This window comes from Talpa occidentalis, unplaced genomic scaffold (genome assembly GCF_014898055.3).
Source record: "Talpa occidentalis isolate TD23 unplaced genomic scaffold, MPIMG_talOcc4v2.1 talOcc4.11, whole genome shotgun sequence".
NCBI classification, from domain to species: Eukaryota; Metazoa; Chordata; class Mammalia; order Eulipotyphla; family Talpidae; genus Talpa; species Talpa occidentalis.
The window spans coordinates 1888325-1957748 of record NW_023601104.1 but is presented as its reverse complement, the minus strand read 5'-3'; the positions used below and the strand labels follow the sequence as shown (position 1 = coordinate 1957748).

At 57.2% G+C, this 69424-nt stretch overlaps 1 long non-coding RNA gene across 1 annotated transcript; it reads left to right on the top strand.

Annotated features, from left to right (window-relative positions):
* The first annotated feature begins 24741 nt into the window (after window positions 1-24741).
* Window positions 24742-59778, top strand: LOC129146655 (uncharacterized). Its single transcript, XR_008553640.1, has 3 exons — window positions 24742-24817; window positions 26529-26645; window positions 59566-59778. It is a non-coding gene; the product is annotated as an uncharacterized LOC129146655 (long non-coding RNA).
* Window positions 59779-69424: the final 9646 nt, after the last annotated feature.

The following is a 69424-nucleotide window of genomic DNA, read 5'->3' as shown; positions in this document are numbered from 1 at the left end:
GAAGTACACTGCTGAGGGGAGCAGCGGGCGGCAGGAGAGGTCTGCGCGCCATGTGGGACCCTCCTCCATGCACTGGGTACAGTCAGAAGCGCGGGAGGGTGAGAGAATTCACCAGAGCCAGAGCGGGGAGCAGAGCAGGCAGAAGGACCGAAGTACACTGCTGAGGGGAGCAGCGGGCGGCAGGAGAGGTCTGCGCGCCATGTGGGACCCTCCCTGGGTGGCCGGGGAGCAGCCGGGGATCAAACCGGCGCTGCAGAGGCCACAGGCAGCTTCGCAACCCAGCGCTCAACCGCTGCGCCACCGGGGAGGCCCTGCATAAATAATTTTTAAAAAATAAAAGAAAGAGGGCCGCTTGTATAAATAAATAAATATTTAAAAAAATATATTGAAATGTGGGATACCTCTTCTTTAAAAATAAATAAATAAATGAATAAAAGAAAGAAAGGCCGTGAGGCCTCTCCTTCCCTTGCCCTCATACCCAGATACTAACCAAGTCCCAGCTTGAGTTCTTAAATATCTACCCAGGGACACCCCCACCCCCATCCCAACACCCAGGTTCCAGTGTCAGTCTCAGGGCCTAATCCATCCTCTCTGCAGGAGCTGGAAGGAGTGTTCACAAATTCGAGTCTGATCACATCCTCCCCTTAAATCCCCTCAAATTCAGTCTCACACAGAATTCAAGGGCCTTGGTGACCATCCCGATGCCCTGTTTCAATCCTCGCCCCCACGTACCCCACTTGCTATCCTGCTACTCCCTTCAGTCGTGGGTGCTTTCTTGTTTTTCTCTACCCAGACAATCCCTCCCTCCCCCACTCCCTCCTGCTCCCCATTTCTCCCTCCCCTCCCCCTTTTCCCGCCTTGCAGTCAAGCCTTCTATGTGGTCAGCCCGCGCACCCTATATCCCCGACTGGCCCTCCTGGGCACGGCTCCCTCTCTAAGACCCCCTCCCCTGCTCATTTCCAGTGTGTCCTCCAAGGGCAGCCATTCCAGGGCCTTTTGGGAAGAGCCAGATCTGACTGCAGCTGGGGATCAGTTTAACTCTACAGTTATGGGGGACAGCAAGGGGCAGGTGCTGCTCGGGGTCACTTGCCTAGACCTCGAGTGGAGGCTGAGTCAGAATATCCTGTCCTCCTCACCATGCTGCCAGCTCAGCTACCAGTCCCACTCCCCAGCAGGCCTTACCTTGTTGCAGGGCCTGGGCATCAAGGGAAAAGGGTTGAAGTGGCCCCTGGGTGCAGGGTGCTGAGGGACAGGCTGGGAGGTGACTGGAAGAGCAGGGGGCCACCTTCTGATTTGAACCCCCAGGGCCAGCCCACCGTGGGGAAGAGGCTTTTCCAGGCTTTCCCAGGAAGAGGCTTTAGCAGGACAGTGGTGTGGCTCAACTCAACTCTCCACTAGTACCTGTTGTCCTGGTCCATGACACCTGCAGCCCCATCTCCAATTCCCTCTCCTCATACGCTAGCCACATGGGTTTCTCGCCTTCCTCTCAACACAGGGCGTTTGCATGTGCAATTCCTCTGCTCTAGAGCCCCCTACTTCTCCAAGTTAATGTTTACTCAACTTTCTGCTGCTAGGTCAAATGTCATGTCCTGCTGGAAGCCTCTCCTGACTCCCAAGGCTAGACCGGGTCATTACCTAACAACCTGCAGCTCTTCCTTGTGCTGTCCCCGTTGTAATGTTACGTTACATCACGGGTCACCTTCCGTCTGTTGTTTCTTCCTCTAAGTTCTCTGAAGTGCTTCCCCACAGCTGGCACAGTGTCTGGCATGCAATAGCCCCTCAGTAAATATTAATGAAAAGAATGAAGACCTGGTTCTCAGTTCAAATCCTGGACTCCACACCGAGCCTTGCTTGCTTTCTCGGAAACGGGAGTAACACCAGGACGAGTGTGAGGGTAAGCCAGTGGGTGGAAACTTCTGACATATCAGTCAGGAGTAAAGAAGAGGGAGGTTGGCGTGGCCAAGGGTAGGCGAAGAAGGCCGTGTAGTGACAGAAGGACTTGAGAGGTGGATGGGTTTTGTGGAAGCCAAAAGGTGATGGGGGCAGAAGGGGAGACCTAGACGGGAGGGGCCGGATGAGCGCTAGCCTGGTTGGGTGGGGCGTTTCTCTGAACCGCTGCTGACCCCACTTATTTTTCAGCCTGACTCAGGAAGCCAGAGGGTGGCTGAGAAGGTGGGCAGGAAATGCCCACTGCTGCCTGGGACTCCATGTGGGCCGTGCAGCTCCGGACTGGACCTGGCTTGGTGCCTGGGACACTGCCGAGGTCTCCCCCACTGGGTGCAGAGGTGACTGACCATAGCAGCGAGGCCCTGGGCAGACATGTGCAGGCTCACTGGCCCAGCCCTCTGTGGCCCGAAGCAGTCAGCCCCCAGCATCGGGTGAAGGGGCTCTTTCTGGAGCTGCCGGTGCTGACCTGGCCCTCGCCCCTGCCCCAACCCCCAGCCCTGAGCTCCTGTCACGTAAATGTGGGCAGTGATTCCTCCACGTGGGCTGTTTCATTACTTACGCCGTGTCTCTCTGGAAAGCCTCTGGGAGAGAGGTGGCAACAGCTCCTGGCCGCTAGCACAAGGGCGGGACACAAGGGAGTCCCCAAGAGGCCTCTACCCGCCGGCCTCTCCCTGCTGACCTCTCCCTGCCGGTCTCTTCCCGCCGGCCTCTGGGCAGAACTCCTGCATAGAGGACCAAAGAAAGACACATGATTTGGACTTAACCTCAGTACCCTGTGGGGCACACCAGCTTGCTCCCACGAGGGAATTGTTGAGGCTCCAGAAGGTGTGCTAACTAGCTGAGGTGCGCAGCAAGGCTGGGAGCACAGACACAACGGTGGTGTGGCTTCTAGAACAGGCGAAGTAGGTGGGAGCCGTGGACAGGGATGGAGACGGGAACTGCTGCTCTCCTTGGATGTTACAGCCTCTGGGGAAAGGCTGTTTGTCTCTGGGTGGTTTCCCCAGGGCCCACCGGGAAGCCCTGAGAAGCCTCCTCAGGAGGTGTGCTGAGCCAGAGCAGCAGCAGCTAGTGAGCTCATCTCCCTTGAGGTGCTCAGGAAGTCTGTTAGGAAGGCAGAAGGAAGCTGGCCAGGGAAGGAGGGAAAAGAGAGAGAGCAGGGGTAGTTAGGATGGGCCACAAAGTCAAGCTCAGGTGTGGGAAGGAGAAGGACACTCACGATTCATCCCTGTGTCATCCCGGCTCATTATTCCTTCACCAGCCACCTTGCTGACTGCGTATTTTATTCCCATTGTAGACAGGAGGACACTCACCGAGGTGGAAACTGACACTGGGTCTGCCTGACAGCACATTCTGGGGTCTTTGCAGGACACCTTGATGGGTGGGTGCAGAAGTCCGGCCGGTCCTAGGTTCACATCACAGCCACGGGGAGACCTGCGCTTCGCCCACTTCCAGCTCTGGTCAGCAGGGGGAGGTTGTGCTGCATCTGGCTGCAGACACTGGGAACAGCAGCTGGGACTGCGTTTAGAGGAGATGCAGAGGAAAGGATGCCTCCTTTAAAAGCTCCTGGATTTGGAAAGCCCTTAGCAAAGCCTCTGTGATGGGTAGGGACAGAGGGAGGGTTTCTGCTTGGATATGCCAAGTGGCAGCCCCGTGGCTGCCCTGAGCACAGTTGAAATGCCTCACTTTAAGGCTTTTATTGTTTCTCCCCCCCCCACCCATACACCTGCTCTTTCCAACTTTCTCACTTTCTTATCTCCCCCTTCCCTGTTTTCCCAGGTCTTTGCCTGTACTCTTCGGTTCCTTTCTGCCTGGCGAACTCCTACTCATCCTTCAATACCTGGCTTAAATGTCACCCCCTCCAGGAGCTTGCTTGGACCTCCCCCATCCGCCCAAAGCTCCATCCTCTCTCTTGCTCCGTCAGTTTTTGAGGACAGGAACGCGTCTGTGTGTCCCCAGGACGTAGCACAGGATGGGGCACATGAAAGATGCTTACACAAAAGCCTAGAACAAAATGCATTCCTCTGTGGGGACTGGAGAGCAAGGGTCTGTCTGGATTGGGAGTAAGAGTGGGGGACCCTGAAGATGACATGCGCATGCACCAGGCCTGTTCAGGATCAGGCTGAGCCCGGGGGTGCACTTAATTTCCCAGGGATGTCATGAGTGTCCAGGGCGGTCTTGGACGTGAGAGGTCGTGGCACACTGTGGAGCACCGAAGGTCCTTGCACTGCCCAACTCTGCTGTGCTCTGTGTGTCCCCTGATGTGGTGGGGGACGGAGGATCACAGACTCAGGGAGAAGCAAACCAGACCTGGGGGTGAGGTGGGGGGTGGCCACCTCTCAAAGGCATTTCGAAGGGGCGTGGGCCGCTGGGGATTGAGGGCTTCTTCGGCGCTCCCTCTCCTATTGGATCCAGCACCGCACCAGACGCTGGCCCGGCTCCAGAGATGATGCGCGCCCCTGTCCTTCCAGCGAAGAGTAAACTGAGGTGCGGAGACAGGCAGGCATTTGCCCAAGGTCACACGGGCGAAGAGGGAGGGCATCCCGCGGACCCTGTTCCTGCAGCATGACGGGTGTCCCCACGCTGGGCTCGGGGCCGGCCGGCCGGCTGCTTCCTCCTCCGCGGCTCCCCGCGCCCCCGCCCTCCCCGCGGCCCCGCGCCCGGCCAGCACCCCCCGGAGCCGAGCCTGCCGCCGGGCCGGGCCGTCGCCGGGCGCAGAGCGCCCCCTGGATGGCGCGGTCCGGGCGGTGGTCGCCCGTCCTTCTCCTTGACTCACCTCCAGCCCCGGGGCCGGGCTCCGGCGCGGCGGGCAGGGGCGCGCGGGGCGCTGTCCGCGGGGCCGGGCGCCTCGTGTCCCTCGCCGGCCCTGCGCGCTCAGCCGGGCCGGCGGGCGGCGGGCGCCCGGGCCGTGCGGGGCGCGCGGGCGGGCGGGGCGCGGGCGGGCGGGCGGGGCGCGAGACGGAGCCCGCGGGGAGCCGCGCGCGGAGGGCGGCGGGAGCGGGGAGCCGCGCGGGGAGAGGCTGCGGCCGGCCGCGGGAGGAGGCGGCGCGGGGACGCGGGGGCGCGGGCGGGGCGCGGGCCTCGGGGTGCGCGGGCGGCCGGAGTCGGTGCCCGGCCGGGGTCCAGGCGCGGCGCGGCGAGGCCCGGCCCGGCCGCGGGGAGGAGCCGGGGCGCGCAGAGGGCCCCCCGGGAGCGGCGGGGCCCGGAGGCGGGTTGGCGGGGCGGGACCGGGGCTCCCCCGGCCCGCGGTGCTCCCGGGGTCCCGCGGCGGGGCGGGCGCCGTGGAGAGCGCCCGGGGGAGGCGCGGGCGCGGCGCGGGGTGCGCGCCCGGCGGAGCGCGCGCGCGGGACTCTGCCGGCGTCGGGGTGTGCGGGGCGGGGGGCGGCGCGGGGCGCGCGGGGCCCGTGCACACGCACACGCGCGCGCACACTCACACACTCACGCACGCACACGCCCTCCCCGCCTCGCTCGCGGCCGCTGCCGCCCTCCGAGCCGAGCCTGCGGAGCGGGAGCCGAGCCGGCGCGGGAGCCGCGGACGGGCGGGGATGCGCCGCGGAGCGGCCGCGCGGACGGCGACCCCGGACGGTGAGTGCGGCGGGCCGGGGCGCCGCGGGGGGCCGGCCGGGGGCGCAGGCCGGGGCCGGGGTGTCTGCCCGCCGGCGGCGCCGCGTGCGCGGCCTCTGATTGGGCGGGAGCCGGGGCAGGGGTGGGGGTGGGGTGCGGGGTGCGCGTCTGTGGGGGGCGTGCACGCGCGGAGCCGGCCCGGGGGGCGCGCTCGGCACCCCCGCCCGCGGCCGCGCTCCCCCGCCCGTGGCGCGGCCCCGCCTAGCCCCCGCCCGCCTCCCGAACCCCAGCCACTTGCGGCAACTTTGTGGGGGGCGCCGGGTGGAGGCGCTTGAATGCCGGCGCCCCGGCCTTTCTTCCCCGGGAGGGCGGGGCGGGGCGGGCCGCGCGGGGGCCGGGGGCGCCCCCACACCCGCGCTCGCCGGGGCACCGCCGCGGGCTTCCGAGCACGCCGGGCTCCTGCCACCCAGCCCGGGGCCAGGACCGCGGGGCTACAGCTGCTAAGCCCAGGCCCCCAAGTTCGTTTTGTAGCCGGGCTGAGGACGGGGGCTGGGCAGGGGGAAGCGGGGTGGAGAGCGAGCGTGAGAGTTGGTCCCCGGCCTCTGCTCCGGGACAGGTGGCTGGAAGGAGGGAGCTGCCGGAAAGGGGCATCCCTCAGGCCTGGGCCCTGAGCGCGCCCAAGAGGCTGGGGGTGGGGAGGGGCCCCTTTCTCGGGTGGCCTGCTGCCGCTCACCCCTGCTTGAACCTTGTGTGCCAGAGGTTGTGACTGTGCCGTGTCTCCCCTGTACCCCCCCACGCCCCCAGATCTGACCATGACGGTCAGACAGGATGGGGAGACGTAGTTCTGAATGGTGCCCTGGGGAGGAAGAGAACCCCACATCCCCAGCAGCGAGAGGCCTAGGAAGGGTCCGAGGTCTCCTGGAGGCCCCTTGGGACAGACTCTTCCACTTTCCTTCCATGCTCCTTCCAGCCTGGGCTTCCCTGGCTTGAGCTGCCCATGTGGCCTCTTTCTCCGTAAACCTGTGGGCTCAGAGGTCTCCTCCCAGCGTAGATGTGTGGGAGGGGTGTGGCTGGATCAGCGATGTCTCCCTGGGCCCCTGGGGCATGGTAACAGCTGTATTTGACCAGCTTTCCGGAGTAAACCTTACTTACTTCCACTTCCATTATCCCTCTGGAGCCTCTTAACCACTGAGTAAGAAGGCAGGGCCTCCACAGAGGAGGATTTGAGGCAGGATTGGAGCTAGAACTCTAGTTCCGAGCAGCCCCTTTCCGCACAACACCCTTTAACACTGGTCTGTGGAGAGGTGGGAGGCAGCAGGGAGGGCACCCAGTCCTTCCTTGCTGACCGGGCAGAGGGTCTCTGGTGGCTGCTTGCTAGAGGGTCTCCCCAGGGCTGTGCTTCCGCCACCTGTAAGCAGCCTGTCCCCAGATGGGCATGGAGGCGGCCGCAGCCACTCTCCAGCTTATGGGGCCTAGCATTGGGGCCTAACTCCTGCCCCCAGCCCCCCGCCCGCCCCGTGTCGGTGGATTGAGACCAGAGATGGCCTGTGCCTGCTTGATGTTTTCCAGTTTGCAAACTTGGTTCCAGTGGAACAGGCTGAGCACTAGGAATGTCCGTCTTATTCTGGGGATCAGAGAGGTTGCTTATGCCCACCCTAGCCTGGTATGCTAGGCCAGGCCCTGGCACTGACCTCATGTCTGGGCCCCAGAACCCTTCCCCTCTCCTGAGATCTCGATCCTGGAGCCCCTGTGCGGGCTAAAGAGGTCACCCCTGGGAATGAGTTCCACTCTGAGTTCCACTAGAGGTCTCAATGTGCATTTTGAGTGCATCTTGCTCCCCAGGTGGCCTCCAGGGTAACTGTCAGCCCCACGCAGGCCTCACTGACGCCCCTGGTCCCAACGAGAGCCTGGACTCCCCCCAGGACCATCCTGACCCTTGGAGGCTCCTGTGGGTGGGAGTTGTTGCCCTGAATGGCCACATTACCTACTGGGCTGCTCCCCGCGCCTCTCTGCTACTTCACTCTCTTGGGGGAACCTCTCTACCTCTCCCCTTCCTCTCTTCCATCCATTCTCTCAGTGACTGGATCTTTCCTAGCCATCAACCCCCCCTGCGCCCCCCGCCCCCATGGGTCCCCAAGCTCTGGACCTTTGCCTCTTCCATGGTGACCATGTTAGGCTGACTTCCAGGTGCCTGGGGCATAACCAGATGCCTGCGTGGCCCCACCCCTGCCATCATCTCCTGCCTGAAACCACTTCCCTGGAACTTTTGCTTCTCTGGAACTTCCTCGCCCTCCAGCAGGGTGAACCCCCCATCTGGGGCCCCAGTCAGGAAGAGGGAGCGAGCAGGGCACCTCTGTGTTCCTTGGTCTGTGCTGCCGGAGGTAAAAAATCCCAGTCAGGTGCTCCCAGCCCCAGCCCCGCTGGGATTTTAGGAAGTTGGCCACTCCCCCAAGTTTCCTGACTGACTGGGAAGGGCAGGTGCCCAGTGTGCTCCCCTTATTTTCCCTCTCTAACCAGGTCCTGGTCCTGACAAATTCTGTGCTTTAAATGATAAAAATACAACATTCTAATAATTTGATGATAAGAAGTTGTTGGGTGGACCAAGCCTTGGGGCGACTCCAGGGGGGAGAGGCGCTTAAACCACTCGAGCTCCTTTGGGGGTGGCTGGGAGCCACCATGGCCAATCTCAGGGTCTTTTCTGTGCGTTTCCTGGGCTCGACCTTTGCTCCCAAGAACCATACCTTGGTCTTGTTCCTTGCTGCAGAATCCTCCACTTGGGGCTCACTTCACTTTGGGGGGTATCTCCTGGTTTGAGACTGGCCTAAACTGGGAATACGGATGACCTGCCTGTGCCCCTCTCTGGATGGGGGAGAAGTCAACATTTGCTCACACCCTGGTATGAGGCAGAGTGGGCTGGGCGAAGGAAGAGGGGGTGATGAGGGGTCATTCAGATGGACTGGAGGGCCTGGTGTGCTGGATCTGCTCAGATGTTTCTGGCACTTGGGAGATACTCAGTAATTGTGTGGAACAAGTGAATGAATGGGAAGTGTGAACGGTGTGGGTTTGCAAGGCAGATGGCACAGTGATGGCAAAAGCACAGGGTGGGGAGCACCAGGCATGGGGGGAGATGTCTGCACTGGAGTGGTTCATGCAGGGGCACCGCAGGCATAGTGTGGGCAGGATCCCGAGTGCCCCATGCAAGAGCAGAGCCCCAATCCTCAGTCAGGGCTCCCCCATGGAAGTCCTGGAGGGAAGTGATAGGCTCTGCCATTTAACCACTCCCTCTGGTGGTTGTGGGAGGCGTGGCTGGCACAACCTGAGGCCAGGAGAGTCCCTGAGGCTCCTCCAAGGCTGGTGGTGAGGACACCTGCAGACATAGGTCCTGACCTGCCTTTGCTAGAGTGGCCAAGGGGCCAGCTGTGATTCCCTACCTGATGGGGGAAGGAGAGATCCGGCCCACGGCAGGCTCCAGGTGGGGTAGTGTGGACTGTGAATCGGGTGGGGCTCTGGATAGCGCAGTCCGGCCTGAGTGTACGGAGGTGGCAGTGTCTGGAGGCGGATACAGCCTTTAGCACTGGCCCCTCGGAGCACTGGAGCCAGTCCTTGAGGTCCTGTGGTCCCCAGGCTCTATTGTCTGTAAAATTAACAAGTTTGTCTCCCTGGAGACCTGGAGTGGATTTGGGTGAAAGTTGATGACCTGGAAGCTGGGATACAAAGGGGCGGGGTAGAGGGTAGAGGGTAGTCACAATTGACAGAGGAAGAGCTTGAGGCCCAGAGAGGCAGCGTGACACACACGGGTTCATAGAGCAAGGTGGAGGCAGGTGCTCCAGCAAGGCTTTGCTGTGACCTGTGGGGCAGGGTGGTGGGGTCCCCTGGGCCTTGGGGCTCCGCAGAGGATGCCCTCAGGCTGCTGCTTCCAGCTGTCAGGGAGCAGATGGGGCCATATGGCCACATCAGGGGAGGTGCCAGCCGTTGGAGGAGGGATAGCGGCTGCTCCCCTGGCCTTCTGGATCAATGTGGGCACTGCCTGCCACCGGGGTCAGGGCAGGAGGAGGCCAGAGTGGAACCTTGGTGTTCAGGTTGGCTGGGACACATAGGCTGAGCCTTGGCAGGTGGCCCAATTCTAGCACCCATCTGCCAGGCCTGATCCGATTAGCTCCAGGCCAGCTGTGCCAGTCACTCCCCTGCCCCACCCAGCTCCATGCCTTGTGAGGCCACAGGCCGGGGGGCCAGCACAGCCCCTCTGCTGTCAGGGCCTCCGACCTCAGTGGAGTATGTGTGTGCACGCAGCCTCATCCTGAACACTAAGTCTGCAGCTCTGAGATTTTGGGGTGTGTGGATGGTACCCTCAAATCAGCCTGGTGTGATCAAAAGGGTCTGGCTTGGATGCCGTGGGATGCTGGGTTTGAATCCTGGCCCAGCCCGTCCGGAGCTGAGTAAGCTCAGACTGGCACGTTTCTGAACCTCAGTTTCCTCGTCTGTCTCCTGGGAAGGACACCTCCCTTCCACTAGTGAGAGCAAAGCTGCGCTGACCGGATGCACTGGAGAATCCCAGTAAGCGGTGGCTCAGTCTTTGCTCTCTAGCGGGAGAGGGAAGTAAGTCATGCTGAAGTTTCAATGACTACCTTGAAGTAGACAGGAGCCTTATTATTATTATTTTCCAGGACAAACATTTGTTGTTTTCCTTCCTTGTTTGGTGCTCATGGCAGTTCTCTAAAGCAGACGGAGGGCACCTCTCCCCGCCCATCTCCGTTCACAGATGAGGAAACTGGAAAGTGATCCCGAGAGGCTGCCCACAGCAGTCGGGCTTGACCTTGTCTGGACTCCTGGCGCGGGGCTCCAGCGCCGGGGGTCTGCTTCCCAGACTTCTGGGTGGAGGCCAGAGAAGGGGCCCTGTCTCCCTCAAGGCCTCTGTTTAGTGCCGCCCTGCTGGGCAGTGGCTGTGGACGCCGTGGCTCTTCACCCACCTCCCAAGGCCCTGCTGGCCAGCATGTTCCTGCTCAGCACCCTCAGGGGCTCCCTGTGGCCTCCAGGCTGGCACCCAGATCCTCAGCGCCCTGCACGGTCCTACCCTCCAGCCCAGCCATCTCCCCTGACCGCCTCGTGCCGCCTGGCTCTCACTCCCCTTTACATAGCCTGTGGCTCCCGCTTTTCTAGGGCTTGGGGGTGCAGTCCCTTCTACCTGACTGGGAAGGTAGGCGCTCCTGAGTTATGGTGTTTTTTCTGCTGAGGAGCTCACTACAGGCATGGCCCTCCCTGCCCTGGGAGCTCCACCAGGTGGAGAGGGGAGTGCCCAGGCACTCACCACACGTCATCTGCTAAGGGGGGGTGTCTGTGTCTGTGGGGTGACACTGTGTCTTCGCGTGAGACGGCTGGCGGCCCCTGAGTTGTCATGATTTCTGCGCAGCAGCAGGGTGCCTTCTGAGGTCGGGAGGGTGGTGGTCACATGAGGACCCCCTCAGCCCCTGTCCATCTCAGCTCGTCCAGCTCGGCCCTTGTCGGTCCCACCCACTTTTCAACGCTCAGCCCAAATGTCATGTTTAGACAAAAGCCATCCTGCTTGCCCAGCTGGAAGCGGCTGCTCCCGGAGAACTCTGAGTAGTTACCTGCCTTTGTCAGCAAGCGTTTATTGTGTGTGAGGCCTTTGGCACTTGATTGTCTCTCTTCATGGCCTGGGAAGGCCGTGGTGGTGGGTACCTGGCACCCCCAGGCACCAGGGGCATATCTCTCAGGGCCTGTGTGGCCACTGCCACGTCCTCCGCCCCTCGGGCCCGGGACTGCGGGGTAGGCCAGGACATCTATTTGAGAAGCTCCTGAGTTATGGTGTTTTTTCTGCTGAGGAGCTCACCACAGACATGGCCCTCCCTGCCCTGGGAGGCTCCACCAGGTGGAGAGGGGAGTGCCCAGGCACTCACCACACATAATTCTCCCTGATTAATTGCATGGCATCAGCAATTAGTGATTGATTACTTAGGCTACTGATAACTCTTCCATTATCGACTGGTGGAGGTGGGCCTGGCCAGTGCTGGCAGGGGTCAGCTGGGCCTAGCTGGGAGACTGCAGTCATGGCCATTTATTCCTGGCCAGGAAGTTCAATAAACAGGAGCCAGAGAAAAGGAGGTGCAGGGCGGTCCACCCTCTCTCCAGTTTGCTCTGCTGGGGCTGGCATAGAGGCCGGGGAGGCGGGGGTGGGGCAGGCAGGGAGGCTTTGCGGGTTCCCTCTGCCTCCACCTTCTGTGTTCTGCTTCCAGTTCCTCCTGGCTCTGGGCCTCTGTTTTCTCATCTGCTAAGTGGGGGTGTCTGTGTCTGTGGGTGACACTATGCCTTCGCGTGAGACGGCTGGCGGCCGCTGAGTTGTCATGATTTCTGCGCAACGGCTGGGCGCGTTCTGAGGTCCGGAGGGTGGTGTCACATGAGGACCAGCATCCTGGCCCCCAGTCCAGGGCTGTCTCCAGGGGGGCAGGGAGGCGAGGGTGGAGGGAAGCGGGGTCGGGAGACAGCGGCCGTCTCCCTGGAGTGCCGTGTCTGGCTTCTGAATGTGCTCAGGCTTCTCAGTGTGGTGCTGGGACTCGGTGGCGGAATTTGTGAAAAGCAATTTCTCGGGGCAGCACATAAAGGAGGTGGCAGGGGGGATGTTTAACCTACTTAAGAGCCCCAGCCGCCGCTGGGGCCCGCCGGGAGCGGGGACCTCGTGGGGCTTCTGGCTCACGTGGGCAATGCTTTCTAAAAACTTTTTGTTAGGAGCGTTTTCAAGCGCACAGAAAGAGAACAGTATAGGAAGCTTCCACGTGCCCCGTCTCCTAGGCTGAACAATTGTTGACATTTTGCCACATTTCGCTTTCCTTTTTTTTCTTGAAGCATTTTAAAGGAAAGGATAGACATCGTGACATTTCATGCCTAAATGTTTCAACATCTGTCTCTGAAAAATAAGAGAAAATATCTGTCTAACCTCAAGTGGGCACATAATTCTTTTGGTTTTCTCCTTGAGCCGTGAGGGTGCTGAGGGACGAGGAAACTGAGGCAGAGAGGAAGCCTGGCCCGTCCCAGGTTGCAGTGCGGCGGGCGGGAGGGGGGAAGGGCAAGAGGCAGCCACAGGTGTCAGCCCAGCACTGGCAGAAACAGAAACAGGAGGGGGGAAAGGCACAGGGACAGGTGGAAGGAGCCGGGCAGGTGGCTGCAGGTGGGGTGTCCTCTGGGGAGTCTCTGGCTCAGGCTGGAGGTTCCTCCTGGCATCAGGAAGTGACCCCTTTAGGTTAATTGTCTCTTCCTTTTGTTTGCTGCGGACATTATTCAAGAACTGCAGTGTCAGGAAAATCTGAAACAACTTCTTGTTTGTTGTTTAATTTAGGAGACTGTAATCAGGCTTCGGCCACGCAGGGCCAGGGGAGCCTGTGCTGGCTCGGAGCAGGGTTACCCCCCCACCACGTCTTGGGGGGTGGCAGGGAAGGCAAGGGGAGGACTGGACAGGCAGGGGCTCTGAGGCAGCCGTGCGCGCGCGTGCAGGGGCCTGCACACCATGCACGATTCTGTACCTCAGAACAGAGCTGGGCAGCGAGGCGTGGGGTGTGAGCTCCTGGGGGGTGTGCAGAAAGAAGGGAGGGCTCTGGCCACACCAAGGAGCTCTCCTGTGTCCTTCTGCTCAGCAGTCTCCTTCCCGGGGAAGCCTCCAGAGGGCCAGTGTCCTTTGTCAGTTCAGGGCAGCAAAAGGTCTCTCCAGGCTTCCTTCCTTGTCTCCTCGGGGTCAGCGTGGTCTTGCCCCCAAGTACCCACATGTGCTTGGGCTCCGTGTCTGCCCTTAGTGACTTGGGAGTCCTCCTGACTGTGAGGGTGCCAGAGGTCGCCGGCGCAGGGTTAGAGAATGCTGGAGCTGGAAGGCAGCCCCTGAGATCAGCTCCTTCTGCTTACAGGTGCCAGATAGGGAAGCGGAGGCATGGGGTGTGGCCAGCCCTGTCTTAGATCTTAAGGTGAAGCACGGCAGAGCCTTGGCAATAAGGCAGGGCTCTGCCTTCTCGGGACCAGGATCCCCTGCTTCCTTGCCACATGGGCTTGTGGTTCAGGGCAGACCAGTGCTCTGGGTGCAGAGCGGAGGAGGCAGGCCCAGCTGGGGAAGGGCTGTTGGTCATGCCACAGTCGCCTGGGCTCCCTGCTAGGGCCCTCTTTCTGCTCCCTCTGTGTGTATGTGCCCGTTACACACAGTGTGTAGGGAGATTGGGTATGGGTTGGGGAGCAGGCTTCAGTGGGGTGTCCTGAGGTTCAGTCATCTGGGACTAGGACTGGCTTCCCCAAAGCTCCACCAGGCTCACTATGGGTATATTTCTTGGGGACTACTTGAGTGGGGGGCAGTGGGTGTAGAGGCCCCAGAGAGAGAGGCAACTGGAGGGAGACTAAGAGACATCAAAATCCCTTTTGTTTCCTGCTCCCAGGCCTAGGCCTGCAGGGAGCTGCCAGGCCCTGTGTCCATAGTGAGGGAAGGAGAAGAAAAGAAGCGGACCTTGAAGGAGTGTCCAGATGGGGGCTGAGTTAATGGGGGGGGGGAGTTGTCACCACCCTCCTGATAAAACCAGGAGGGACTGGGCTCGTCCACTACTAAAGGGAGGGCAGGCTGGCACTGCTAGCTCCCTGCTGGGTGGAGAGCTCTGTGCCTGGAGTGCAGGGGTGGGGGGCAGAGTCCTGGTGCTCTCCCTCGTGACCATGCCGGACCCTGGGCAGGGCACTGCCCGAGCTCGCCTTCGCTGGTGCACACAGCTGCCCTGCCAGGTGGGCGCTGTGACTCCATTTCACAGATAAGGAAACTGAGGCTCAGAGGGGTCACCCAGCTGGTCAGTGGTGGCCAGGGACTTGAGCCCAGAATACCTGCTTTGGTTGGAACATATGGTCTCGGAGCCCAGGTTTCTGCTCCGGGCTGGACCACTAGCTGCTGTTCCCTGGGCCCGCTTGCTTCTGTCCGGCAGGGCTGGGAGGTTGGCTGAGGGGCTGGGCTGCAGCCTCAGGCTGGACAGGAGGTGAGCTCTTTAGCCCTTGGGGAGGCCAAGCCTCCAGATGCCTCCTTCACCCGGCTTGGCAGGTTCTGAGGGTTCTGGCTGAGGCTTAACACTGTTCTTGGAGGAATCCCTCCTAAGCTGAGTGAAGTGAGAGGCTCTGTGGCACAGCGCTGAGGGCTTCAGCCCCGGTGCATGCACGTGTGTGTGTGTGTGCATGTGAGTGTGTGTGTGTGTGTGCACGTGCATGAGTGTCTCCGTGTGCACATGCAAACCCCATTGCCACCAGCCAGCGTGTGCGGTGCTCCTGTATGTTTTCCGGGAGCCCGTGTGTAGGTGATCCCGAGGCCTGGAGTCCTGCCCGAGGACCACACAGGAAGCAGGGCAGAGGTGAGTTATGGGACTCACAGACACTCAGTCCCCGCCAGGTGCTTTACATACATCATCTCAGGCAGGCCTCACAACAACCACAAGATGTATGCCTGCTGCTCCTGCTGAACAGAGGAGGCGAGTGTGCCTGGGAGGCCACGTGGCCAGCGAGGGAAGGATCTGGCGCCGGAACCCAGAAGGTGCTTCCTCCTGGGAGGGTGTCCGTGTGGCAGATGGAGGGGAGTCTGTGCCACAGCTAGGAAGAAGGAAGTTAGGTTTCAGGATGGCGCCGCTGGGGGCTGCTGTGTAGTGGAAGGGCCCAGGGGTCAGCGGAACGGGTCGGGAGATGGGGGTGGTGCACCAGGACGGGCCTCCTGGAAATCTAGCATCTGGCGCTAAGCCTGCGTGACCTCACCCGCTCTGATCTGACTCCTCAAACCTGCCTTGCTCCCCTCAGGCAGAGTGGCGTTCTGGGGGTCCTTAGGCCTGGAAAAGGCCTGGCTCTGCAGGCCTGGCTCTGGTGCCAGCCCGGGCGGGGAGTGTGCTCCGGGTTATGAGCAGGGAGGGTGTGGCCGGGTCTGAGTTTGGAGGGACGGGGGCTGTGGGCCGTGGGGAGGTGGGAAGAGGGGCAGCGTGGGGTTGGGGGCTCTTCTCTAGCCCTAAACCCCAGCAGTGCAGGCTGGGGAGTGGCTCATCTCCCGGTCTCCCATTCTTGGCGCTCCCTTCTCCTGCCTCTGGGAACGTGGAGTAGGGGGATATGTATGCAGGGGGTGGGGGGCGGTCTCTGGACCCTCCCGGGTCCCTCCCGCAGAGGCTGTAAGTATTTTATCTCCACTGTCTCTGCTGCTGGAAATTGCTGCTTTTAACATCTTCCCCCACACCCCACCCCCTTTTGCTTGATACAAACGAATGCTGGAAAAATTCTGAGCTGGGTGCTCGCTCTGTCGCTTCTGCTCATGCCCAGAGTCCCCTCCAAAAACTCTAATTGCTTTTAAGCTGCGATAGTTGGCAAAAGCAATTTTCTTTACATTATGGAGAAAGACTTGATCCACCACATTTTCTTCTTCCTTTTTTTTGACGCTAACCTTTCGTTTGGAGTTCCTCCTCACCGCCGCTCAGGCGTCTCGCGCTGGACGAGAAATGGAGTAGAAAGAGATGTGAGTGGGGCGGCGGGAGCAGGACGTTTTGCCTGTCTGGCCCCAGGTTCCCCAGTTCCGTGTGGCCTTCTGTCTAGTCCTTCACTCAGCTGCCAGCCGCGCTCTGTCCAGCGGAAGCTGCGTGACAGCAAACTGCAGCGCCCAGCGCAGAGAAGTGCCTCGCGCGTAGTAGGCACTTCAGATCACTTGAGCAGACAATAGCTCGATGGAGAGCCGGGCGCTCTGCCAAGCACCAGAACGCAGGGGAAGAACCGGATGCACCCTTGGCTGCAGGAGCTCCCTGGCTGGAGGGGAGCTGCCATGCAACGTAATTGCTGATTACTGAGTCACAGAACAGGTGGACAGAGGGCCATGGGAGCACAGAGCACGGGGTGGGAGGGGCCGGGGGGAGCAAGGGGAGCTGGGGGGCTGCATCGTGGGAGGGTAGGAGTTTGACTGGGGCCAAGGAGTGGGGGTATTCCAGACAGGAGATAGCCTGCGCCAAGACTGGGCTGGTGAGGTCTGGAGCGGAAAGTGGGGTCAGGCCGGGGGGTTGGCGAGGGCCGGCGAGGGCCTGAGCTGCTGCAGAGAGCTTGGCGTGGTGGTGGAGTTTAGACTTGATCCCAAGGACAGTTGGAAGCCCTGGAAGAGTTCTGAGCAGGACCAGGGTCGAGCCCTGTGGCTCCTCAGTGGGGCTGGGGGAGGCTGGGCCCGGTCAGCTTGTGTGTGGTGGAGGATGGCAGTGAGAATTTGAGACAGATGAGAGGAAATAGGGGACCCAGTTCTGGTGCTTGTGCTGTGGGTGAGAGGCCGCTCAGGCTTCCCTGCACCTGGCAGGGGTGGGCCCGTGTAGCGGGGGGAGCAGTTCCTCGGCCTCTGCCGCCTTCGTCAGGGGTGCTTCGCGGCCAGTTCCCTGAGGCGCACAGCCCTTTACAGTGTATAAAGCCTACCCGCCTCTGGTTTTTTTTTTTTTCACTTTTTTCTCTTTTTATTAATGAGATCCCATTGTTTTCCATCCCTGTTAATATCTTGACAGTAGACAATTTTCCCCTTTGCTGTGGTCACCGTAGCTCTCCCACCGCTATCACTTCTGATTCTTCAGCAGATTTTAGAAACCACCCCCTGAGGTGGACAGAGCAGGAGGCCTTTCCCCACCGACAGGTAGAGGCTGGGCAAGTCCTGCAGGCAGGTGGAGAGGGGTGGGGATTTGAAGCCAGGCCTCAGGGCCCCCAGCTGGTTGCCGGTACCACCTCTATTGAGCCCCCCTCCACCCTAGCTCTCTCTGCTCCCCCTTCCTGAGCCCTCTGCTCCTTTCCTGTTTGCAGAGCATGTGGGGCTTTTCAAAAGCATTAATGATAGAAAGTAAATTGGAATCGGAGAGGAATCATCGCCGGGCGTTCTCGGAGGGCCGCCTCTGCCCTCGTGTCTCTCAGCCATATTGAAGCTAGCAGCCGGACCAGAATATGAATGAGTCCCAGCCAGCATTGCTCTTAATCTGTCGGGGAGCCCTCCCCGGCCAGACGGCACTCACCAGCGACAGAGCTGTTTGCAGTGAGTGGCCGCTGGGCATTACCAGCCAGGACTGATTTCCCTGGGATGGAGTCACAGTCCATGGCCGTGAAGAAGGAGGAGGATGCAGGTGGACGGGACCTTGCACCCAGGGCCCCTCCCACTCAAGTCTGCTGCTGGGGACACGGCTGAGGCCAGTCCAGCAGGGGTCAGGCATCCCTGCCAGGGGGAGGGACACATCTGAAATTGCCATTGGCTCCTCAGGGCCTAGATTCCTCGTGGGGGTATCGAAGGCCCTCTGTGTGAACCTGACCCTCCTTGTCCTGTCTCCTCTGGAAGTCTTTCGTGGTCACTCTCCAACTTACTGGGTTTTTCGTTTTCCAGCCTCTAATGACTCTGGGTGCAGAGGGGCAAACCTAGGGCCTGAGGGGACAGGGAGGTAATGAGTAGAGCAGGATGGGCGTGGGGCAGTGGGGAGAGGCAGAGACTGTTCATGCGGAGTCACAGAGGCCACAGTTTGGGATCCTGCCTTGGGTACATTCACATACAGCTCTGCTAAGGAGACTGTGCCTTGGCTCCAGGGCAAGGATTCTTCTCTGCCCACTAACGAGATGTTCCCCAGGGTCAGGCCCGGGTCTCTGACACTGCAGTCCAGCTCCCCAGGGACTCAGGCCTGGCTTGGGCACAGGGTTGGGCCACTCATAAAGCCTCAGGGGCTCTAGGGGACTTGGACAGTCGCAAGGGTAACCCTCCTATTTAGAGATGGGGTCTGGAAAGGTTCTGCTGCGCGCGCACACACACACACACACACACACACGTGTCTCTGTGCTCTTGCAGTCAGCACCATGGGAGAGGAAGGTGGTTTCTGTAACCTCTGCTTTAGAGAGGAAGAAACTGAGATCAGGAAGGCTGGATCCAGGGGGACACTGCAGGCTTGCATTTCAGTCAGCAGCCTTTTCTGGCCAGTCTGGGGGTGCTGAGGTATGTATTGAGTGCACAGGTGGTGGGGGATTGAGGCACATCTGCATTCAGATAAGCCCAGCCACAGCAGGAGGCCTGAGGTCCTGGCTCAGACCTGCCCCTAGGGCAGAGGCCTCTCTCTGTGCCTTGGTTTCCCCATGCCCAGGCTGAGAGGTCCATGGTGGGGCCAGAGAGAGTTTGGGGGATCCCATTGATTTCCTGTGGCCTTGGCCTGGCTGCAGCCCCACTCAGTGCTGCTTCTGGCCCCTGACTCCGTTGGCACCAGTGTGGGCTCATGAGGAACGTGCTCACTGCTGTCCTCTCTGGGGTCACTGCTGGGCTCACTGCTGTCTTCTCTGGGGTCACCATCGCAGGGAAGGTGACTGGCACCCAAGAAGGGCCTGGCTGTGTAGGTGCAGTTAGCAACGTGGGGCCGCCAGAGCAGCCTGGCCGCTAGCCCAGGTATGGAAGCAGGAGGCTGAGAAAGAGGACTCAGACCTCCCCCAGGTACCCGCACACTGGACTGTGTATTCAGTCCTGGGGTTTGGCGCCCCCACACACCCAGAATGGACTCACAGGGACTCTAGACTAGACTCTGTGTAGTCCTGGGGTGGAGTATGGGGAAACTGCGGCCCAGAGAATCTGAGAATGAGACTTACTCTGATCTCTGCCTCATCCAGCCAGTGTTCCCCTCTTCTGTGATAGGGCGCTCACCCCAGCCAAGGAGACCTGTCTATCTTGGACATGTCTCTCCCCTGCTCAGAGCCAGCCTCTGCTCCCTGAGACTCCTGAGGGGTCCTGGTTTGGGACCTGGGGCTGCAGAACCTGTGCCCCAGAACTCCCCTGCCCCTGATGTGCAGGGGGACATTGTGCTTTTGAGCTTTCTTTTGGGGGGGGCTGGCCTTGCTTTGTTCCTGCTCATGAATCTTTTTGGACTGGGGTCCCTTGGGGAGTATGATGAAAGGCACAGCCCTATAACTGCTCCAGGTGCATTTCCTCCCTCCTCGCACCATGTGCATAAATTCCCAACTAATTTTGTGCAGCTTCAGGGCCCATAACTCCTGTGTCCTCCCTCCCTGGGGACCCTGGCTAGGAACTTCTGCTTTAACAGTCTCCCCCATGCCAGGGATAATGTGGCCTGTCGTGCTGCCCTGGGACGGGAAGCTGGGTGTCTCGCCCCCAGGCTGTGCTCTTTCTGCCCTTCCCTGCTGCCTTCTGAAGGTCCCATCAGGTGGTTGGCGGCGGGCTGGGTGCCATGACAACTGCTCATTCTTCCCACAAACTGTAGTCCCTGTGCCCTTCTGTGCCAGGCTGTGCTGGCCTCTGGGTACAGAAAGCACAAGACCCACGCCTGCCGGCAGGGCAGTCACACCTGTCAGCACTCAAAACTTGGGAGGCTGGGGTTGGGCAGGGGCGACGCAGGGCAGGGCTCCCAACCCCAATCTGCAGCGGGGGGTCAGCAGAGGGCGGTGTCTCTCTGGGAGGACTTTGCGAGTGGATCAGGGAGGAGGGGGCATCGCTGCAGCGGGACCCCAAGTGCAAGGGCTTGGAGGCTGTCAAGGGGGTCTGGCTGCCCAGTCTGAGCAAAGTGGTCATGGGAGTGTGTGGGATCCGGCGTGAGGCTGAGGACCCGTGGGGCAGAGGCCCTATGGGGCCTGGTGGGCCTGGGAGGGGGTGCGGGCCAGGACCACTTGGGAGTCATAGAAGGACGTGCAACAGCTCAGCCCTGGGGCTGGTTGTGCATTTCAGAACCCTCCCCCTGGCCGCTGCAGAGTAGGTGGGTGGGGACGGGAGCCCCTCAGGAGCTGGGCAGACTGGGGCCTTGGGCAGGCAGAGCGTGTCATCCTATCAGGAGTTTGCTGATCGCTCCCCGTCTGGACCTCAGGTGGACTTAGCCAGCTACCTGGAGACAAACCAGTGGTTAATGGAGGGGAAATTTCTGGAACTGGGAGAGGCCTCAGGCTCTCTGATTCTGTGGACTGACTCGAGTGGGAAGGGCCTTTCTTAAGGGATCTGGTCTTTGGAATTTGCCACCTGCTGTTGAACTATTCCCAGGCCTGCTGGCTGCCCATCTGCCCTAACACACACATACAGGCACACACACCTTCACACATGAGCACACACGTGCACAGCCTCAGGTATACAAGGTGCATGGTGGTTACACACAGAGGTCTCCTCTCCCTCAGCACACACACGCAGACTAGACGCCATCCTGCCTGTACACCCTCTCCAGAGTTCAGAGACCCACATGCCCCCCATGTGAGCCCTGTGCACCTTCATAGCACCCTAGTTTCCTCTACTTGCACCCACTGGCTTGTCCCCCTCTTTCTTTGCACAGAGAGAAACTCACCCCCAACTTCCGGTTACCTTTCCTTCTCTTGCCCTCTCTGTCTCCTCCCTGCGAAAGCCCAGAACTGAGCCTCAAAGCACTGTCCCCTGAACTTTTCTGCAAAGGCCCCTGCATGCTGGCCTCACCCGCCTGGCCTCACCCACCTTCCCTTAGCCTAGGGCTACCCAAGGTTGTGACTGTCCCAGGAGTTCCTGGATACCTAGGAAAGCCTTCCACCCCAGCCCTGAGGCTTGGAGCCCAGCTGAGGAGCCAGGGGTCCTGGCTTTAGCTCCATCCAGCCTGTGTGACCTTCTCAACCTTCTGCTCCATGGCCTGGAAGGGGGAGCTGAGGCAGGGGCTCTGCATTCTCCAGGTGGAATTCTCAAATAGGTCCTGAGGCTCTGGTGTCCCTGAAGTGGTCTGGGGGCTAGGGAGGCGGGGTGGGGCTGGAGAGGCCCCTCCCCTTTCAACGGCAGCTCCTGGTGCTTACATCTGCATTTTATGTTAGGGTTCAGGCGACATTTAAAGAAAAAAAAAATTAAGTCTTTTTTTTAAAGATTTATTTATTATGCATACAAGAGCTGGGGTACAGGCCAGAGGTGCAGGAGGGTGAGAGGATTCACCAGAGACAGAGTGGGGAGCAGAACAGGCAGATTGACTGAAATACACTGCTGAGGGGAGCAGTGGGCGAGACAGGAGAGGTCTGCTGTGCCATGTGGGTAGCTCCCTGGCCTGCTGGGGATGGAACTCATGCTGCAGAGGCTGCAGATAGGTTCATAGTGCTGCATCTTAACCCCTTGCGCCGCCAGGGAGGCCCAAAACATTAACTCTTTATTGATTTTGTTTTCTGATTACAAAAAAAGATCTGACAACATACTTGTAGATCCTGGAGACCATAAAAGCCTTCTTCTCTTCCCTTCCCCCAGGAGAGCACTGCAACTCTGGAGTATTGGCCCCCAGCCTTCTGGGGGCAGATTCCAACAAACTGTTATTTCTAAAAGTAGTCTCCTTCTCAAATAGCCTTGTACAGCTTGAATTTTTCATATTGTGAGGCAGCAATGTGCTTCGTTCTGTCGAATGGCTGCAGAGTGCTCTGTAGCGTAGACGTGCTCTATTTTATTTGCACATTTCTTTATCGATAAACATTTAGGCCATTTCCAATTTCCTTTTTACTCGTACCAACAATGCTGCTGTGAGCGCCCTTGAGTATTTGTACCGGTGCCTGTACTATCATTTCTGCAGGGGAGTCTCCTAGCAGTGGGATTACTAGGTGGTAGTGTGTGTGGGTTTAAATGTTATTCAGTGTTGCCAAATTACCCTTTCAAAGGCTGAATTAATGTCCTCCCAGCCCCCACCCCAGTAGTCTAGGTGGGCTCGTTTCCCTACATCCTTGCTAGTGCTGGTTGTTCTCAATCACTTAAATTTTTCCCAATCTGATGGGCAAGGAATGGTAGGGTGTTGTTTTCATTTGCACTTCCCTGGTTGCTGGTGAGATGGAACATCTTTTCATACCTTTATTGGCCAATTCGGTTTTTCCTCTGTGAATTTCTAAATCCCTGCCAACTTTTCTCTTTTTTTGTCTTTTTTCTTATTGACTTGTCGGGACTCTTTGTATATTAGTGGTCTTTTCTTTCAGTGTCTCACTTGCCTTCTAACTTAGTTTATAGTGTCTTTGGCTGTACAGATGTTTTATGAGTTTATATGGTTGGATTTATCAAATTTTTGCTTTATGGCTTCTGGATTTAATGTTTGGCATAGAAAGGCTTCCCCTACTGCATAAATTTCATTTCAAATAAGAATTTTATTGCTGAAAAATCTTTGTGAAACCCTGCTTTGTAGGTTCCTCCCCAGCTGTGTGTCTGCTCTTGGCAGCTGCAGCCATATCTGGGCGAGGGAGGGCTGCTTTGCCTGCCAGCTCATTTTCATATCTTTGCCTCTCCCTGTCTGGCTTTGGGGTTACTGTTGCTTTGTCTCTGTGTCCTCTGCTCTGCCCCTCTTTTCTGTGTTTCTCCTGTTTTCTCACCCCCAACTGGTTTCCCACCGGCAGTGGTGGCAATGTGCCCCCCTCATCTCCACCTGCTAGCCTCGCCCCAAGTCCTGTGGGCTGACCCAGAGCCGCTCCTGGCTCATTTATCTCTCTCAGAGAATTTTCCTCCGGGAACCTGAGGGCAGACGGAGCCAGTCCAGCTCCTTCCTCCACCAGGAAGCCTTCCTAGGTAGCTCCTTCCTCTACTTCCACAACCCTGAACCTGGCTTCTCTTTCTGTCCTCATTGGTCTTTCCTCGTCCCGCTTTCTCAGCACTGAGCAACCTGGGGTACAGCTGGCCATTTCTCAGGGTCTTAGTTTCCAAATGTGCTAAGTGGATCCTGGGAGATTATACCAGGTGCTAGGAGGCATGGCCCTTGTGGGGTATAGCAGAGCTGGTAGGTCTTGCAAGGTGTCCCTCCCCCAAATACTGCCGGTGAGGAGTTGTGTGCTGCCGACAAAGATGGGGACTCGAGTTCTGTGAGAGTGATGACAATGACGGTTCGCTCGTTCTCCGCCCCACCTAGGCCAGGGCAGAGCTGGCACCCACGGTAGGAAGAAGGAGTGATGGACACTAGTGAGCTAAGCCCAGGCAAGCGGCCTCGGGCTCCAGGCTTCTTTGGACTCCCTCTGTGCAGCAAGGCACTTTCCTCATGGAGCCTCACTTCTTGGGGCTGGGGTGCTGCCAGGGTCTCCTCCCCGTGACCAGCGGGAGGTGGGGGATCCAGGTGTGCTCAGTCCTGCCCCACACTGGAGGCCTCCATGTAGGGGCTGTTGGGGCAAGGGGTGGGCTTTGGTCGAGGAGCAGGAGGAGGACAAATCAGGGAAACCTGGGGGTCTCTGCAGCATGGCCCGGAAACAACCCAAATCTCCGCATAATCTTTCCCGTGCTCCTGTGGCCCCCGGACTTCTGTCCCAGCACCTTCCCTCTGACCAAGGTGGCCTGTCTCCAATCTGAGCTGCTGGTGGGCAGGAGCACTGTCTTCTACAGCTCTTTAGCCCAGTTGGCAAGCATGCAGTGGGCACCTACTGAATAGAATGAATGACTGTGTAACTGAATGACTGACTGAAAAGCCAGGGTGTCAGGTAGGGGCTCAGGTCTGGGGACGAGGGGATCTGGGTTCTGGGCTTGGCTCTCTGGCTGCCGTGTTGGGAGACCTCGACTCTCACTGGACGCATCTCCCCATCTGTACGATGGGCGCCGGCCTCTCAAGCTCTGTGTGTGTGTGTTGCTTGGCGCAGGCGCATGCCAACTCACACACACACTGGTACCATCTTCTTTGGCTACCGTGTGCACCTACTGGGTGCCAGCCCCCTGCATTTCTGGACTCATGTGGGCGGCATCTTGGAGTAACTGTTTTCTGTGGTTGTCTCGCATTCCCTGGGGAATGTGCTAATTCTGTTAAATACATAGGCATCTCATTCCCAGAGATCCCTGGGCTCCACCGAGGGGGCAGGGAGGAGGCTGTCACCTCTGCTGTGGTGCCACTACCCCCCTTGGCTGAGGCCGGCAGCGGGGGCTTCTGTCCTTCCTGGGACACATGTCCGGGAGAGCTCCCAGCTCCCAGCGTGTCTCCTCGCCTGCCCCAAATCATTGTCATGCTCTGCCTGTGGTCTCATTTCCATAGCAACTCCTTGTGATGCCACTGAGGAGAGTGGGAGCTTGAGGAAGGTGTGGGAGAAGGGAATAGGAGGCCCATTCATTATCTTAGAACCTGGCAGCTGGGGGCTTGGAGTGGTCCCGTGGGCTGCTGGCCCTGCCAGCTCAGGTAGCACTGGGCCCAGGGCTGCCAGCCCAGTGAACTGGAGGCTTGCCAGGGACAGGGCTGCCTGGCTGGCCAGCACCTGGTTGGTTTGTGCCAATCTACCGGAAGCCAGGTTGAGCCGCCACTGAGGACACTCCCACCTGGCAGGGTCTGGCTGGGAGGACCGCAGCCCAAGGAGCTGCCTGGACTCTGGCTACCCTGCTGGCGTAGGCTGGCACCACTGCATCCTGTCCTAGGTCAGCAGCCATTGGAGACACCTGGGGACTGGCAGTAGGGGATTCAGCTGGGGCTGCAGAACTGTGGCCTGGACAGGCCATCTTACTGGTTCTGCACTGTTGGCAGCTTGGGAGGGCCAAGGAGGGGCCTGGAATCTGCTCAGTGCCCATTTTCCTGCCTCCTTCTTGGAGGAGAACTTTGCAACCCATGTGGTTAGACGCCAACTCACCGCGTTTCCCTTTCACCATCACATCGTAGCCACTCTGGGCACCACCTGCTCTCCTGCTTTTCTTTTTTTTAAATTTTTTTTTTTTTTAAATAGAGGCAAGTTTTATTTATTTATTTGTTTGTTTGTTTGTTTTGTTTATACATGCACTGGGTACAGTCAGAAGCGCGGGAGGGTGAGAGAATTCACCAGAGCCAGAGCGGGGAGCAAAGCAGGCAGAAGGACCGAAGTACACTGCTGAGGGGAGCAGCGGGCGGCAGGAGAGGTCTGCACGCCATGTGGGACCCTCCTCCGGTGGCCGGGGAGCAGCCGGGGATTGAACCGGCGCTGTACAGGCCGTGGGCAGCTTCGCAACCCAGCGCTCAACCGCTGCGCCACCGGGGAGGCCCTCTCCTGCTTTTCTTAATCCTTCCCTTTGTGTTGACTCACGACGCAAGGTAGATTACTCTGTGCTCCCCAAGCCACATATCGTTGAAATCACAGCTCTGGTGTGCCTGTCATTTTTTTCAATACACAGAAAAACAAACACATACCTGCAAATATAAGAATGTGTGTCTGCTGGAATCCCCGGTGCACCCCCTGTGGCTCTGTGTGCCACACTTTGAGGACCACTGAGGCATTGGAACCTCTTCCAACAGCTCAGAAGGGGACTCAGCTCTTTATCTGAGAGGCCTAGAGAGTGAGGAAGGTTTGCCCAGGGCCACACACTCCCCAGAGTGGGGAGTGTGGCTGCCTGCTCAGACTTGCAGCTGAGGTCGGTTTGAGGCCAAGGAGACAGGATCCCACCCCCCCCCACTGCCCCCTCCCCCCTGGGCCCTCTCTTGTCGTGGAGGCTGGGGGGTGGGTCCTGTGTTGCCCTGGGAGAATAACTGAGCAAAGAATAAGCCAGGAGAGTCAGGGGAAGTAGCTGTGGGGATTCGGGGAGCCTGGAGGAAGAGACCCAGGCCCGGGCCTGGTGCTCTGTGTACCCCTTCTCAGCGGCCAGACCACGCTGCCTCCGGGGCCTGGAAGACGGGCTCCCCCTGTGCTGGCTGCAGAGCTGCTGTGCGCTGGGCCCCAGCTAGGCTCCGTGTCCCTTCTCCCTTTTTACTTGGCAGCATTCCTGGCGGGAGGGGCGGTCTCCCGCCTCAGAGAGGAAGGAGGGGAGACTCACAGAATTGACTTTCCCCAGGTCACAGAGCCAGTGGGAGAGGGAAGGTCGTCAGAAGTCAGGAACCCCAAATCCCATCATTCCCCAGAACCCCAGCAGCCCCACCTAGTGGTGTGTGTGTGCGTGTGTGCGTGCGCGCGCATGCCAGTGAGCGGGAGCTTGTGCATGAGTGTGTGAGTGCTAGTGTGTGAATGTCCGCTAGTAAATGCATGTGTGTACATGCAGAGTGCGTGTATGTGTGATTTGCATTTGTTGCCCAACGGGGGTCACGCCCCTGTGGGTCCACGGCCGCCGGTGCTCCCCAGAGCTGCCCACCCCTGCTCTGGCCGACAGCCCTCTCCTCTTCCTCCCACAGCCTCCTGCACGACAGCCCCCGAGGACAGCTCTGGTGTCCATGAGCAGAGAGGGTGACTGAGCCAAGCCCAGGCTGAGCCCTGGCCCAGCTACGTGCCCTCACCCTGCCCACCCTGAGGTAAGAAGTCATCTGGGCTGCTGGGCAGAGATAGGGTGGTGTGGGCCTGGGGCCACGGGTGCGGGGTCCCTGAGGGGAGAGGCTAGAGGGAGGCCGCTGCGGGGTGTTTTTCTGGTGGCGACCTTCCCACCTGTGTTCTCATACCAGCCAAGTCCCGGTGGCCTGAGGTGGCAGCACCCACCCCTGCCAGCCCTTGGTATGGTGCGGCTCTGGTGGCTAGCTCAGCTGCCCGGGCGCGCCTCAGAGGGTCTGGTTTCTTGGCTGCACCCTCAGTTGGTTCCCATGTGGTGTGAGAGGTCTCCAGTGATGAGTGGAAGACTCTGTCCTTGGTTCTGTCACTTTGTTGACCGAAGGTGTCATGTGACTCCAGGTAGGGAGGGAGTGGGAATGTGTGAACTGAGTTGATAAGGTCCAAGAAACTGTCAAGAGGCTGGCGCTGTCTCTGATGTGTGGAGTTTAATGGGGCTGCAAGCCACAGTCAGCATGTGGGTCCAGGCACCTCCAGGGCAGGATGAGGCTCACCCCTCAGGTGTGCGCGCGTGTGTGTGTGTGTGTGTGTGTGTGTGTGTGTGTGTGAGAGAGAGAGAGAGAGAGAGAGAGAAAGTACTGGCAATCAGGTGACCTTAGCTCTGTGTGAGCAGCACAGATGGCCCCTTGGACTCTATCACTAGGAGCAGGATGCCCAGAATGTGGGAGGTTACAGGCCCTCCCACTCTGTGCCCTATGAGAAGGAACATGGAGAAACTATATTTAGCCCTGAAGAAGGGGAATATGGGATGGAGGGGGGGAGACTGGGTTGCTATCCTGCTTGACTACCTCTGGACTGGCTTGTGCCCTTGGACGAGTATGTGGGCCAATCCCCTATACTCGTCAGGTGATGTGATCCACAAGAGGTCTTTGCTAAATAGAAGGAGCGCTGGGGGTGGGGGCTGGCTGGGCTGCAGGCTGAACTGCCATCTTCTAGAATCTTCAGAGGAAAAAGACCTAGCGACTCAGTGGGGCATTGGGCCTTGAACACCTTCTCCTAAAGAATTAGGTGACAACGGTGTAGTGGCTGAGGCTCAGCCAACACTGTCCTCCCAACCAGGACGCTGAGTGGCTGGATTTCGTTCCCCAGCACTAGGCCTCATTTTGAAGTCCAGTTATCGCCATCAGATTATTCCTGCTAGTCATTTTGTCCTAGATGGTGGAATGAGCAGCTCATTAGCCCTTCTGGTTTAACCTGTAATTGCTTCTGGGGGATGGGGAGACAAGGTGTGGTTGGAGTTGTCTGGAGGTGCTGGAGGACCCCACCCTCACTGGGAGGCCTCCACTGCCTCCCTGCCACCCAGGTGGATGTCACTGTGGTGCGGGGAAGCTCAGTAGGCGGGAGCAGAGGGCTAGCTGGCAGCGGAGGGCCCCTCTCGGCGGGAGGCCGGGGGGCTTGGATGAGGGGATTCTTGGGCTGAGCCTTGAAGGCTGCAAGCGTCTTTGAGCAGTCTTTGAAAATGTTCTATTTTTCTGATTATAAAAGGGAAAACACGTGTCTCTGTTGAAAATGTGAACGCTTGGGTGTTTTGCCTGTCAGTCTTTTACAAAATATGTATTTATCACATAATTGGGAGCAAACTGTACTTACTGTTTTCTAACCTGCTGTTTGTGCTTAATACTATACCGAGATCATTCCTTATCATTAAATACTCCTCTGTGATGTGATTTTTAATGGCAGCATAATGTTCCAACCTGTGTGTGCCGGGGCATGTTGAGCCAATGCTCTGCTGTATATTTTGATGGTTCCCAGCGGTTTGCCATTATGAGTAATGCTGACTAGGAGCACGGAGCAGGACCATGCGCGGAGGCTTAGAGTGGGCAGAGAGGTTTGGGGTTGGGGGCGGGTCCAGCCTGAGCGAAGGTATAGAGGTAGAGAATTTGCAGGTATTTGGGAATCACTGTGCCCTAGCAGGGAGCAGGGCTGGTCACAGGAGACTTGGAGACACACTAAGGAGCTGAGACTTGACAAAGCTCTGCACTTTGGGAGGCTCAGAAGTGTCTCCTGCCTCCTTTACCTGCTCCTTCCGTGCTCCTGTGCAGTCAGCAGCGGGGGCGGGGGGAGGGGGCAGATGGGAGACTGGGGAAGGGGCAGGCAAAGCTGGTGTTCCCAGATGCCACAGCCCTTGCTTCTTGCTCACTGCAGTCCTTTGCAGGCAATCACTCTCCCCTCTTGCGGGTGGACCCTGCCGGGTCTCCTCCTGCCAGGGATGTATACACACCCCCCCTGCCCCTCAACTCTTACTGACCCCTGAATCAGCCTAGCTGGTGGGGAGTGGTAAATGTCCCTCACCCTGGAGAGCTGGGGAGGGAGGCTGGGGATGGCCTTTCCTGGGAGCTTCCCTGACCTCTGGCCCTGCCCCTGCACCCCTCCTTGGAGCAGATCTCTTTGTCCTGCTCTGCTCCCACACTGGGTGGGATTTCCCGTGGGCTCCCCAAACTCCTCCCCCTTCCCTGCATACACCAGGCGCTGCACAAATGGTTGATGAAGTCATTCGTTCATTAGTGGCTCATTTACGTTCATTCAGCACACACTTACTGGGCACCTGGTCCATGTCAGGAACTCTGTGCCCACCATGCAGGGAATCAGGTAGGCCAGGCCATTGTCCTCAGAGAGCTTAAATACCCACAGCATAGACAGAAAAAAACCAGATAAGGTTAGGAATTGACAGGCGCTGTGAAGGAAAATAAGGCGCAGCAGGGAGCATGCAGGGAGCATCTGTGCAGGTGGCTGGGGAGGGCCCCTTGGAGCAGAGCCTTGAGGGGAGAGAACTGGCCTGGAGGTCTGTAGACTCCGCTGGGGCCTCAGCTGGGAGCAGCCAGCAGGGAGCCAAGAGGGGCTGAGTGGGGCTTGTGGGGTCTGAGTTAGAGGTGGAATGGCATTGACTCCTGGCTCCTGGGCTCCCTCTCACTGCAGTTAGGAGGTCCCACTGTTGATCCAGAGAGAGCCGGCTCTGGAGGAGTGGGTATGTGCTGGGGGAGATCAGAGCCTGGGGGCCGGGTGGGTGGCGGAGTCTTTGGCTGAGCTGGGCAGCAGGGGGCTGAGGGTGGGTTTGGAGGGCTGTTTAGAAGTCGCATATGAGATGCCAATCTCCATGTGCAGAGGCTACACAGACCGAGGGGGGTGGGGTAGGGCTGCCACGGAGGGCAGAGGCCAGGACTATGCATGTAAATACAGGGTTGTGAGAATCCAGGGGATTTCAAGCCTCTGAGCCTGGACAAGGTCACATGGAGGAGGAGTCTAGACCTCACTGCTTGGATGGCTGCTCCCTGCCCATTGGTGGGCCTGTTACTCCAGCCTTGCAGGCACGTACTGGATTTACCAGCCTGGAGAAGCTGCCGCCCGCTCATCTCCTGACTGCTCCCAAATGGCCCGGTGGTTGGCACTGTCATTCTGTGACGTTCTCCAGGGCCCATGAACAGGGGCTGCTGCTACAGAGCCTGATCTGCTCACCCTTTTTTCCCCATAGGGAGCCTCCTTTGGTGAGGCTGGAGAAGCCCAGGCCCCCCTGAACCCTGTTGGCGGGCACTACAAAGCCTCCTTCCTTGGTATTCAGGCCTTTCATCCACTGGCTCAAACCCACTGCTCCCTTCGCTCCTCCTCCATCAGCTCCAGCTCCTGCTCGCCTTCCCTGGCCTCCGTTTAGAGTGTCCCTTGCATCCTAGTCACCGGCAAATCCCACCTCTTCTAGAAAGTCTGCCCTGACTCTCCACCTGCTTCTGCTCCTTTGAATGCCATGTATACGTTTCACTCCCCCACCCCCACGCCTGCTACCTGCGGGGAGCTGTCCTGGGGTTTTCCTCTCATCCGCCTCAGCTTGCCTTCCTCTCCCCACACCTCACCTGGCCCCTCTTGTTTCCTGTCCACATGCTGCCCTGCCCCACACACTGCCATCAAAGCTCTCCCCAAATGGAATTCTGCTCAACACCAGGGCGCCCAAGCCTGGCTCTTCATCGGGACTACCCGGGGTGCTGGTTAGGAGAGGGGCCCTCAGGAGTCTACCTAGACTGCCTGGCCCAGCGCCACTGAGGGAAGCCAGGGATCTGGTGCTCAGTCAGGTTGGGACTCCTGCCGTGGGAGCACAGGTGTCCCTGAGAGCGCAGCCCTCACCTCCTCTCACACACCTGCAGGGATGCGGACTCACCCCTCCAGGCAGCCCAGGCCTGGAGGCTGCTCTTCTTTGTGACACCTGACTGAACCTGCCTCCCTCACGCCTCTGTGGCGGAGCCTGAGCTGTGGGCCCGGGCTACAGCGAGCACCCCGTAACTCTCCTTTCCTAATCCTAGGGCCCATGGGGGCCTGGTTCAGGGGGACTCAAGAGATGTTCTTGGCTTCTTGAATGGAGAACTTGGCCCCTCCACCTTGGCTGGCCTGGAGCACCTCCCAGAGGTTCAGGTGGAGGCTGTGCCCCAGCAGCCAGCATCCGTGTCTCTGCTGAGGCAGCATCACCCCAGTGTCTAGGGCCCTTGTTCCTGGAGTGTAACCTGTCCTTCATCCCATCTCACTCTTAGCCACGTGGAGGATGGATGCCCTTATCCTGGTCATTCTCCCAGCAAACATTTACAGAGCGCCCACTGTGTGCCAAGCAGTGACTAGTGCTGTGTGGACAGGCCGAGGCTTGGAGGGGAGGTGCGCTGTGTACACCGTGCAATGGCTGAGGGGCCAAGTCAGCACTGCAACCCAGGGCTGCAGGTGTGAGCGCTGCTATGGCTGCTCTAAGCAAGTGTCACAGAGCGGAGCCTTTGCTCTCAGCCCAGGAGGCTAGGAGCTGGAAATCGGGGTGTCGGCAGGGCCGTTGCTCCTGGGGGCTGTGAGGGCGGCTCTGCAGCTGCAGGCGTCTCTCCTTGGCGGGCACACAGCCATCTGCCCCCGTGAGTCTGTGTGGCGTGCACCCTGGTGCCTGTTTGTCCATGTTTTCTCTTCTTACAAGGACATCAGCCTCATCCGAGTGGGGCCCACCTGACTCCAGCACCACCTCATCCTAATGAGCTAATTACATCTGCCATGACCCAGTTTCCAGAGAAGCTCACATTCTGAAGTCCCGGGGTTTGGAAACCCAACATATAAATTCATTGCTCATAGCAGTGTGGGACTTGACCCGGGTTTCCACAGCAGTGACCTGGTCTGCGGTGGGCCCGGCAGCCTGGTGCTGGGGAGCCTCTCGTGCCTTGAGTTGTGCTGTGGCGTGCTGGACTGCACTGGGCATCAGGACAGAGAGGAGAATCCTCCATCACTCTAAGAAGGCTGTGACTTCTTAGGGTCCGTTTCAGCCCAGGATGATAACTCGGCCCAGAGCCTGGTATCTGGTGTGTGTGGGGACAGCCCAGGCCCGGTGTGCCCGGCGGAGGGCGGGTGCTGCATCTGGGATGGGGGAGGGGATGCCCGGGCTCTGCACCTCTCACTGGTTACCTGGCCCAGTTGCTTCCACGTCTGGGCCTCAGGCTACCTGACTGTGGATTGAGAACCCTCCTGTCATGCCGTGAGGCTCAGAGGAGAGTGAATACGACAGGCTTGGCTCATGTTCATTTTCATTTAACTGCGCTGCAGGCATCCATTCAGTGTGGTTGTTTGCTGGTCTCTGTGATATTCCCAGGGACGAAGGGATGAGACAGCCACGCCCTGCACGGGAGAGGGGACAGATGATGGCAGCACTCGAGTCACACTTTTTTTTTTTAAGATTTATTTATTTATTTATACAAGAACCGGGGTACAGGGCAGATGTGCGGGAGGGTGAGAGGATTCACCAGAGACAGAGCGGGGAACAGAACAGGCAGACTGACGGAATACACTGCTGAGGGGAGCAGCGGGCGCGACAGGAGAGGTCTGCTGTGCCATGTGGGACCCTCACCCACAGGCCAGGATCAAACGGGCACTGCAGAGGCTGCGGACAGCTTCACAGCGCTTCGCTCAACCCGCCTGCACCACCAGGGGAGGCCCTCAAGGCAAACTCTTAGCCACACTGTCCCAGCTGTGCCGCTCGCTGGTGGCGTGAGTGTAGGTGATGCATTTAAGCTCTCTGGACGTCGGTGTCTCCATCAGTAAATTGGAAATAATACAGCACCTGCCTGTGTGGAGTGAGTAGGTTGGTGCATGTAAAGGGCTTACAGCCCTATAGCAAATGCTCAGTAAGTATAATTCTGAGTCATCAGCTATAGGACAGTGTAATGGAAGGTGGCGAAGGGTTCTGGGGAGCTCTGTGTGCAGTGTTAGACTCTGGAACCCAGCAGCGGGGTCCTGCCCTGTCTGGGGGGGCTACCATCCTACTGACCCTTTAGCCATTTGCCACCCTTTTCTCTGAGGTGTAGGTGGTGAGGGGGTATGGTGCGGGTACCCCCAAAGGGAGAGGATCAAGACCTTCTGGCATCCTGGGGGGGGGGGTCCAGGGCTCTGTGTAGGTGAGGTGGAGCTGCCACCCCAGCAGGGCCCCCTTGGCATGCTCCACATTTGGGAAGGTGTGCCAGGGTGCTGGGCTGTATTAACATTTGTGTTTGGTCTGTGGGTTTGGGGAGAGGAGATGATGGGGAAGCAAAATTAAAATTCTTCTTTGAGAAGTTAACAACTTCCCAATTAAAGGATTCTTATTTGTGAGATGCCTTAGAGGCCTTTTCAATCAAGAGGCTCTTCTGAATAATAAAAGGACTTGAGAAGGGGTTGGAGAGAGAGTGCAGAGTGGAGCCTGAGCTGCAGGAAGAAAGGTTGGGGGTTGCTGAGATGGGTGCCCCTGGCCTGGAGGAGGATGGTGCTTTGTGATTGTGTGTGTGTGGGGTGAGGCTGCAGCTGCTGCTGCTCACGGTGGGGTAAAGTTAGCTTGGGGGCATGGAAAGGGTAAAGAGGGGGTACTGGAATCCCCCTCCAATGCCCCTTGTCCCCCACAATCCACCTCTGCTTTTCCACCAGGGAAGAGCTGGAGGCAGCTGGGGTGTGTGAAATGATGAATGTGGCCTGGACCTGTGCTCAGGAGCAGCCAGTCTGGATGGAGGCAGAGTTGGCTTGGCTTCTGAGGCCCCAGACTCCCCAGTGCCGTTAACCCCACCCTGGCTAAGCCCTCCTGGTGACATTCTGGCTGTGATTTTTGTAAAGCCGTAAAGTCGCCGAAGGAAGAGACGAGCAGACAGGAAGAAAAGGAAAGGAAAGTTTAATAGGTAGCGCTCCTGGGTGAGACTTGCGCGCAGGACCAGGCACCGGGGTTTTTATGAGGGGGGAGCTGCCGTGTCATTCTCCGCTGGTCTTTTCATTTCTGTTTTTTTTAAAGATTTATTTATTTATTTATGGAAGCGCTGGGTACAGTCAGAAGCACGGGAGGGTGAGAGAATTCACCAGAGCCAGAGTGGGGAGCAAAACAGGCAGACTGACGAGGTACACTGCTGAGGGGAGCAGCTGGTGCCGCAGGAGAGGTCTGTCGCGCCATGTGGGACCCTTGCCTGTGGCCGGGGATCGAACCGGTGCTGCTGCGGGCAGCTTCGCGGCCCAGCAGGCAACCGCTGCGATCACCAGGGGAGGCCTGTCTTTTCCTTTCTTGGCCAGGTTTTTCGCTGGGTGCCTCCCTTTGCGTGGGTCAGGTGGCTCAGCTGGTTTGCTTCTGGGCCGGTCACATTCTGAGAAGCCCGGGCCCCTACATGCCCACCTCTTAATAGGAATAGGGGCGACGACTTTCTAGCTGCTTCCTGCTGAAAAGGGCCGTTGTGGGGGGGCGGGCTCTGAGGTACGGCAGGCAGGGGCTCGGATATGAATCTTGCGGGTCTCGCTGTGCAAGAGGTTGGTAGTCTCCGACCAGGAGTTGATTGAAGGAGTTGGTGGTGATTTTCCGCATCTGGCTCTGTATGAAGCGGAGCACACAAGGCACAAAGGCAAAAAAACAAGCAGATGCTAACGACAGGGCCCAGTCCGGGCAGGAGCCAAGACAGGAGGGGGCACGTCAAGGGCCCCCAGGAGAGTCCTCCCCCAGGGGGCTGAAGGTTTCGCATCTCTGAGGCAAGGGCCTCCAGTTTTTTTACATTTTGCTCTACTAGGCCTGATTCGTTGACAAGAGGCTACGGAGCTGGCCGAAAGTTTCGATAGCCCATTCGATCCGATCCAAGAGCACTCGCATGGCAACCTGTCCTGTGCCCAAAGATGCGCCAGATGTACCGATTGCCGCAGCCGAGGAGGTGAAGGCCAATGAGAACGGGGTGTGAAGGCTGCTCTCCTTGCCCGTGCGGGTGCTGGAAGCCCCTGGAGTTCTACACGGGTGTATTGCATGAGTTGGGGGGTCACTAGGACTGGGGGACACGGACCTGGGGTTGTGCTGCTTGTGCTTGTCCAGATGGTAGAGTTACACCAGAAGAACCCTCCCTCCGGGGGCGCTGTGCTTGCTGAGACAATGGTATGAGATGAGCAGAGATCAGAGATGTCGGGCCCAAGCGGGATATTGTAGCAGGGAAGTGACACATTGGGTAAGGACCAAAGGGGCATGTGGCCGCCAGTCTGCAGGCAGAGGGTGGTGAGACGGTGGAGTTTATTCGAGAAGCGTTTAGTGGAACTGCCGCCAAAACCGGCGGGTAAGGGATGCACAGAGAAAGCAATCCTGGGTGGGAGCACCTGTATTAGAGGCGTTTAGCCAAAGAAGGGTGTGGGTTGTGAGGTCCAACCAGGTCGGGGCCTCCTGGACCGACCCTGGAGGCTGGGGGAGGGGACCTGCCCTTAGCTGCTGTTCCGACTGATTGACAAAATGGCTTGATCGTTTCAAAGACCTTGATGGCCGGCCTCAGGCGGTTGGCCCTGAAAGCGAATTATGCGGATGGACCCCACCGGGCGTTGAGAGGGGTAGAGGTACACACGCCCCACAACCGCAGCGCCCCACCGGCTAGAGGTTGGGTCGCTGATGGTGAAGGAAATGTTGTTGGTTTCTCCCTGTCTCCTCAGGGTCCTAGTGCCGGGCCAGTGGTATTTGCACTGCCAGTAAGGGCAGCCCCCCCAGTAGTCCCCCCAGGACTTGCAATAGTTTTCCGATTGATCTGAAAGAAAACACAGGTAAGGGGTGTAGGAGGCCCAAATGCCGTGGGGATCCCCGTTGGGATTAGTGACTAGTTTGTTGCGTCCTGGGTCGGGGTCTGCGGCCAGAATGAATGGGTTAAAGGTCAGGTTAACCAGTGGGCAGTGCGTTAGAGGGCAGGAGGCTGAACCCAGGATTGTTCCCTGGATGGACCCTGAAACTTTCTGAACTTGGAAGTAGTAGCTACTGGTTGAGACTGGAGGGTAAAGAAAGGCAGATAAGAAATAAAAAGTTAAAGAGAGAAACTTCCAAGGGGGAGAAGTCCGTACGTGTCCCCCGGAAGAATAAATCCTGGACCCAGGCAGTAATGGGGTGAGGGTCCAGGGAAATGGCATGAAACCAGGCCGCATCCTGGAGAAGCCTATTCAGGAATAGCCGGAACCAGGCTGAGCGGCCTGACCAGGCTGAGCGGCAACCCTCAGGGAGCGGGCCCGCAGGAGTGCACTCCCACTGGGGCGGAAGTTGCTGTAGGGCTCCGGGGCTGTTTTGCCCTGGAGTGGTGAACCCACCCGGGGTGACTGAGGAGCCTGAGGGCGGTGGGGGTGGTGAGGATCACCGGATATGGGGCTATGGTCCTTCCCGCCCGCCGGGCCGGAGCCCCCCACGCCGGGAGACTTAAGGAGGACCTGATCACCAGGCTGGAGGGAGAGAGACCACTGTTTGTCCGCGTTGTCCGGCTCCGGCGGCGAGGAGTCTGCGTGTTGGCGTAGTAGGTGCCCTGGGCTCCAGATGTAAAGCCGTAAAGTCGCCGAAGGAAGAGACGAGCAGACAGGAAGGAAAGGAAAGGAAAGGAAAGGAGAGTTTACTAGGTAGCGCTCCTGGGCGGAGACTCGCTAAGTCACTCAGGGACCCAAGGAGGCTGCGCACAGGACCAGGCACTGGGGGTTTTTATGGGGGGGCGGGGAACTGACCTGTCATTCTCCACTGAGTCTTTTCCTTTTTTGGCCAGGCTTTTCGCTGGGCGCCTCCCTTCACAGGGGTCAGGTGGCTCCTCCGGTTTGCTGCCGGGCTGGTCACATTCTGAGAAGCCCAGGCCCCTCCAATTGTGTTGCTGTTTGTTGGGTGGTTCACCCGCCCTTCAGCCTGACCCCCTCCCCACCCCGCCCCACCCAGCTCTACCCTAAGGGGAGCCGAGTGTCTGCGGGGTGGCACAGGAGAGTTGCCCCTCAGAGCCTGCTAGGGTTGAGCCTCCGCATCTACCTGAGTGCCTAGAATGAGAGCAGCTGTTAACCTGAACCCACTGACAGATGTGGGAGCAGAGGGCCAGAGAAATGAGGCACCCTCCATGCAGAGAGGGGTGCTTGCTAGAAGGGGCACATCCCCGCAGCCGTCTGGTCACTGCGCAGGAGGAGCCAGAGGGGACACTGGCCCCGGCCCTCCCCTCTGTGGGAGTTTGGGTGCTCCCCAGGAGTCACCAAGGTAGTTTTTGAAGACCGTGACTCGGTTGGCTCCGAGTCCAGGCAGTGTGGAGGGTGGCGGGAGTGGCTGAGCCCACACCTGCCACCCCCTCCCCTGTGTGGCCTACTTTCCAGGAGCCATGGCAGCGATATTATCTGTGTAAACACCCAGGACCATGAGAGCTGGGCCTCTAAAGGTCAACCCACCATGCAGGGCTCCCTGGAGTGCTGGGCTGGGCCGATAGTCCGGAGAGCATGATGGACTGGTTGGGACAGGGAGGGCAGGGAGATGGCCCCGGGAGAGGTGGGCCCCCAGGGAGGGCAGTGTGGGTCCTGCAGACCCAGTGGGAGGCTCCTGATCAAGTGCTCTGACCAGTCTGGAGCTGAGAGACTTTGGATTACTGTCTGTGTGGCCTTGAGCAAGTGACCTCAGTTTCCTCCTGGCAGTGAAGGAAACAGGGGAAGCCAGGTGGGGAAGGTCAGGTGGGAGAGCATGTGTCCTGCTGGGCTGGTGGGTGTATCTTAACAGCACCGCTTGGGGGTGCTGGTTCTCATCCCAGCCCTGCCACTTGAGCAGGTGTTCCTTCTTTACCTTAGTTTCCCATCTGCACATGGGCACCACGATGCTCATCTCACACAGCTGTGTGCTCCATTGGTCAGCGGCCTCCATGCCCTTCCTCCAGAGTCAATGAGGCTCTCCTTCCTGAGTACCCAGTAGGCTTTGCGGGCATGGTGGGTACAAAAGGAGTAGGTGACATCACACCTGCCTTTGGGGAACAATGCGATGTTAGAAAGGCTGAGGTAACAGACTGTGAGCCCCAGGAAACGGGAGGCAAGAAGGGCTGGAGAAGTCAGAGAGGACTTCCTGGAGGAGGCTGGACCTTAGTGATCAGGAGGATTTGGGGTGGGGCGGGGGAGAGTTTATTTAGAGGGTACACCTGGTTGGGGATTGTGTGAGCAAAGCCCCCAGGAGGACGGACCAGCACAAGGTAGCGAGCTACTGCCCCCCAGCTTCCACAGGCAGGTGCGGGGGCGGGGGAGGGCCTGAGAGAAGGGTGTGGTCAGAGCTCAGAGGGGTCTCAGCCCTGCAGCCCTGGGGGTGGCAGGAGACTAGGAGTTGGAGTGGTACAGCTGTCTCCTGACACAGGGCAGGGGCATGGCACACATGCAGCCTGGATGCCAGGACAGAGCTGGTGTGGGGGCTGCAGAGAGGGGTAGGGTTCTGTGTTGGGGCCATGTAAAGGCAGGAACTGGACATGGTGCAGGTTTTCTAATATCCAGCAGACCGGGTAAAGGAGGAGTCCTCAGTGGTTTTTGCAGGTCTTTTATTGGGGTTCACCAGGAATATGGCAGGCAGGGATGCTGGGGGCCTGGGAGGCTGCAAGCCCAGTCTCAGCCCAGGTGAATCCCATCTACCTATGCCCACACCCTACTCCAGGTGCCTGCCATCAGGCATGCATTCAGGACCACAGGGTTCCATCATCTATCCTGATGGCGGGAGGGCAGAAAGCCTGACATTTTTCCTTACCCTACAGGCCATCAGTGCCCAGGACTCCTCAGGCCTGTGGCCTGGTGGTGCTAGAGGAGGACTTCTGGGGAGGAGGCTGGTGGCAGCTGTCAGAACAGGCAGGCTGGGCCCTGGGAGGCTCTGAAGGAGGGCCGTTGGCCTGCTGCTTGTGGACAGCCCATTGTCAGAATGAAGAACCAGGGACCTGACCAGGAACCTGGGACACTCCCCTGTTGGAGCAGCAGGGCCCAGATCAGACCTGCTCGTGTTTCCTCTGTACTATGGTCCCAACTGGGGGGTGGGGGCGTCACTGAGCTATATTCTAAGGGGTTGGCTCAGGCCTTGCCTGCTCCATGTCAGAGTTCAAATGTGAACCCTTTTCAGTGGCGCACACTGCTCCCCAGCGCTGTGAGTTTTAGAGGCTGTGACCTCTCAGACATTCCCAGGCAGGCTCAACATGCATCTTCCTTTCCTCTGGAGAAGGTTAGGTTTGGGGTGTGACCCAATGGTATGCAGCACCTGGCTGGATGATCCTGGGCTCCCTGAGGCCTGTGTTGTGCTCCCTTTCTCTCTGGGGCCTGTGGACAGAGGTGGTCTGTCTACTAGCCACAAGCCTACTCTTGCCTCCAAGCCACTGAGGGAGGCTTTAAAATCTCACCCCAATTAGAACCTATGAGCTTCTCAAAACAATGAAAAATTTCCCTCATAAAAGAGGAGGTGCACTCAGGCAGGCCCTAAGTGAATGGCCTTCAGTGTTTACCAGGATTCATCAGGAAGTATGGTAGGCATGGGGTGGACATTGTAATCAAGCGTTTGCTGGCCAGAAGGATAATTCCCGCTGCACTGGCCATGGGGAAGGCGCTTGGCTCCAGGCGCTGGATCTCTCCTGGTCTGCGCAGGGTGTCAGCTGGGGCAGTCTTACCTCTAGGCATCTGGATCTTCCTACGACCTTCCAGACCCTTCTGTGGGGCTCTAGGGTCTCCCATTGTCTTTCCAGCTTCTTCATTTGTAAGAGATGGGACTCCTCCATCATGGTTGTCCAGCTCACCCACACAGCAGTGCTAGGAGATGATTCCAGTCTTTTTTTTTTTTTTTTTAAAGATTTATTTATTTATGCATACAAGAACTAGGGCGTAAGCAAGAGGTGCAGCGAAGCGGGCGAGAGGATTCACCAAAGAGAGTGGGGAGCAGAACAGGAGGATCCACTGAAATTCACTGCTGAGGGGAGCAGCGGGCGAGCCAGGAGAGGTCTGCTGCGCCATGTGGGTAGCTCCCTGGCCAGCTGGGGATCGAACTCCTGCAGCAGTGGCTGTGGCTAGCTTGATAGCGCTGTTTTTCACCCCTGTGATTCCAGTCTTATCCCCACTATGGAGGTGAGGAAACTGAGGCTCAGCGCACTCAGGTGAGTGGCAGAGTGGTTGAGCCCAGACGTGGGCCTGCGTCTCTCATTCCCTGTAGCTGCTTCCTGAAGTTATTTAGAGAAAAGGAGCCGAATCACAGGGCTGCTCCGTGAACCTCCACCCGACCTGCTCCCTCGCCTGAGTGTAAGAGGGGGCTGAGGCCTTCTGAGACGGGGGCTGGAGACCTGTGACTGGGTGCCCCGGCCGACTTCTTACCACCCCCGCTGACCTTAGCTGAAATGTCCTTTCATTCGTTTATCCGTTCACTCATCAAGTGTCAAGAGACACCTGGCAGGAGTGAATACCAGTGTGATTGTGTTCTGGGGACACAGCCCCTAGATCAGTACACAGCTCCTGCCCCCGGGTGGTTTCCACTCTTGAGAGAGTGATAGATGTGGGGAGCTTGGGAGGCTGTGAGAGAAGAGCTGAGAAGCAGCGACAGTCCCCGCAGACGGCCCGGAGGCAGGGGTGTGTGGAGGCCAGGAGGCCCGTGGCATGGCTGGTGGAGGGAAGGAGAGGAGGCCCTGGGGTGGGGACACAGGCCTTGGGGGCCCTGCTGAGGAGCGAGTCAAGCTGGGTGCCCCAGGGATGGAGTGATCCTGGTGGGAGGCTCTGGGGAGCGCTCAGGGGAGAGTGACAGGACCTGATTTGATTTGTGCTTTCCAGATGCCCCCAGCCTGCTGTGTGGGGAGCCTGCGGGGCAGTGGGTAGCAGGGAAGCAGGGGTCCTCCAGGGGAGGAGGTGCGGGTCTGAGGGGAGCGGTGGGGGTCACAGCCATAGCGTTTGAGGGGCTGTGAGAGATGGGTAGAGGGGGGAGAGGTTGGGGATTCGCTATGGGCCTGAAGAGAGACTGGCCTGTTCTGAGCAGTGAGGCAGAGGGGCCTGTTTCCTGTCATGGGAACTGGGACAGGCGGACTTGTGAGAAGCCTGGTTTGGAGGTGCTGGGCGGGGCCGGCCTGCGTGTCTGCATTCTCAAATCCGCTTGGCACGCTTGTTCCGAGGGTGATAGCTTTGTCCTCACACGTCGGATCCCCTTGTTGCCACGTCCACTTTTCAGACGCAGGAACGGAGGGTCTCCCAACAGCTCTGGGCCTTCCTCTGGGCCTCCCGCGTGGGGAAGAGGGAGTGGTAACAAAGTGATGCTTGGTAGGAGGTAGGTGGAGACTCAGAGCCGGCGCCGTGTCCTGCTGCTGTCTGCGGTGCACGCGTGCCCGTGCAAACACGCGTGTGTTGGCCCATTAGCAACCAGAAAAATAAATTAATAAGTATTCAACCCACCAAATGTTCCTTCTGTTCTGTATAATAGAGCAGGGGAACATCATTTTCCCCTGGAGCAAATTGCTACAGCTGAACCTGCTCCTTGTTTTCCTCTAAAAACTGCTTAAAATTCTGGAATGGTTGTTGATTTCTGGTCCTTCCCCTTTTTGCCTCCTGTCCTCTACCCCCAGGCCGCGCCCCTCCACCTTCCTCATGCTGGGCCTCAGGAGCCAGACTGTCATAGGGCCACGACAGTCCTTACCCAGCAGAAGGGCAGGCCCTGGGGGCTGCAGCTTGGGCGGGGTGGGGGACCGTGGGTGTGCTGAGCGTGGGTGCCCTGCCCAGAGCTGGCAGGAAGGACCGGCGGCTTTCCACAGAGCCCTCCCGCAGACATCCCGTGCCACCTCGGGCAAGTCCCAGCCCCTCTGGGCTTTGGTTCACCCTGGCAGAGTGGGGCTGGACACTCCTGCCATCCTGCGTGAACATGCCTTATGGTGTACAGAGCGCTGTGTAAGTGCGAACCCCCTTTCTGAGGACACCATGTGCAGAGAATGGGGTTCACTGCCTTGCCCCACACCCAGACCTTGCTGTGGAGCTTTTGGATTTAGGGACTTTTGTCCTGATTTTCAAATCCTTGAGGGCCCTCCTAGTTTTCTTAAAGCAAATTAATTTTAATCCACTTTAATTAAACATGTCTTATGAAAGTGTATTTTTATTTATAGACGTTTCTCAGAGTATCCTGATCTTTTCTGTCATTAAGAACCCAGCCTGGGTTTTCACTTGCCCTTAGAGCTGGAGCCTGGGGTGGGGGGAGGCCTTTCAAGGCTGATTCCTGGCTAGCTCTGGCCAGGCTGTTACCTTTGACAGAAGCAGAAGGGGCTCCTGGGATCTAGTGCTCAGGAGCCGTGACATCCCAGCCTCCTACCCCATTCTCTAGGGGTTCGGCAATGTCTCATCAATCCCACAACAGTCACTGTTCCTCTGCAGAGGAATTAACCCCAAAGATACCACTGAGGCTTTGCAGGCCTGATGAAGGATGGGCCTCATGGGTGGCCAGAGTTCTAGCTGGCCAGGATCTGGCCTATCACAGCCCTGGGTTGGCCCCTCCAGGAAGCTCTCCTTGACTTCACCATTTGTCTTAGTCTGCTCAGCTGCTGTTCCAGCTTTGGCAGCTTGAAGTCTGAGGTCAGGCTGTGGGCATGGTCGGGTTTTGGTGAGGCTCTCTTCCTGGCCTGCAATCTACTGCCTCTTCCTGTGTGGTCACATGGGGGAGAGAGGGTGAGAGACCTGCTGTCTCTTCTTATAATAAAGCTAGTCTTGTCAGATTAAGGTTTCACTCTTATAACCTTGTGTAACCTTAGTTACTTCTTTACTCCAAACACATCACACCGGGGGCTAGGGCTTCATCGCATGAACTTTGGGGGACACAGTTCAGTCCCTAAGGTCACCCCCGCATGCTAGTCCCCTGGCCACGTGGAGACTGAATAGTCAAACATTTGTTGCAATCTGTTGATTTTAACTCATCCCAGGTCTCCTCCCAGCCCCATCCTTGCATACCGGGGAACCCCATAACTACATTGGGGCTTGAGCTGCTTCCTGGATGAAGCCACAATTTGGGGGAATTTCCACCTGCAATCCCTGATGTGTGGTGGGTGGGCTCCATGCCCTCATCTCTCCCCATATCCCGGCTGCTGTTGGTCATCTGAAGTGGGGGAACCTCCAGACAGGCACACCTCCACATTCTACCCTATAGTGGCCCACAGGAAAAAGTTCAACCGTCCTTGGCCTGTTTTTCATTCTCATCTCACACACACACACACACACACGTGACTGAGAGATGATGGTTGTGTTAACTAACTTAATTGTGGTCATCATTTCACGATGTTTCTGTTCCTCAGTCATCATGCTGCACTTTTAAAAATACATACAATATTTGAACTTCAAGTTTTCAGAATTTTAGTAAAGTTTTAGCTTTACTTCTGCTCCCTTCTTGTCCCAAGAACCCGATTTACTGTTTGTTCCCTATACCTGTTTGTTCCCTATACTTACTGTTTCTCCTGTCAGGTCTGAAACTATAACCTCATATGGCCAGTGAACTCCTTCTGACCCTGCAGAGCCCTTCAGCAAGGCCTTCTCTAACCCACTGGACTTAGTTGGGTCCTTCCCCGAACTCCCTTAACCTCCTGGGCTCCCCTACTTCTGTACTGAATGCCCTGGGTGGGCCTTGTCGGGAGTGGTGTCTGGTTTAGTGCTGGGCCCTGGTACCTCCTCAGTGCCTGACTTCATAATTGTCTACGGGGTGAATAAATTAATGAATATTTATTGTGCACCTATTAGTCCAGGCACTAATTTTGGATCTGGGAGGCATGGAATGTACATTCTAGTAGGGGAGACAAACGTTGAAAAAGGTGCATAAGCAAGATACAGAGGGTGTTTGTTATTGATTATGTCAAGGAGAAAAAAATCTGGGGAGGGGGGAAGGAAATGTCAAGGGAGAGGATGCCTCAGTGTGAAGGTGCCTTCTAGGCAAAGTCCTGAAGTTGTTGAGGGAGCCTGTGGATACCTGGGGAGAGCATGCAACAGAGACGCAGCAGACCCCCACCATCACCCCCAATCCTACCCCCTCTGGTGGGAGCGTGCCTGGCTTCTGGGAAGAACAGGGAGACCAGAGAGGCAGGAGAGGGAGAGGGAGGACAGGGGAGTGGGAATAGATGCTAGAGAGCCATCAGGGCCAGAATTTTGAGATCACGATAAGGACTTTGGCTTTTGCTCTGAGTGAGGTGGGATTCACCGTAAAGTTTACAGAGCGACATCAGTGACTTGAGTTTTATGGGTCCCCCTGGTTCTGTGAGGAGACTGTGGGAGGCAGGTGCCCAGGGGGGCGGCTTTGCAATAATCCAGGAGAGAGGGATGGCTGCTACACCAGAGGAATGGCTGAGGGGCGGGAGTGAGAAGTGGCCAAATTCGGGATAGATTTTGAAGGTGAAACCAATAAGCTTTGTTGATGGTGGGTCAGTCGCGGGGCTAAGCGGAAGGCAGGGGTTAAGAATTGACCCTGTGGTTTTTGGTCTGGACAGATGGACAAATGGGTTTGCTTCCAGCCTCTCAAATGGGGAAGCCAACAGCATCAGGTTTGGGGTAAAACTCGGTGTCTTCGTGGGAAGGGGTGTTGGTGTGTGGTAGACTAAATGGTTCCCAAGTTGTCCATGTTCTGATATCTGAAACCTGTGAAAATTACCTAATATGGAAAAAGTCGTTGCTGCTACAATTAAACCAAGGATCTTGAGATGGGGAGATTACTTTGGATTGTCTGGGTGAGCCCCAAATGCAGTCTATAGGGTCCTGATAGGAGGGGGGCAAAGGGGGTTTGACAGCAGAGAGGAGGTCCATGTGACCATGGAGGCAGGGTCTAGCGTGTTGGGGCCACAAGCCAAGGAAAGCTGGCAGCCTCTGAGGCTGGAGGAGACCCAGGACAGAGTCCTCCCAGGGCCTCTGGAGGGGACCAGCCCTGCTGACACCTTGATTTTGGCCTAGTGAAACCAGTTTTGGTGTTCTGATCTCCAGGACTTTCAGAGAATCAATTCCTATTGCTTTAAGTCATTTGCTTTAATCCATTACATCAGCAACAAGAAATGAATAAGCTTGTGCAGGCTTGGAGAGAGTGAGAAGCACCCTCAGTTCTCAGGACAATGGGGAGAGGGTGCTCCTCCTGGCTGGTATGAGGTCAGAGCACTTATACTGATGGGATTAGACCACCGTCGTGATGACAGCAAAGGCTATAACATAACCTGTCCTGAACCACTTGCCGGCATGTGATGTTGGCTAAAGCTGGGACATGTGATCCCCACAGCCCCCCGTGGTAGACTGGGGAGTGGGGAAGGCTTGGGTGAGCACCTGCAGTGTGCCAGGCTAGTGCCTGGACCCCTTCCCCTGGTGTGATCTCAATGGAGGGACCCTCGTGGCAGGGTGGGCTCTAGGAAGTGACTGAGGGCTCCCGAGGCTGTGGGGACACCTCCCCGAGGCTGCTCTGAGCAGAGCCCCCTGCAAGCTGGACTCTGGGACCAGCTGCCTGGCTTCGAATCCTGGCTCCTCCCCACTAGACTGTGGCCTTGCTACGCCCAGCATCTTGTCTGTAAAATGGGTTTGTTAGTGGTGCTGACCTCGGGGTCATCGTGAGGCTTAAGGCACTATGTGTAAACATGTGAAACACCTAGAACAGCTCAGCTCGTAACCCTCAGGCCTGTGGTGGAAGGAGTTTGGCAGCTGGCATCCTGGTTTTGAATCCCAGCACCCTGGTCAAACCCACTGTGAGATCTTAAGTTTCCTTTTCTCCTGTTTACACCAGCTTGGGGGGCTTTGGAAGACGGATTGGTGGCTGCCATGTAAAAGGACTGTTACGGTGGAGGCTCAGCCAGGGTCAGCTCTCTTCCCTCCTGCCAGATCCCTGGGGATGTGATCCAGCCCCTCTGCTGTGAGCAGATTCTGTCTTAGGGTATGCAGGTGGTGGGAGGTGCCAGGGTGCGCTAGGGGCCCTGGGCGTGGCAGGGAGGGTGGTCAGGGCAGCCGGAGTGGAGCTGTGATGCACTCGCTGACACCCTATGCATTTGTGGTTGCAGGGGCCTCTGGCAGTGATGTATGCAGACCCCACTAGAATCTGCAGGGAAGACATGTGGTGATATTTACAGCCCAGGTCTCTATCCCCATAGAGGAAGGCGGGAGGAGGGTTTGGGAGGGGCTAGACTTTTTGATAATGTCATAAATGAAATCTGTCTCCCTGGAAACGGTGATGGGGTGGTGGTCACAACTGGCAGATGTGCAGGCTGTACTGTGGCACATGGTGGCGGAAAGGACGTTGGAGGGATGGACGGGCTGTAACTCATCAAGCCTCTGGCTTGGGAGCAGTCGACTGTGCTAATGAGGGCATGGTGGGATCCTGGTGGAGGGGTGGGGACCTGGAACTGAGCATCTGGGAGGACAGTGGGGTACCCACTACTGGTCAGGGTTTGGGGAAGACTCTTCAGCCCCTGGCCTGTGGCCTGGGGCCAACCTCAGAGACAAGCCAAACTGGCGGGTAGATATTTTCTGAGTTAGGGGCCCTCCCTAACTCTTTAAGGAGGGGCACACGGGAGGCCTACCTATACAGTGTTGTTCTAGGTATGGTGAGGCACAGACATAGGGACGAGTACTCAGAGTTGGCTCAGGCTATGGGAGGCTGTATCGCAAGGAGCAGTGGACCTGGTGTGAAGGAGGAGATGACTGTGGAGACTCAGCTAAGCCTAGTTTGCAGGATCCTATCTTTCTGAGTGTGGTGGGCTCACACTGTCTCTGGGCTAGGGCTTTATCTAAGTTGTTTCATTTTAGAGAGAGTGGGGAGCAGACCTCAGCCACCCTGCTGACCAGTGGTCCAGCCTGTTTACCGCCTATGCCCATAGAGACATGAACAGGAAGTAGGAGGCAAGGAGATACTGGTTTCCACAACCTGGAAAATGGCAGGCCCAGGGACTACACTTGTCCAGAAATCTCTGAGGGCACCTACACCCTGACCAGTAATAGGCACCAACTACTCCACGACACCCACTTAGTGCTATAGATGGATGGGCAACCTTGGATGGTGGTGAGCTTGCTGTCCTTAGAAGCAGCAAGCAGGGGCTGGGTGGCCAGGGCCGAGGAGACTGGGGAGGGCATTCCTGATGGAGAAAGGGGCGGCTCTGGGGCCTGTGTCGGCTTCTAGGAGATAAGATGGCCTGTGACAGGGTCAGGCCTGTACCTCCGCTCCTCTCACTGTGTGCATTGCCCGTCAGCCCCAAGGCAGGAGCTGAGGGACCTGGCTTCTAGTGCTGGCTTGCTGTGTGACTCAGCTGGGGTTTTTGGTCTCTCTGGGGTAAGAACAAGGAGCACCGGGCCTGGACATTGGGAGCTGTCATGGTGGACCCTGCGGGCAGGAATACACCCTCCCAGCTGCTCTTGGCCACTGTCTGCAGACGGCCAGCAAAAGTGGAGGCTGCAGTCCAGGCGCACCCATCCGTGAGCCCTGTGGCCAGGGTGGGGGTTCAGGCTGGGCTTGGGAAGCTTCTCAGCTGCTGTTGCTGCTGTGTGGGAGTCAGCTCCTGGGCCCTGACCTGCCTCTCCTTACAGATACCACCAACCTAACCTGCGTGGGCAGGTGGGCTGTGTGTGGGCGCTCACACTCTCCTCAGAGGCAGGTGCCCAGGGTTGCATTTGTGTGTGTGTATATGTGTGCATGTATCCCTGTGTATAGACGTGTGTAATGTGTGTGGGTGTATGTGTATAGATGTGTGTGTAGATGTACATGGGTGTGTGGATGTGTTTATGTTTGGGTGTATCTGCATATATCTGTGGATATGTATGTGTGTAGATGTATGCATGTGTGTAGCTGTGTATGTGTGTAGATGTGTGTGTAGATATGTGTGTGTAGATGTGTGTGTAGATGTGTGTGTGTAGATGTGTGTGTAGATATGTGTGTGTAGATGTGTGTGTAGATGTGTGTGTAGATGTGTGTAGAGATGTGTGTGTAGATGTGTGTGTAGATGTGTGTAGAGATGTGTGTGTAGATGTGTGTAGAGATGTGTGTGTAGATGTGTGTGTAGATGCATGTGTAGATGTGTATGTATGTAGAGATGTGTGTGTAGATGCACGTGTGTAGAGATGTGTGTGTAGATGTGTGTGTAGATGCACGTGTGTAGATGTGTGTGTGTAGATGTGTGTGTGTGTAGATGTGTGTGTAGATGTGTGTAGAGATGTGTGTGTAGATGTGTGTGTAGATGTGTGTAGAGATGTGTGTGTAGATGTGTGTGTAGATGTGTGTAGAGATGTGTGTGTAGATGTGTGTGTGTAGATGTGTGTGTGTAGATGCGTGTGTAGATGTGTATGTATGTAGAGATGTGTGTGTTGATGTGTGTGTAGAGATGTGTGTGTAGATGTGTGTGTAGATGCATGTGTGTAGATGCATGTGTGTAGGTGTGTGTGTGTAGATGTGTGTGTAGATATGTGTGTGTAGATGTGTGTGTAGATGTGTGTAGAGATGTGTGTGTAGATGTGTGTGTAGATGTGTGTAGAGATGTGTGTGTAGATGTGTGTGTAGATGTGTATGTGTGTGTAGATGCGTGTGTAGATGTGTGTGTAGAGATGTGTGTGTAGATGTGTGTGTAGATGCACGTGTGTAGATGTGTGTGTGTAGATGTGTGTGTGTAGATGTGTGTGTGTGTAGATGTGTGTGTAGATATGTGTGTAGATGTGTGTGTAGATGTGTGTAGAGATGTGTGTGTAGATGTGTGTGTAGATGTGTGTGTAGATGTGTGTAGAGATGTGTGTGTAGATGTGTGTGTGTAGATGTGTGTGTGTAGATGCGTGTGTAGATGTGTATGTATGTAGAGATGTGTGTGTTGATGTGTGTGTAGAGATGTGTGTGTAGATGTGTGTGTAGAGATGTGTGTGTAGATGTGTGTGTAGATGCACGTGTGTAGATGTGTGTGTGTAGATGTGTGTGTGTAGATGTGTGTGTGTAGATGTGTGTGTAGATGTGTGTAGTATGTGTGTGTAGATGTGTGTGTAGATGTGTGTAGAGATGTGTGTGTAGATGTGTGTAGAGATGTGTGTGTAGATGTGTGTAGATGTGTGTGTAGATGCGTGTGTAGATGTGTATGTATGTAGAGATGTGTGTGTTGATGTGTGTGTAGAGATGCATGTGTGTAGATGCATGTGTGTAGATGTGTGTGTGGATGTGTATGTATGTAGAGATGTGTGTGTGTAGATGTGTGTGTAGATGTGTGTGTGTGTAGATGTGTGTAGAGATGTGTGTGCATTGAGTGTTGGGGTTGGAGCAGGGCTCCCGCAGGGCATCCCACTACCTCTGGCATTGGGGTGTGCTTGTGAACTGTGGGGGCTATTTCTCGATATGTAGGTAGACTCTGAGCTGGAAAGTGCTTGAGGGGCAGTGGCGGGCGAGGAGCGGGAGGGCCTGACTGGACAAAGACCGGTTAAGGGAACCAGCGACGGCTCAGCATTACCTGTGCTTGGATGCTTCCCTGCCTCCCTGAGGATCCGGGTGAACTTTCTGGACGAAGGAGGCACCCTCGCTGCACACTCACCCCTAGACTGCCCCTCTGTGGCCTGGTGGAGGGTGCAGGCCTTTCTAGTTCCCTCCTGTTCTCTCCGGAGAAGGCCTGGGCCAGCTGTATCCCCAAAGGGCCTGGCAGGGCAGGGGTCCGAGCTCGAGTCTCCCACCTTGGGTGCGATGAGGAGGAGCTGAGGAGCGGGGTCCTCCTTGGGCTCTCGTAAGCGCTGCTCTGGTGGGCAGGAAGCAGGAGGGGTTGGGGACCTCCCAGGACTCAGAACTCAGTGTCTGCTTTGAAGCCGTGGAGGTGTGGGGCTGAGGAGAGCTGTTGTCTGGGAGGGCTGGCAGCAGCCTGGGGGCTGTCCTCTGGATTTAAGGGAGGGTGGGCTCAGAGACCCCTGAGCAGGCAGGACAGAAGCGGCTTCTGAGCCCATGAAGTTTCCCCGGGCGAGTGCACTGGAGGGGAGCTTCGCCCAGGCTGGGCCTCTGGGGGACTGGCTGGCAGAGAGAGTTTCCAGGGCCGTGAAGTAGGGACAAGCGCTCCTCTTCCTCAACGCCTCACTCTCTGGGCTGTGTGAGCCGCGCGGCCCTCGCCGCTGTGTATCAGCCCCCGCAGGCCTGACGGTGCTCCGGTCTCACGGGGCCGCTGCCGCTGGGCGCTGCGGAGGGCGGAGAGCCGTGCTTCCTTCCTGTGGGGCGGATCTGGGCACGGACCCAGCGGCTGGGCCCCACGCCCTGGGCAGTGGGGGTGGGGCCCTGGTGGCCTCCCCACTCAGGTGTCACTGTCACTTCTCACCTTGACCAGCCTCCTCATCTGTGAAATGGGGATCACGCCCGCCTCCTGGGAGTCTGGTGGCAAGAGCAGGCGAGTCCCTTCAGCGAAGCCCAGCACATCGTGGGTGCTCATTCAGTGCTGGTCATCGTGGCTCGCACCTCTGTCCTCTGTCCTTCTGTCCTTGCCAGAGCCTTTGGGGTCAGAGTATCCAGGCTCGGGGGGTCGTCCGTCTCCCAGTGCTCGGAGGTGGAGACTGAGGTCTCAAGGAAGGGACCTGCCGCAGGGCCCTGGGCTCTGAGCGCTAATGCCAGCCTGAGGCTGAGGGGGTGGAATGTGGGGGATGGTGGGAGGGAAGGAGAGCCCACTCCCCGGCCCCCCAGTCCCCAGAGCCCCAGCCAGTTCCTGCTAATTAGCGCCGTAACGAACCATGTGAAGGCGCTCTCCCTGCGCCGGCTCCAAGACAGATAATTACAATGATTTTTTTGGCTTCTAAGGGGCAGCTGGAGGTGGGGGTGGAGGGCTTTCCTGGCTTTTTTACTGTCCACGGAGATTTCAAACCTGTCCACTCTCGCCTCATTTGGTAAAGGAGAAAAAATGTGTTAATGGGCCCTTTTCTGCAGCCGAGCAGGACAATTTATGATGGAGGTGACAAACTTCATTTTAATGAGAGGCAAATTCCACTTCATTTCAAACTCCAGATTCCCTTCTGGCTTGTGGCGTGGGGCCCTGACAGTGGAGCCCAGGTGTCAGGCCGGGAGGCCCTGGGCCGGCCCGGGCAGGTGTTCCCCCATTTGCCACCTGCTCACGTGCATCCTCTCCCTGTGTGGAGGACTTCGGGCCTCCATTTATGGATGAGGAACTGAGGTTTTGAGACATGAGGAGGCTTTCCCCAAATGACCCTGGAGGTTTCGAGTGGGTGACATTTGAACTTGGTCTGGCTGATACCAAAGTCCATACTCTCGCTGCCCCTCCTGCGGCTGGGCTGGCGTCCAGCTGGAGCAGGGCTGTCCACCCAAGTTGCTCTCGGGCAGGGGCAGGGGCAGGGGCAGGGGCAGGGGCAGGGTGAGCCTGGCAGAGAAACCGTTGCCCTGGCCCGGGAGGAGGGACACGCAGTGGCTTTTCTGCATGGAGGAGGCTCCTTGAATGGTGTTTGTTGCAGGTCTGCACACTGGGCCTCCAGTGGAGGCGCTTCCCATGACTCCTGCAGCCATCCTCCTGTTCATAGGGGGTGTGACTTCGCTTTCTGAGCGACTTGAAGCTGGGGACAAGCCCGCCCTTTGAGGCCCATTGCCCTGACTGGCCAGGCAGGGGTTGGGAGGAGGTGGATGGGTGTCTGCACGCTCTCTCTGGCCCTGGCATGCAGCCTGCCAGGCCAGCCTGGTGTCTCCTATTAAATGGCGCCACCCTGCTTTGGGCTTATACGTTTAGGGGCTTATAAGGGCCCTGATGTTCTGCCTAGTCCATGCCTGGGAAAGGCCCAGCTCTGAGGTTGGCCTTGCATCTGAATCCATTCTTTTTGGTGTGTGACCTGGGTGAACCCCGTAACCTCGCAGCACAGGTTAACCCCTTAACCTGCCCTACCTGGCAGCAGAGCTCCAATCCTCTGGGAAGTGGCAAACATTCCATCAATGCCTAGTTCTAAGAAGGTTCTCTTCCTGGAGAGAAGGCTTTGGTTTTGGGGCCTACTTCTTGGAGGCGGTTGAGCATGAGAAAAGGCATCTTGGGGTTTCCACTCTAGCTGAGAGCACCAAGTCTTGTTTGCTTCCTGGGGCTCAAAGCCAAAGTCCCATATATGTTCCCCTATCCTGGGGACCCCCATCCCAGGCAGCCCCTGGGAGGAATCAGTTTCCCCAGGAAAGCATCTTTGACCCCAGGCCCCAGATACGTGGCCCGACACTCATCACTGTGAGTGGGAAAGCCACTCAAGCCGCCTTGAGCCAGTGTCTCTGCCTGGAAAATGGGCTGATTGGGGTCTCAGAGTTAAGCGAGCTCAGGTGTGTGTGCACTTAGCACAGAGGCAGCACACGAGGAAGGCAGGTCTTAGGTGGCTAGTGGCGGGAGCTGGGTGCTGGCGGCTATTTCAGGAGCTCCCTGGCCCCTCTTCCCAGGGAATGTTTCTGCTCGTGGTGTGGGTGGGGCACAAGGTGAGTAGGAGACAGCTGTCCCACCCTGGCAGGTGTGGGTGGCTGTCCACCGGCAGTGGGTGGGGGGGCCCTGAGGGCTGGCTCTCTCCCCTCAGCCTCTCTGCGTGGTTGCCTCCTTCCTTGGCTCTCGCTGGCTTTGACATCACCTAGCCCAACCTGGGGCATGGCAGGGTGGGGGGAGATTCCCTCATGGTAGAGTACCCTCTCGCCCTCTTGCTGGCCCTGGCCACGCTCTTGGCCAGGAGATCCCCAGAGTAGCGGGGAGGGGGCCAAGGCATATGAGAGATCTCCCAGGGCACCTGCTGTGTGCCAGGCTGAGGAAAGAGGGACACCCAGGTCATGTGCAGACTGGAGAGAGGTCATGGAAGGCTGTTTGAAGGAGGGGCTCGGGAAGACTGGAAGTGGATGATCTGGGTAGGAGAAGGACCCTTGGGCAGGTGATCCAGCAAGAGCAAAGGCCTGGAGGAGGAATGGCCTCTGTGCTGGGGTCTGTGCTGCCCTGGGCAGCCTCCTCTGTTCCAGCCAGGAAGGTGCTAGTGGTCATTGGCCCCCTGTTTGGCTCTGTGGCCCTGTGTGTGGCTGCAGTTGGAGCTGCAGTTCAGGCCCCAGGGATTGTGCCTGAGAGCAGTGGGAGCCATGGGAGCCTTGCACGGGGAGGGCCTGGATGGAAATGGGATTTACAGGCGTAGGACACGGCGGAATGAGGCCTGCAGTTATGGGGCTGCAGCTGGAGGGCAGAACTCCCTGGCAGAGCTCACACCCACCCAGCTGTCTTGTCCCCCCAAGCCCACCCCTTGACTGCAGGACCTCGCCTGACCTGAGTGAGCAATGAATCGAGGGTGGAGATCACCCTGGCAAGGTGGCATTGATTTTCATTAAAAGGCTGAATCGTGAATTTCTCTCTCCTGCTGTCCTCTGACGAGCCTGACTCTAGGCTTGCGGGTGGATGTGTGGGAGCAGAGGAGGGAGGTGGACGGAGCTGGGGGCAAGGCAGAGACTCTCTTGGCCCCCTACCCACCCCCCTTCCCCGCTGGCGCACTCATATCCCTTCGCTGTCCAGCCTGCCCCTCAGTTGTCCCTATGGGGAAGTCGGGGTTGTCCTTCCACTGACTTGCTTCTCTTCCTCAAGGCTCGCCCCCAGATTTGTATTTATGGCTTTATCTGTTTAACGTGCTACTGCTTATTCACACCCTGTCCCCAGTGCCGGGACAGAGGAGGCACTCAATAAATATTTGTTAAATGAAAGCTAGTAGACCTGCTCACCCTCATGGAGTCCCCAGCCGGGAGCAGAAAGGAAAGAGGAAGGTGAGGTGTCCCATCTGCCCAGGGGACCCTGCTTCAGCCCCTTTAGAGGGTGGGGGGAGGGGCTCAGGGCTCAGGCGTAGCAGCCCAGCTCAGGAGCTGTACTGGACAACGTGCGCTCGCAGGTTAGGGCAGGCGCCGGGGGTAGGACTAGCGGTCGCCCCACTGAGCGGGGAGGTCACTGGCTTTGCTTTGTCACAAACTCCAAAGGGCCCTGGGCCACTGGTGCCAACTCAGCTCTTGTGTGATCGTTTGCTTGTAGCAACTGCCCTGCTTCTTATAATAACGGATTCATTTAGAAGTTATCCGACTGCTCCTTTGTGCTCCAGTTTCAGGCACTAACGAGTAACTTTCACTCCAGAAGCTGAGGGTCCAGGCTCTTTGCCCAGCCTCCCACCCCGCTTCCACCTCGTCACCACATTTTTGGGTGGCTGAGCTCCCCAGCCGAGACATGTGCTCTACTCTGATTATTTTTCCTTTTTGACAACTTTGTTTTTCCTGGAGTTAGTAATTTTTTTTTGAGGGATGAGTTTAGAATTTTTTAAATACTTATTACAGAATCAATTTTCAACTCTTCCCCCAGCTGGTAAATCTCTCCATAGAAGAAAGCATAAAATTATTATTATTTTAATATTTATTTATTTATTTATACCAGCACTGGGTAGAGTCAGAAGCGCGGGAGGGTGAGAGAATTCACCAGAGCCAGAGCGGGGAGCAGAGCAGGCAGAAGGACCGAAGTACACTGCTGAGGGGAGCAGCGGGCGGCAGGAGAGGTCTGCGCGCCATGTGGGACCCTCCTCTGGTGGCCGGGGAGCAGCCGGGGATTGAACCGGCACTGCAGAGGCTGAGGGCAGCTTCGCAACCCAGCGCTCAACCGCTGCGCCACCGGGGAGGCCAAAAGCATAAAATTATTGTAGCTTCTGGGAGAAATCTCCCCGAGCCTTCTGGTCTGCTCTAAAGGGTTTAATGCTGCAGGCGTGCGGGGAACACCACTTCATTCACTGGGGTTCCCTTTCTCCTCTGGTGCTGGGGCTCTTGTTTCCTAATTCCACACCATCCCCTGGGTTCACACTCTCATTTTGGTGACACATACTTTCCAATAGCATTTTTTGAGAGCTGGCATGTCTGAAAACTCTTGGTTCTGTCCTGGATGTTGGTGGATCCTCTGACTGGGTAGAGAATTGCAGATGGAGCTATTTCTTCCCCCAGAATTTGAAAGGGGGCCACCCTTTAGAGTCGCTCCTTTGAAGCTGCTCACAGTGCTGGTGTTGACAGGTCCACGGATGTCCTGACAGCTAGTCTGTGCAGGTTACCTGAGGATTTGCTTTCTGGAAGCTGGGATGAGCTTCTCCTTCTCGCCGTGTTCCGATAATTCACTGTGCTGGGCGTTGGTGAGGGTCTGCCCTTTCAAATTGGAAATTCATGTTCTTTGGCACTGGAAAAGTGTTTTACTTACTCCTTTATGATTTTCTGACCTCTATTTTCTCTGTTCTCCCTCTTTCTGGGACCCCAATTAACCAGATGTTGCGCTTCCTGGATGGGCCCCTAACTTCCTTATCTCTTTTCTCCTTTGTCACATCTCTTTATCTTTCTGTCCTTCTTTCTAGGAAATCTCCTCAGTGTTATCATTCTCTCCTTTTAATAGAGTTTTTGATTTCTGCTTTATAAATTTTAAATTTCCAAGATAGCTTTTTATTGGCTGAATGTTCTCTTAAAAATATATTGCATCCATTTCTTTTTTCATGAATACTCTATTTCATTTCTCATTGCATAATAATAACTCATGCTTTTAAAAGTTTCCTTCTTTTGCAGGGCCTGTTTCCTTCAAATTGCACTTTTCTTTTTTATTTGCTTGCTTGTTTGGGACTGCCTTTCCTGTCGGTGGTTTCTTCAATCAATTCACATCACCTGTCTGCTCCGTGACAGCCCCATTCTCTAGTTCTAAAAAAGATGGTCAAGTCTTTGAGCTGGTGGGGCAGATAGATGTTCCGCTGTCTGGTGGTGCTCAGTTGGTAGCTCCTGTTAAGGACGGGGCGCTGAGAATGTTGGCTGGCCCCCAGGTATGTGGACATGCAGCTCAACATGGCTACCCCTTGGCTGCTCAGCCTGGGTGGGTTCACCCGGGAGCTGCAGGGTGGAGTGTCCTGGAGCCAGTTGGGAGAGAAAGGCTGGAATTCAGCACATAAACTTTCACCTACTCCTCCTGTTTTCAGTGTAATATCCACCTTCCATCTGGTCTGTTTCTCTCCGTCCAGACACCCTCAGGCTCCTCCTCCTCGGGGGAAGAAAAATCCACAAAACTCCAGGCTTCTCTGGACAGAGCTGGGGATGGAAGTTCCTTAGGGTCTACCTGCTTCCTACTCAGCCTTCCAATGAGTCCTCCATTCATATGTCCAAGGTCACTTGGTGCAACCAGTTATGAGCCTGTGGTGGGTTCTTCCAGGTAATAGGATGGGGACTTGGGAGTCTGCTTTCTCGGCTCTGCCAAATCAATTACCACTCACCCATCTGCTTTCCAACTTCCAAAATTACATTGCTGTTTCCTCTTCTTCCATTCTTTGTCCCTGTAGGTTTTTGTACAAAAAAGATCCTTTATTGTCATAATGGGGTTTTGGAAAGGAGTGAAGGTGGTACATGTGTTCGGTCTGCCACAGTTAACCTGTACATCCCACACTGGTCCATTCGCCTGCTGGTGGACGTTTAGTGTTTCCCCTTTTCACTCTTACAGATGAAGCTGCTGTGAGCATTACACATGCCGCTGGTGCATGTGTGGGAGTGTTGTTCTTGGAGTGGAATTGATTGGTGGGGGCGCTTAGCATCTTTCCCTTGACAGAAAAGGCCAAACCTTTTCCCAAAATGCATGTAGCAACTTCCAGTTCAACAGGCAACATATTCGAAGTCCACAGCAACTTTGGCTGGTCACCCCAACTTTTTAGATGTCTGCCAACTTCATGGGTGTGGAAGTATACCGCCTAGTTTTACGTAGATTTTTCAGGACCTTGGCTTTGCCGAGGTCTGGTCTGGTGTTTGTTGGTCCTTCAGACCTCCTCCTCTGCCAATTGCCTGTTTCTATTCGGTGTCTTTTACAAAAAGTGGGTGATTTGTCATTGTCTTATTGATTTAACTTGTCACTTACAGGCACGGCAGGTGTAGTGTCCTGTACCGTCCATGGCTTGTCTGTTTCTTTTGTGATATCTTTTGTTGCACAGATGATTCAAATTGTAGCAAAGTCAAATCCCTCACCTTTATGGTCTATGCTTTTTATAGCTTGTTGAGAATGAGCATTTTTAAGGCTCTTGATGTATATTGCTAAATTATCACCGAGAAAAGTGGTCCTAATTTGCTCTGGGAATGTCCGGAGAGATGACAGGCACAAATGGCGGGCATGAATGCAGTGGGAGGGGGATAGAGAAGATAATTAATGAGCAAGGGAAAAGCGTACAGTGTCAGGGCTTTAAAGTGCTTTGGAGGAAAATGCTTTACTTGATCCTTGACACCATCCTGAAGGGCCCGGGTATATTGTTCTCTTTTGGAGAACTGATGCCTCCTGCCAGGGCCAGGTCACAGAGCTGATTCCAGCTCAGCTTCAGCAGGGGTGGCAGGGGTGGCTGGGCTGGGAGTTGGAGAGGCTCCGGGGATGGCAGTTAATTAGTGTCCAGGGGAAGGCAGCCAGAGCAGCCTGTCTTTTCCCAGGGCGGAGGGCTGTGGCTGTTGCTGGCTGTGGCGTGTTCTGCCGCCAAGGGGGGAAGTGGGCAGGGCTGTGGGTCACTGATCAGCTCTGTGATCTTGGGCAGGGTCAGGACCTCCCCGGCCAGCTCTCCTCCTGGATGGACTGGGAGGGATGCTAACACAGTCCTCGGGGAGCGGGGCGGGCTGGATAGCAATGCAGGTACATGTACCTGAAGGTGCAAAGGTAGAATACCTATTCCCAGGAGCATAGCGGAGGAGGAGTTCATGCAGGGTGGCATACTCCGGCGTTCAGTGGGGGATGGGCACAGCCTGGAGGGTGCATAGGGTGGGACCGGTGAACCTCATTTCCTTGTAAAGCATCCTTTTTGAGAAACTCTGACCTTGGCCCACTGAGATGGGAGGGCTGTGAGGCAGGCGGTGGGGGGGGCAGTGCCAGAGTGGGAGGGTGGGGGCCCTCCCCCCCAGCCTCTGCTCACTCTCCTCTTTCCTGCCCCCACCCCTCCCCCCTGCCTCCCAGCCCCCTCACTCCTGGCCTCCTAGCTGGCCTAGACCTGAGGGGTTAATTTTGCCGCCTGAGCGAGCCTGGCATGGCGGGATGCAAATCCATACACTTTCATAAACTGCTTAATTAGGCGAATGTTAATGAGACGTTAATTACTGTTGTGCCCGCGGATCCCACGGAAACGGAGATTATGTTTCTCTTCAAACATCCCGTCTTAATTATAACTTGTGCTTAATTCTGCAGCTTTTGCCAACTTGGCGAGGGCGGGGCGGGGCGGGCGGGCACCTCCCTTTCTGGGCGGTTCTCCGCACCTGTTCCTCTTTGGTCCTCTGTTCCTTCCTTCAATGTCTGTTAAGCACCTACTATGTGCCAGGCAGGGTCCTGGAGCAGGTACTAGGATGCCAGCTACCAGACCTAGTCCCTCCCTCAGGGAGCTCCCAGTGTATTGGGGAGACAACTTTGGGGCTGCTTGACAGCTAGGGCAGTGCAATGGTGCCTTTCTTGGTGTGGTGAGTCAAGCAAGGTTTCTTGGAGGAGGGGGCCCTGGGCTGAGTGTTAAGTGCAGAAAGGAGTTTTCCGGGTAGGTAAGAGACCGGGGAGGGGAATCCTACTTGGGCAAAGAACCAGTAGTTGGAGCTTCTTCCACAGTGTAGCACCCCAAAGTACTCTTCCATTCTGGTCTTGCTTTTTCCAGCTTCCATGCCAGATCTTCTAGCCCGAGGCGCAGAAAGCTGGGAGACAGCGTGTATAGAGCCTTGGTGGGGCATCTACTCCCCTCAGGCATCTGCTCCGTGGACCCCGGTTGGGAGTTGATGTGGGTCTGTGCACAGGGACTGGGGTCCTGACCCAGAGAGGAAGGTGGTCAAGGTGGACACTTGCTCCCCTGGACCTACCAGACACTGTGTCTTGTCCTTCCACTTGGGCCTTTGAGAATAAGATGTGCTTGGTGTGCCATCATCCCACATCCCAATTAGGTCTGGGCCCCACAGCCCAGGCCTTGAAAGACTGGCCTGCACTCGCTGCCCACAGTCCTTTCTGCCTCTCCAGCCAGGGCCCTTCGCATTGCCTCAACCCTTTCCTTGTCCTCTTCCGCCCCCAGGTGCCAGGAACCTTCAGGCTGGGCAACCCCCTGCCTGCCCAGGTGACTTCAGGGCTAGATCATTAAGTTCTAGGGCTCAAAAGGCTCAAGAGGACAAAAAGGCCCATTTGCAGACGGGGCACCTGAGACCAGAGTGGGCCGGGTCTGGCCCGGGGTCACGTGGCCAGGGTTAGTAGCAGAGTACAGCCTAGACCTGGGCCCCGGGAGGTGTGTGAGCCGTTTCTATAGGAATGAAGGAGATGAGAAGCAGAGGCCTGCTCCCTGAGCACTGCTGCATGGCCAGCCCTGCCTCCATCACTCGTGTCCATGTTACAGGTGGGAAAACTGAGGTTCAGGGAGTCCATGTCCTGGGACGGAAGCTTTTGAGGGGCTGGCAGGGCTCAGAAAGCGCCTTCTGGTCCTTTCCTCTCACACGGCTCCTTGGGTGAATATCTTGGGCAAAGGGATGCAGGTAGATAGACCAGCACTTGGCTCCATGCCCCCGAGGGCAGGAAACCCCCTGGAATCCCCCCAGCCCCTGTGCCCTTCAGCCTGAGAACTCCTGTTGGAATTTCTCCTTCTAGCACTTAATGATGGTGGGAAATTATTTACCTGAAATGTCCTATACCTGACCTAGAGCAGATTAATGGTATTTCTGGAGTCTAGACATCTTAACTCAAAAGGGCACAATCATAGTGGAGAAAAGCTTTTAGCTCATTATGTGTATTTGCGCAGTTACCACTCAGCCCTTTCAACTGGATGTTGCGTCCCCAAATATGAAAACAGCGAATGTCCACCCCGGCTCTGCCTGTCAGCAAGCTGCGAGGAAGCCTCTGACTGCGTGCAGCCCTGCATCTGACTGGCCCTCCAGGTCCATCCCTCACAGCTGGGTGCGGGTGCCAGCACTGTGCCATGCCCTGCACTGGCACAGATGTTTGGTTTAATAGAACAGTGTGAATTTCAAATGCTGTTAATAATAACAATAAAGTAAAACTTTTTTACAATAAATTCTGTGGTTTGTATGTCCCTGGATTGTGTTTCCCATTAGAATTAGACTGTGAGTCCAGTTACCCCCTTTTTCTTCTGTGCCCCAGTTCCACCAACCCCAGGCAGTAGATCTGGAACCTCAGAACTAGAGGTTGGCCCTTCCTGAGCTTTATCCGGCCCACGGGTCTTAAACTCACAGGCGGGCATGGAAATGCATCGGGCAAGATGGCAGGGCCTAAGAGAAGGGCAGGGCCCTGGTCAGGCAGCCACAGCTCCTTGCTGCCATGTGCAAATGCAGGCTTTGTGAGGCCGCATGAGATTTGTCAAAAAGAAACCAGAAATCTTGGGGCCTCCCTGGTGGCACAGGGGGTCGAACATTGGCACAGTGGGGTTCGATCCTGGCCAGGGAGCTACCCACATGGCGCAGCAGACCTCTCCTGTCTCACCCGCTGCTCCCCTCAGCAGTGTGTTTCAGTCTTTCTGCCTGTTCTGCTCCCCACTCTGTCTCTGGTGAATCCTCTCACCCCCCACGCCTCTGGCCTGCGCCCCAGCTCTTGTATGCATAGATAAATAAATCCTAAAAAAAAAAAAAAAAAAAGGAACCAGAAATCTTATCTCTATATGATTTGTAAAAGTTGGCATCTGATTCAAATCTTTTAAAAACCACCGAGTAGGCCGAAGCATTCTGTTACCCAGTTTGCAAGCCCTGTGCAGGCCCAACCCCTGCTTTTACTGATGGGTGCTGAAGCCCAGTGGGGCTGGGGTCTCGAGAGGAGTCTGGGGGACAGGCTGGGACAACCTCAGTGGCAGGGCTCTTGCCACCCCCCTGACCTTCTCCATTTGCAGCCAGGTCAGGTAAATGCTCCTTCCCCCTTTGCACAGGCACCCTCCTCCCCATGGGGGAGGGGCCTCAGGGCAGGCAGGCAGGCGTGGTGCTAGGGCCACCAGGCAGAAGCCAGCTGCTGAGGGAAACAGGGTGAGTCACAGCTGAGCTCCCTTTTAAGGAGGAAAAATAGCTGCCTCCTTAGAATTGTCACCTAGGCTTGGGGAGGGAGGGGGCCTCTGAGACCTGGCAGTCACTTTATAGGGTGTGGCCACCGAGGGCCCTCTGGGCTGGGCACTGGCTGGCACCAGGGGAGCGTGCGTGCGTCCTGGCTTCAGGTTTGGCTCAGAGGCCAGGTTCCTCTTGACTGTGCCCCAGGGACAGGGGTCGGCATGTGTGTTCCGTTATGACTTTTAAAACCAGCACAGGGACTCTTTCATTAGGATGGCTGCGTTACCAGTCGTGTGTTTTAATAGGACACTCAATTAGAGCGAGATTTACAGAGATGCAGCCGCCCCCGCGGAAGCTGGCGCTCTTTTCCCCAGTCTCAGGCTCCAGTCCATCACTGTCTAATGGGGGATCCTGTTTGGCGGCGCTTGAGGTGAAGTCTGTTTTGGCTCTCCCTGCCTCCCCGAAAACAAGGTGCTGGTGTTGCGAGCACTTGATGAGCACCTACTGTGTGCCAGGCTCCTGGCTTGGTGCTTCAATGTCTGATGGCCCTTCCATCTTCACAAGCCCCCTGGTGAGCTGGTGCAAGCGGGCTCCATTTTCTCACAGAGGCTCTGAGAGTAACTTGGCATGGGGGCTCTGGCAGTGTGGGGTCCCTTTACCTCCCTCCCAGCTGCCCTCCGGCCTTCCACTGGGCTGGACCCTTCCAGCCTATACCACGCCTCCTCACCAACCCACTTTTGGGCTCAAGGGTGCTGGGTGCAGCTGGTGGCTTGTAACCTCAGGACATGGACCAGAGGAGGGAGGGGGAGCTGCGCGAAAGGCAGTGTGCACGCGTGCAAGTGCGTGTGTACAGTGTGTGTGCACAGGGTGTTTCATTCACACAGGCCCCCTGACTGTCTGCCACCCGCTTGCCTGCCCTGCTGTTAAGGGTTTTGGGGAAGGCCCTGGTTCTAATTTCATTTCTTACTAATGGAGGGTAGGGCAGCTTGATCTCTGCCTACAGCAAAGAGAAACCTTGCTCCCTCGGGTGGGAGCCTGGTGGGGTCCGCGTGGGCTAAGCAGAACAGATCCCAGCTGGGACCACCTCAGACAGGCCTGGGCTGAAGTGGGGATATGACTGGGGAGACCTGGGTTAGACTAGACGCCCCTGAAAACTCCTCTTCTTGCCTCCCAAACCCTTCCTGATGCCCAGGACGTGGTGGCTGCCGGGGGCTTCTCATGGATGGTGGCCCCATCTAATCCTCCCAAGGCCACCATGGGGTAGGCACGCTCATGATCACCGCTTAGATGAGGAAACCGAGGCACAGGGAGGGTAAGCAGCCCTCCCAGACTGCAGAGCAGGCGGGAAAGCAGGGATTTGTGCCCAGCATCCAGCCCCAGAGGCCATGCTCCTAAAGAGCCAAGATCTGTCGGCTCCCCTGGTCTCAACCAAAGCCTCACCTCCTCTGTGAGGCACACCCTGACTGTCCAGAAGCCTGCTCTGCCCCCACTTCAGCTGCTTCTGAGGGCCCAGGAGGGGACAGCCTGGAAGCGGGGGAGACCTGCGTGGTGTCTGGTTTGCTCGGCCTTCTGCTTTGCAGACGGGAAATGGGGGGCGGGGGAGGTGGGCAGGAGCTTTGCGTGGTGCAGTTAGTGCCAACAGGCCCCAATCCAGTCTATGGGGTCCAGTTTAGACCCCCCGTGTGGGGTCCTCCTGCACCCACTCCTTGTGTTGATTTATTTCAGGGATGGGCGTGTGTGAGGAGGCCAGAGGGAGCTGGCTGGGGTCTCTTTCCTTTTCCATTGCCTTTAGCCCTCCAACCAAGCAGACTGTAAATTTTTTCCTTCCTTCCTTCCTTCACCTTCCCACTGTTAAAAAAAAAAAATTGGGAGGCAAAGGGAGGGGTGAGCCATTGACTTAAATGTTTAAATTAGCCTCACTTTGCTGAAAGCTGGGCGTCAGGATAAATCCATTCCTACAACGTCATATATCTTCTCCTGAGTGGGAAGTTGGTGAATAAATGAATGTTCTTCATATATTATTACGGCCTGACACAGCCAAGGCTGGGAGCAGAGGCCCCGGTGATTAACGAGCAGGTCTTAGCTAACGAGCTGGAGGTGGGGCTCCGGACCAGGGGCCTGTGCCAGGTGGGGGGCGCGCTTGCTCATGGGGGGCCTATGGCTGCCTTTCTTCTCATCTTTACCCTCTCTCTCTTAGGGCAACCACTGCCTCTTGCTGGCACTCTCTACCCTGCCTCCGCACCCTCTGTCCTCTCCTCTGAGTGGCATCGCTGTGGCCCAGAGCTCGCTGAGGGGACTAGGAGGACACCCTGCAGAAAAGTACCATGAGACCTTAATACCTCCAGGGTATTTTCAGGGTGTTTTCACCTTGAGTTGTGAAGACCACGGTATCCCATTGAGCGATAGGGAAACTGAGGCACAAAGATGGAAGGTGATCCCCACCATGCCTGTAGGTGCCCAGCCTTGTCCACACCTCACTTTGCTCTGGCTGATTGGGCGGCCCTTCCCCGCGATGCTGTGCCTCTGAAGTCAACCCCCCCACCCCCCCACCCCCTGTCAGGCCTGCTGAACACAATCTGGCCACTCCTGTTCCGGGGGCTTGGACCTCCTCTCCTGTCAGAACAGAGCCAGGACCTCTAGGCAGACTACCCAGAAAGACCCTTTCCAAAGCGGAGTCTCAAACACCAACCCAGACAATTCCTGGGGCCCAGGAAAGCCTCCTGGAAGAGGTGACCCTGACATAGGGAAACAGGTAAGGGAGGGAGAGGGTGGCTTGACCAAGGAGGGAGACAGCAGGCCCCTGAGTATCTTCCCTTGTGCAGAGATCGGCTTGGCATCCCACCCACTCCCCAGGCTGTGGGGCTGGCGGTACGGACAAGATGTCTGCACAGCACAGGCGGGAGCTGTTTCCCGGCCCAGGCCCCGAGGCCTCCCTGTCGGCTGTGTGTGCGCACGCAGTGGGCACTAGGCCTCGTACACACGTGGAAATATCCAGGCCTTTGGGAGGAGCGGGGGTCCAGGGGCAGCCCCTGAACACATTCTCAAGACAGCGCGCAGGTCCCACATTATGCAGTGGTCACTCAGGGCGCATGTTGACACAAGTGTCCGAGGACTGTGTGCAAGGAGGGGAAAGCCAGACAGGCGCCCAGCTGGAGGGACGCGGTCATGTGGTCACCACCTCGCCTGACGCCGGGCCTCTGTCCTGGCTGGCCTTCCCACGATGGGATGGGTGTGTGTGTGGGGTGCAGCTCTCCTTGAGCGTCGTCAGAGTGTCCATGAGTATCCCATGTATTTTGTGTGCATATGTGCATGAGCATGCACGTGTGACTGCTGTTTGTGTCAGTGCCATGCGTGTTGCTGTGTGAATGTGGGTATTCCTCATGGACCCCAGGGGGACTGTGGGCTCCCTAACTGTGAGGTGCTGTCTGTACATGTCTCGCCATGTGAGCTCTCCACGCAGATATCAGCCCCTTTGGGGCAGAGAGCAGGCTCAGCGGGGCTGCCCTGGCCCTTCTGCATGTACATGGGCCAGTACAGTCCTTGTAGTTGAGGCTACATCCCCCCCACCACCGGCCCTGACCTGGACCAGCCCAGAACCCTCTACCAGCCTTTGTCCATCACACAGCATGAGGAGGAGACCTGGTGGTAGTTTGAGAGGATCCCCCAGTCCCACCCAGGAAGACAGGATGGGGAGCAGTTAAGTGTCAAAGCATGTTCTGACAGTCAGAGAAGGCTTCCTGGTGGAGACAGCTGCTGCAGGCTTCAGAGGATTAGAAGGGAATTTAGCTTTGCAGAGCGGAGAAGAAAGGCAACCTTGGTGGAAGAAATAGCAAAGGCAAATGCTTGGCATCAGGAAGGAGATAGGGAGGCAGCCAATCAGCTGGGCAGAAGGTACTTATAAGAGGAGCTGGAGGGGTGGATGGGGGGGAGGGCAATAGATGTCACATAATAGATGCTCAGTGAATATTTGTGACATGAAACTGGGGGTCCAGTTATGGAATTTTCTATGTGATTATAGGGAAGGTGGTGTTACATAGGAAGTGTAGCTATAACATAATCAATGATAAGGCTCCGTTTGTTAGTGCAGGCAGCACTGTTGTCCCAGGGTATTGCTATTTCATTTCCAGATATGGACATGGAGATCCAGGCAGGCAATGAACAGCTTCAGGTAACAGCACAGATCCATGGCAGCTCTGGAATTATATTCTAGGTCTGACTTTCTGCGTCCCAGCTTCCCCATCTGCACTTACCCACTCCCTGGGCGTGTGGGAATGCCTGGCTTTAGGGCCACAGACTGCTGTCCCCCCAGGCTTTCTTCTTGGCCCTGATTCTGAGCGTAGCCCTCAGGAGCCTTCTCCTGCCTGGTCAGCTCACTGTGCTCCCTGGCACCAAGACCAGTATGGGGCTGGGACTGGGGCGGGGCAGGAGTGAGGGGCTTCTCCACTCCTGAAGAGGACCGAGTGAGGCAGTCCGTGCGGAGGGTCCTTGCCCGGAGGTTGAGTTTATGCATCCGCTGGTGGCCTGCCCCCCTGAGGGAGAAGCAGCACCCTTTTTAGCACCTGGCAGTGCTCCCACCCACATTGCCTACCTTGAGCTTCACGACCACCTTGGGAGCTGGACACAAGAGGCCCCATTTTACAGGCCACAAAACTGTTTCGCGGGAGCTTGTGAGTTTCCCACGGTTCCCAGTGGCTGAGGGCAACACTGGGCCTCTGTCCTCTCTGTCCACCTGGTCGCTCTTGTTCTGCCCTCCAAAAAACTGAGCTGGGAGGCTGCACCTCGGGGCCTGGGGAGAGGTCCTGACCTCCGAGGGGGCAGTCAGAGGCAGGGTCCTATGCGGAGGGGCAGCTCTGTGGGCTCTTTCTCAGGGCCCCGCCAGGACATCCGGCACATGCCAGTGAGGGACTGCCGCGCCAGGATGCCAGAACCAGCTGTGCGGCACTGGGCGGGGCGGCGCGATGCCCTGTCCCAGGGAGGCGGGTGTGCCTAATGAATTAATTAATGTTGGCAAAGCACTTGGAGAGCTCAGGCTGAAAGGTGCTCAATACATGCAAATCAGAGTGATTGTTATTACCCATAATTACGGAGTTTCTGCTGGAGAAATTATTCAGACGCGGACGGTGGCTGGGCCAGCACAGGGCCCTGCGAGGTCTGTTCCTCACTGGCAGTGGAATCTTTCTTCCCTTTCCCCCTTCCCCCTTCCCACCCCCCTCCCCTCCCCCCCATTCCTCCCTGCTTTCTCTCCAAGCTCTGGGCCTGTTGCCTGCTCTTCCACAACAAATGTCTCTTCCTCTCTCAGGAAGACAGGCCCTTGGCGCAGTCTGGGGATGGGGTATTGGGCAGTGGTGCCCACACTCTGGGAGTGAGGAGTCTCCGTGACCGGAGTCTCACTTTCCTCCTCTTGTAAATGGGTCCGTGGGGATTCCCTGTGCCACCCAGGGGTGGGGGAACCCAATGTGGTGGTACGTGGGCGGGCACTCCGAGCTGGGAGGCTAAATCCATGCAAAGCCCGGGCGCATGTTGTGAGCACAAGCTTTGTGCCGCGTGCGTGTGTGCACGGTGTGCGCTTCCCACCCTCTGCCATCACGCCTGCTGCTCGGGTCTGGGCGCTGGTCTAGACTGTTGGTTCCCCAGGGGATGAGGCTGAACCTTCTCCATTGGCCTGAACGTGGGGCTCCCATGCGGACAGCCCCTAGCAGTGCCCAGAAAACAGCAGTCCAAATAAATCGTCTCTCTCAGCAGAACCGTCTAGCGCTCCCCTTGCTCCCTGTCTTCAGGGAGCTGTTCATCTCTTGCGCCTTCCAGCCCCGGACAGGGCCACTCCTCTACTTAGCACCACGGGCAGTGCCCAGCTCAGCCAGGGGGGCTGCCCACCACCGTGGAGGTCGTGCTGAACCAGCCCTGCTTTGATACATGGGGCATTAAGGCCAAGAGAATGCCAGTGACTTACCCAAGAGCATGCAGAAGCTTAGCTTTGGAGATGACTGCACTCCTGGTCCCCCATCACGGCATTCAGAGGGTTTAGAAGAATTTCCTAGGTTCATTCAACAAACAGTCATCAAGCACCTACTGTGTGCCCACCTCTATAGCAGACTCAGTGGCGGAGGAGGCATGGAAGTGATCCATTATCTGTACTCCACAAAGTACCCACAGATCAGCAACCACAACCACAATAGAGCTGGGTAAGGCACTACAGAACCGCGTGCTTGCTTTTGTGGGGCTTATGAGAAGTGCTCCCGAGATACAAGGCCGAGTGGGTCCCTGCAGGCTGGCGCAGCCAGGAGGGCCCCTTGAAAGATAGGCCCCATGCCTGGAGAGGCAGAGAGGAGGGGGACCAGCACAGCCCCTGAACAGGAGCCTGGCACGAGGCCCCCTGTGTGTGTGGGGATGGCAAGAAGCCCTTCTGATGGGCTTAGAGCAGCTGCAGCTATGAGCCTGGGAAGGTGGGCGATGCCCCTGCCAAGGGGCTGTTCTCTGTCCTGTGGGCACCAGGAAGGTTTTGCATTACCATGGACACAGTGGATTTCTACTTGACTCTCCAGTGCTGTAGCCTGACGGTGGCTGCAGCTACGAGAGTCCCACCCCCGCCTCTCCCACCCTCTCCCCTTTACCTGGGGTTAGCCGATTGCATCTGGAAGTGACAATAGGTGTGCCTTGTCGATGGGGCCTTTGTGCCTGAGCGCTCAGCCTGTAATCATTCCTATCCAACAAGGCTCCTTTCTCTTCCCTGGCATTTGTCAGAAATAGGGACAGACCCAAAGCCCTGGGGGGAGCTGGCCAGAGGAGGCCCCTTTGCTGCCCATCGATTTGCACTGCTTTTACCAGCTGCTTGAGTGTGTTTGCTGGACACTATGAGGCTGTGTTTGGCTTCAGATAATGAAATAATGTCCTTGCTAGGGGAGGGATGGAGTCTTTGCTAATTAGCTCGGCTGCCTGCTTTGAGGACAAAAAGTCTTCAGAGCTGGGCTCCTGGGTGGGCTGAGTGTGGGACTCTGCAGGGAGCCAGTGTGGTGAGTGATAACCTGAGGGGGTCAAGGGGGGTACGAGAGGGCCAGGGCAGGCAAGACCTGTGTAGGTGGAACTTCCAGGGGTGCTGTCTTCTTGACCCTGGGCCCCCCAGCAGGGTCCTCCTGATTCAGGAGTAGCATGAGGTAAGGAAAGACCTGGGAACAGGTAGACCTGTATTCCGTTCTCAGCTCTGGCACTTGCAAGCCTTGTGACCTTGGGCAAATCACAGCTGACCTCCTGCGCTCTGAGTCACCTCTTCTGAAGAACGGGGTGCTGCCCTACCTGCTGTGGGAGGAGGTGGCTGTTCCAGGTGGGCGGTGGAGGCGGAGCAGTGCGCCTGATGCACAGCTGGGACTGAGAAGGTGTTGGTGTCCTCAGGGTCCTCCTCTTGGGGCCGTGCCCTTATCGTGGTGTTGTCTCAGCTCTGTTACTCTGTGCTTTGCCCCCCAGTCCTCTGACCCCCTAGAAGGACAGGGCTCCTAGGGCCTCTTCCAGGCTCGGGAGGCAGTGGGGCCAGTAGTAAATGGCTCAATTCAAAGGCTAAAGCTTTTGAAGTGTTCTCTCCTTCGCAGTCCAGGCTGCAGGCTTCCTCTGACCCCGTGGGAAGGGGCAGACCAAATGAGCAAAGGTGAGAGGGCTGGGACGGAGACACCTGAAGCACCGTCTCCTCCTCCAGGAAGCCCTCAGGAGACCGGCTGGAGTATTCCTTCTCTGTGTGACCCTCCTCCCCATAGACCGTCACTGCGCTACGCCCAGGGCATGCCCTGCCCCACCACGGGCACAGGCCTTATACCCCTTCCCACCTCTATGAGGTTTGTTCTGATTTCTCTCATATTCATGACCCTGTCTCCACAGGTGAGGTGGGTGATAGCTCCGGTAGGCACTGTAGAGTGATGGAATCATCGAAGCGTCTTACCTTACCAGGCACCTGCTACGCGCCCAGCACAGGCCGGAGGGGATGTGTTCATGTTGCGCCTCAGGTGGACGGGGCTGGGCTTACTCCCATTGCGCGGGGAAGGAAGCTGAGTCCCCGGGGGAGGGAGGGCTTTCAAGGGCATGGCACGCGACGCAGCAGAGATGCTTTAGGTCAGTCTAGGCCGACAATCAGTAAAGATGCGCCCGTCCGTCCCCCGCCCCTTCCCCGTGTGCTCAGGCCCTCTGGGGCTCATCCTGGGGAGACTCTCCCTCCCTGGCTCAGGCCTCCCAGACCCGCCCGACTGCCTCTCCTGACTCGCGGGGCGCCTGCGTGCTCCCCACGGGTGGCTGGCTGGGGCCCCGGGCTTTCTTCAGGGCGGTTCCTCACGAGGCTCAGGTCCTCATGGCTGAGCATGGGCCCGGCGCCCTGGAGGTGCTCGGCCAACACCTGCGTCCTGGAGGCGCCCGCGGGGCTGCTGGATGGAATGAGACCGTGCGTGCGTGTTGAGTTCCTGGCGCTCAGCAAATACTTACTGAATGAGAAAAGTATCTTTGGGAGGAGTAAAGGAGGCGATTGGTGTGAAGTGTCTGGCTCGTTGTATGTTCGGAACCAGGGAACCCGGCAGCAGCAACTCCATTCCCCTAGAAGGCCTGGTGGACGGCCCGGAAGCAGGGCTGGGGGGGAGGCAG